General features: G+C 41.3%; 4 protein-coding genes across 6 annotated transcripts in view; 2 read left to right on the plus strand and 2 right to left on the minus strand.

The window, feature by feature from the left end:
* The first annotated feature begins 8,206 nt into the window (after positions 1-8,206).
* LOC125288189 (zinc-binding protein A33-like) lies at positions 8,207-16,129 on the plus strand. The gene is made up of 8 exons (XM_048234343.1): positions 8,207-8,392; positions 10,925-11,491; positions 11,704-11,799; positions 12,711-12,935; positions 13,466-13,488; positions 13,710-13,864; positions 14,190-14,453; positions 15,629-16,129. The coding sequence occupies exons 2-8, from the start codon at positions 11,036-11,038 to the stop codon at positions 16,057-16,059; spliced, it is 1,650 nt and encodes a 549-aa protein (XP_048090300.1). The 5' UTR covers positions 8,207-8,392; positions 10,925-11,035; the 3' UTR covers positions 16,060-16,129.
* LOC125288190 (E3 ubiquitin-protein ligase TRIM17-like) lies at positions 8,238-40,855 on the plus strand. Of its 3 annotated transcripts, XM_048234344.1 has the most exons (10): positions 8,238-8,284; positions 19,573-19,680; positions 26,582-26,710; positions 29,944-30,488; positions 31,421-31,516; positions 32,735-32,959; positions 33,126-33,148; positions 39,087-39,223; positions 39,393-39,656; positions 40,288-40,855. In XM_048234344.1, exons 4-10 carry the CDS (start codon positions 30,036-30,038, stop codon positions 40,734-40,736), a joined length of 1,647 nt encoding a protein of 548 aa, XP_048090301.1. In that variant the 5' UTR covers positions 8,238-8,284; positions 19,573-19,680; positions 26,582-26,710; positions 29,944-30,035; the 3' UTR covers positions 40,737-40,855. The 3 variants fall into 3 exon arrangements, with proteins under 3 accessions (XP_048090301.1, XP_048090303.1, XP_048090302.1); XM_048234346.1 differs by lacking the exon at positions 26,582-26,710; XM_048234345.1 differs by lacking the exon at positions 8,238-8,284 and having other exon boundaries at positions 19,572-19,680.
* Positions 40,856-45,870: 5,015 nt separating this feature from the next.
* Positions 45,871-47,998, minus strand: LOC125288923 (high affinity immunoglobulin gamma Fc receptor I-like). Its single transcript, XM_048235630.1, has 4 exons — positions 47,657-47,998; positions 47,169-47,444; positions 46,567-46,809; positions 45,871-45,899 (listed from the first exon to the last, which is right to left on the minus strand). Exons 1-4 carry the CDS (start codon positions 47,937-47,939, stop codon positions 45,871-45,873), a joined length of 831 nt encoding a protein of 276 aa, XP_048091587.1. The 5' UTR covers positions 47,940-47,998.
* A 21,731-nt stretch (positions 47,999-69,729) lies between these two features.
* trim25l (tripartite motif containing 25, like) overlaps positions 69,730-72,089 on the minus strand; it is a 17,476-nt gene continuing 15,116 nt past the window's right edge. The window contains 1 exon segment of the mRNA XM_048234262.1: positions 69,730-70,352. Within this exon segment, the coding sequence (XP_048090219.1) occupies positions 69,775-70,352 (578 nt within the window). The 3' untranslated portion in view covers positions 69,730-69,774.

Consider the following 72,089-nt stretch of genomic DNA (forward strand, 5'->3'; position numbering starts at 1 on the left):
ATTCCATAACCACTCATTTCATGTATAGCCACCTAGTTAAACACAAAAAAAGTAAAAAATGAGGTGTTGTAATTGAAGGTATCTGTGACCTAACATAGTCAAAACTGCACGAAATTGGAAGTGTAGGATCATTATGACACCCTCTGTATGCACGCCAAGTTTTGTGGAATTCGCTCATGGGGGGCCACACAATAAATTAATTTATGTTACTATACACCAACTGGCCTGTAGGTGGCCGGAGACAGTTTTCTGTGAATATCTCGAGAACCGTAGGGCCTAGGAGGTCCCTTTTTTTTATGTATGTTGGTCTTAAGGGGCATGTCAACCCATCCCATTACCACTTATTTCATGTATAGCCACCTAGTTAAAAATTAAAAAGCAAAAAATTAGGTGTTTTCATCACAATATCTCTGGCTGACAAGGTCAAAACTGCACGAAATTAAAAGTGTAGGATCATTATGACACCCTCCGAATGCATGCCAAGTTTTGTGTACTTTCGCTCATGGGGGCCTTACAATAAAATAATTTATGTGTACATTAAGTGACGACACCAACAAGGATTCCCGGGACACTGAAAGGCCGGGTACACAAAACTTGGTGGGCATGTACCCCCATGTGGATAGCATGGAACCGTCATTCTTCATTTTGATCTGTAGCCCCCAGCTGGACTGGACCCCGAAAGGAGGGTAGGACACAGTTCTCTGTGAATATCTTGAGAACTGTAGGGCCTAGGATGACCAATTTTTTCCAGATATTTGCCTCCAGGGGTCATGTTAACCCATTCCATGTGCACACATGTGCATAAACAGATACACACGCACACACATACATTTACAGTAATCATAATGTATGACACATACTCACACAGTAGACATATGTACGCATGCATGCACATGCACAAACACACATACGCAGGCAAACACACAAGCACATTATTATATACACACACACACACACCCACACACATAAACATAAACTTGTACACGCGACACATGCACACAATTCAAGAATTTTTCCCGCCATCTACTTCCTGAATTTTTGGTCATTGATACCGGGACACCGAACCACCGGGCACATGAAATTTGGTGGGTATGTAGCCCCACTAGACTTTTACGGAAAATTTTTTTTTCGGCCCCCGGGGCCACTCCCCTGTGCTGGGCCCCCGAACCCAAAAAAAAACAGTTTTTCCTAAATAACTACCTGAACCGTGGCACTGAGGATGAAGAATCTTTTATGGTATGTTGGTCTCAAGGGCCCACATCAATCTGGCCCATAATCACTCATTTGTGATTTGCACCCCCGTAAAAAAAATGAAAATGCAATATTATTCTGCTTTAATCGCCCCCTATCTTCAGTTAAGATGTTCAGAACTGCACCAAATCTTATGTGTATGATTGACCTGGCATTCTCTGGGGTCTGGGGGTATGCCAAGTTTTCAGAGAATTTCATCCAGGGTCTAAAAAATTAGGTTATGTGTACATTTAGTGACTGTACACTCATTGGCCTGTAGATGGCGTGCACACATATACACATGCACACACACACAGGCACCCACATACTATCGGTATTAGAACGGCCGATACATAATTACAAATTCAGTAGGATTAAAAAAAAGCCAAAATAAATATTCATCATCATCATCATGGCTGCATTTTCAGTATTGGCGATAAGTAGTCGTTTGTCCACTAGATGGCGCATCGTTGCAGTGAGACGTAATTTTGTTGGAAGTTAAAAGTGGGTTGGAAAAACAATGGACGCTTCCTACAAGGATTGTAATTTACAGCAGCGAACATCTAATAAGGATAGGACGATGTTCACATGAAGTGTAATTCCCATTTCTTCTTGAAGCCGAAATAAAACTGAGGATGTTTATCGGACATGCTTGGTTTTTACTGCACGGACGTTAATCTTGTAATATCAATAAGTGTACTGTCCTCCCTGTGTGTATCGAACACAATTTGACAGCCAGCCTAACTCCTTCAAGAAAACTCGCTAGTCAGGTTTTAGCCTCCAAGCTCCGGTTTTGAATGAATAATGAGTAAAACTGAAAATGATACAAAACATATGTATTCAATATCAGTATCAGAAATTACCAAATAATGTCACTAAATTTACAATCTACTTTAAGTAAGCAATTATTAAACTTACGGACGATGCTTTTCAAAGGCTTTAACATACAGGATGTAGATGATAATTCAGCAAATAACTCAAAAAGTGCTGCTGCTTATCAAGATGGTTGTCCTGGTTGCTATGGCTGTCATAAATCAAACAATACAGCATAGCTGTCATAGCGACTGCACATCAGAAAGAACCACTAGATGGCACTAAACTGCCTATACTAACTAACTAAAATTGGCAGAGGCAGAACAATAAGGACCTAGGTAATGTTACCGTTAGCGTTGGTTGAGTGATGGAGGCCTACTTGATTGATTGCATTTGTAGAAAACTATAAATGCGGTTATACCAAGCAAATTGATAGCAGCACTGTTTGTATCTTTCGACTGTCATTTATTGCACGTGCTACAAAATCAAAATCATTCTGTGCAATGGAAGATTTACCAACGTTACACCGGTCTGATACAGTTTTGCCTATACATGCGTGAGACTGAGACGCCTGTTTATTTTTATTTAAGTGCGTGCATGGTGTGAGAGGGGAATCGATGTGCTTTGATTCCAGCTTGGTAGTTGTAGTCTGTGAAATTAAAAAGCATGTGTGTGTGAAGTATCCAAACAATGACACCTTCATTTCATTATGGCTGCTTTAGCAACACACCTTAAGCTACTGTGTAGTGGGTCCCATTTAGAAGTGGCTACTTCATTCGCGCTTTCCTTAACTCATGGAGCTGCGTGAATGTTATTACAACGTTTCGCCACGATATGGCAGTTTAAGTCCGCTTGATACTGTAAGGCGTAAGCCATTGGTTTCCAAAGGAGATTTTATTTGTGTCGCCAGCATAGCCTATTGACAATTTATGTTGTAAATAGGCCTACCTTATAATCCTACCTGTAGCTTAGGGAAGCTAACAGCTTTCTATTAGGATCTAGTTTGTTAGTTACAGTTTTGTCATAACTCCCTGATGCATTTTGCATTTAGAATAGCCAGCGTGTATATCTCAATCGAAAATTAAACAATATCGGTGCCTATGGATAGGCTGGGTGAACCCAGCCTGATCTGCCCGCTATTAATTTTTTGATTTCTTAAAAGATTGTGCTTGGTCTGATGAAAGCCAGACTAGCCATGGACCTCAGTTACACAATGCAAGGGAACATGAATCAGCCTATATTTGCAACGAACAATAACGGACAAAAGCTCTTCAACTTTGGCCCGTTAAAATGTGTATGAACAGTCAAGTTTAATGATTTCATCAAGGCCCATTTGGACATGTCAGTTATTTGCACCACTGGGTAGATGTAAAACAGCATTTCGTTTCAGACTACTGTTACTTAATTTGTGCATTAACAATAACGTTTCAGACTACTGTTACTTAATTTGTGCATTGACAATAAAGTATTACATGAACTAAAGATGACTAAAATCTTATGTAGAAGAAGAAACATTCACAAAAAATCCATCCATCCAAAAATGACCTTTGTTTTTGATAGCTGTTGAAAACGGCATGGAACTGACAGAGATGTTTTTGTTTATAAATACATAAAAAATAAATAAATAACATTATGCTGATACCTTTTGCTTTTCCCAAATACAATGTAGCCTACAGGTGTAAGTGACCTTTCATCAATCCAGTTGCAATGGATGAACTGTGATGAACTGCCCTACTTGTGATTGTTTAGAGATTTTAAAGGTTTTATAACAATGCTACATCTTCTTTGGCTATTCTACAATCTATTCACCTTTTCAGCACCAGTAGGCTACTTTCTGTGCAGCCGCACACACACACTCAGGCATGCCAAACAAGCATACACAAAAGTTTCAAGAGTGGGGGATGGAGTAAAATATGGAGACAAATTGAAGTGTGATTTATTTTCACAGAACGGATGTACAGGACTGAGCGGCGGTCATATTTTGTACCGCTTAGCGGTACATCTAGTTTAAGGGGAGTGAGAAGAGGCCGCTCGGTCCTAATCTACCTGTTCCGGAGGCAAGGTGCGCCAGGTTGGGAAAGCACAACGTCTCTCCTCTTACTGTGAGCGGGCGTTTGAGGGATCCGGTTTGGATCCGGCAGCGGGGACTTAACAGGGACGACGGCTGGTTTCCTGGCAGAGCGGAATGTTTTCTTTGTTCTCATGACTGTTGCTACATAATCACGTAACCATAGTGTGTGGGGTATTTACCTGGGCAGTAGAGGGATAATAATCTTGTCCATCATTTTGTGCTGGCTTTTATATTCCATGATGGGTAAACCTGCAGAATTAGTTGATTTATAACGAATGATAGGTTACTCATGGTAATGTGGAAAACATTTGTTTTCTTGCAGATCTATTGGGCCCGTGTATTTGTGCTGACCGCTGTTTGTTTTAGGCTTGTTTTGTTGCATTTGTTTTATTTGCGAACTGCTCAAGGGGTAACTTTTCTAGCTGGCCTAGCCTGGAAACCAGACTTTCTGACTTCGCAGAGAGTCTGGCCTAGATCCATAGGCGTTCGTTTATTTCCGGGTGGGAGGGCACAGTTTGAGGTTTAAAATCATTGGAGTTCCTTTGAACCAATCACTAACAACCGGCGTTTATTCATACAGAGAAGTTTCTCTGCAGCACGCCCATAACAAGCACGGGTGCATCTTATCAGCAAACAATTACACGTTTCATCTGCGTAACTCTCGCCAAAATGCATCATATAGTGTTTTGTGAATGTACCCAAGTCAAACTTTCATATAAATGCATAAGTACGTCCAAAGCGCCACTTTTAAGCTTGTATGCGTTGTCGTTTTTCGGGTAAAATTACCTTTTGAATGGGATTCCTATAGGGCACTACTTTTTTGATACAATCGCGTCAAAATCGCTATTTTTCAAATATGAAGGCTTGACACAACATGAAACTTTGATCGAAGTATCATCAGTGTCTCTACACATGAACTCGAGCATTGAGAACATTGTTGCTGTACACAGAGTTTACTAAAAGAGAGGTTTTGAACTCACTTGTTTTTTCTGCTCGCTGCCATCTTGCAAGGAACGAGTTGTCCAAAATCATTCTTTTTAGTAAACTATGAGTACACGAACAATGTTCTTAATGCTCGAGTTCATATGTAGAGACACTGATGATGCTTCGATCAAAGTTTCAAGTTATGTCAAGCCTTCTTAGTGCTTGAAAAATAGCGATTTTGACCCGACCATGTAGCCTAACTACAGTTTGACTCGGGTACGTTCGTAGCCTATTTAAAGTGACAAAATCTATGACTAAAGTTTAGCTGACGATATAACATCCTACTCCACTGTGACTTCGTTCATGACACTCCTGTTAATAGGCTAAACTATTATTTACATTTGCTCAAAGATTTCATAAGTATAAGTCCTTTTCGCTCCCTACGTTGATGTATTCCAAGCGATCTGCTTCAGGGACGGGGACGTAGGAATTGAAACACCATGCCTGGGTACGTAATCGGGGACTCAGGGACGCCCTCTGTTCGCTGGTTGGTCGGCTGCCCAACTACCGAAGTAAACGAGCGTGAATCAACCTATTCCAGACGGAGTACTGTAGGGAAAAGAAATCGACCGGAAGTACGTAGACAGGCCAAGGCCAGGCTATAGCTGGCCAGCTATGTATGGGAAGATAAGAGGGATTCGCGGGCTGGCTGGCTAGTTAAGATTTTCTTCTTTTTGTTTGTTTGTTTCTTTTTGTGGTGTTGTCTATGTCCACGTAACAGCCAGCCACTAATCAGCCCGAGGAAAGGGGGTGTTACAATTAGTAAGCTCTTCCTTCACTGCGTGCTGTGGGGTTTCCCGTGATGAATTGAAGTGTGTTGTGCGAGTGTTGTGCAATATCTTAGGACATAGGGCAGAGTGGGGGAAAACACCCCCCTCCTATATTTCACAAACTAATCACTAGATGAAGTAAAATGTTGTTGTTTTTATTTCTATGCACTATGTTGACAATGGTGATTTACAAGTACCCACCATAAAATGGATGCATGCTCTGTACTTCAGGAAAACGTAGTCTCTCTCTTTACAGAGGGTGCGACACAAAGACCAAATTTCCCTCACGGGATCAAAAGAGTATTTATACTTATGTCACAATCTGGATGCCCTTCCTGTGCCGTATGTTACATAGTGTTCAAAAATCAAACCCCCTCTCAGTCTTTGGTTGTAGATTTCTCCACACAGTTGCCTTACACTCTGTTCTGCACTTAAACAAATAGCTCAAGTGTTTATACACATTCTTAACTCTGTGAATACCATGACTTGGACCAGTGTTAAGTAAGTATGAGTATGTATATACTCTTTTGATCCCGTGAGGGAAATTTGGTCTCTGCATTTATCCCAATCCGTGAATTAGTGAAATACACTCAGCACACAGTGAAGCACACACTAATCCCGACGCAGTGAGCTGCCTGCTACAGCGGCTAGGGGAGCAGTGAGGGGTTAGGTGCCTTGCTCAAGGGCACTTTACTGCCCCCGTGCCTACTGGTCGGGGTTCGAACCGGCAACTCTCCAGTTACAGGTCTGGACTGCTAACCAGTAGGCCACGGCTGCCCCCATAAAAGCCCTCTGTGCGGACCTAAGTAAAAGTAGTACTACTTTAATGGATGAACTCATTGCCTAACACACACACATACACACACACATATGCAAAGATAATATAATTGTGTAAACTAAAAAAGTAATATCATTATCATATTTTGTCACAATAGAGCTTATCAGTCACCACCCCCTTACACGAGGGCTTTGTTTAAGTAAGTAAGTTTCCCATTCAGTTCTCGTAATGCCTCATAATGACTCGTAAAGCCTCTTAATGACTCGTAATCATGCAACTTTTTATTTCAAGCAAAAAAAAAAAAACAACAGAAAAAAGGCAAAGGTACAAGGCTTTGTACATATTTTAATTTCTGAGCAAAGGAACTACTCATCCCATCGGCCATTGCGAATAATACATTTTTCAACATTTTCCAACATAATGATAGTTTAACATGCTTCCTTACAACTTTATGGCTCATAACCCTTTTCTCAATGGAGAAAATGAATTGCATTCTTTGTTCTGGAATCGGAGTGGGCAGTGACTGTTGAGCTCTAACATCCCATCAGAATAATGGTCTGATTATACCCTATAGTGATTACATTGTGTTATATAGTGATTACATTGTGTTATTATAGTGATTACATTGTGTTATTATATAGTGATTACATTGTGTTATATAGTGATTACATTGTGTTATTATATAGTGATTACATTGTGTTATTATAGTGATTACATTGTGTTATATGTGTTATTATAGCCTTACATTGTGTTATACGTGTTATTATAGCCTTCCTCAGGGTCTATGGGCAGCCTTCCTCAGGGTCTTCTGCCCCTCTTTCAGTTTCTGCCTCTAACACTTTAACAGCCTGGAGTAAACAAACAAACAAACAAACAGGTTCTGAGGTTAGATGGCAGTGTGATGGTACTTGTCTTGTTTAGGATGGATGCAGAATGAGTTTGAATGAGCGGCACACACACTGTAAGTATTATGCGCTGTAGTCCGTTATTGTGAAACATAGGTTTGGGAAGTGTGTCAAGATCAACCATATGGAGGCATTCTAGTTCTCGACAGGGCCTCCAGTCACACTCTCAGAGACTTTGCAGCAGCTGCCAGCTTTCCTTAAGGACGACCCACACACACACTCACACATACACACACTCACGCAAGCTCACCCACATGCACACACACACCAAAAACACATTCAGCCACAACACTGTAAATGCTGAGTACTGTGTGTGTACTGAGCTCTTCTCTTGAGCAAGTCCAAATAATTGATATAAAAGTGGATGTTTCCTGAGGGAAATACCAGTGTTTGCAAATCAGCAGCAGCATTAGCCCGAGGATCATACCTCCCTTTTTTAGTATTTATCATTTAGTTTCATGATTTCCATTTGATTTTACATAATTAAACAGCTGAAGAAGTCCATATCTCCAGAGAGCAAGAAAGAGGGAGAGAGTAAACAGCATAAGCCCGCCTGTAACATTCTGAAACACTACAAATAGCTTAACTTCCACTTTCACAGAATTGAAACCGATGAGGAGGATTGCTCAGGAAAGAGAGAGAGAGAGAAAGAGAGAGTGTGTGTGTGTGAGAGAGAGAGTGAGAGAGATTAACAGGCACAATTTTTTGGCAGTGGGCACAGTGGGTTGAGAGGGTGGAAAGCAAGTAAATAATCGAGCGATAGGCAGAGAGGACTGGACAGGAGAGAGGGAACAGGGTGACTAAAGAGAAGAGAGGAAGGAAGACTCGTGTCCATTCTGAGGTAAGATCTGCGTTAGGTCTTTAACAGAGAACTGGCTCTGCTCTGGTTTAAACTCCAGATGTTGAACTGTTCAAAGCATTTCGACCAAAAAATAAATGACAGAGAGAGAGAGAGGCAAAAACTTTGTTTCATGACAACAAGCCTAATGACATGACCAGCTTTAGACCTGCTGACATGGACATACGAGTCAGTTTTTGCAGATAAGTACTGTGTTGTGCTTTTGTGCTATAGTTTGCATGCTAAGACAATAAGTGATATTACAATTTCACAAACTTAGGATTTAGGATTTTATTTGGATCCCCATTAGCTGATGCAGAAAACATCAGCTACTCTTCCTGGGGTCCAAACACAACAGATAACAAACAAGAAAACAATATACAAGACAAAAGATATAAAAACAGACAAACAAAAGAAAGACAGGAAAAGAATAAATAACTAAACCATCAACACACAAAACCGACAACATCAACAACAAAAGATAAAATGACAAAAAGTAAAAAAGAATAAGTAAGTAAACAAAAGTAAAATTCAGTAGTACATACTAGGATGCAGTAGTACATACTAGGATTCAGTAGTACATACTAGGATTCAGTGCAATCAGCCATGAGATATCGCTTTACTTGTTTTTTTGAACCTAGCTTTATGCTGGATTTTTGATATCTGATCTGGAAGGGAGTTAGTGTGTGCTTCACCTCACTGTGTGTTCACTGTGTGCTGTGTGTGTTTCACTAATTCACGGATTGGAATAAATGCAGAGACCAAATTTCCCTCACGGGATCAAAAAGAGTATATATACTTATACTTATATACTTCAACCATAGCTCTACATACTGTGCGTTGTTTTGAGTTTGTTTTGTGGTGGGGTATGTGTGCACATTAGAGCTAAGTGTGAGCTGCCTATATAAACAAACAGTCGGATTTGTTTAAATACAGTTGTCCGGCCAGGATATTGTCATTTAAAAAGTGGAGTTATAGCCCTCAACTGATGTTGATGTTGTGTTTTGTCATGTTATGTTGTGTTTTGGCCTGATGCGCCACCCTCCACATCTACTAATCACGAAGTCGGTAGTGTTTCGGCATCCGGGTTGGCAACCTCGAGTCAGGGGGAGGGGTAGGGGATACATCGCTCTACAGTAATTTGAAAGTGATTGCAGTACAAGTTTTGGCCACGATCTTACATTTTGGGCCCGATCATAACAGTCAAAAGCGCATCGTCACTCGTCAAAAGCTTATTCAAATTTAGTAGGATGTCCAGTCCACATTGGGAGGGTTTTCGTTATCAAACGTCGAGCGCATGGTGCAACAAGGTGTTGCTAGGTTTTCTAATCAGTCATTACCCTAATATTGCTCAAATGACTGACTAATAAAACATTTATCCTGCAGAGGAGTTGCTTATATCTCGTGACAGTGCGTCTTCAGCTGTGATCATACGTGTCTCTCGCCTCTCTCCTAATCACTTTTAACCGTCATTACCAATTTGCAAATGATGGTGAATAACTACTCATCATGAGATGTACAGTATTTCGTAATATCTTTATACTAATTATGTTTCCCATTGTAATCGTGCAATTTGTAATGTTTTGCATGGACGTGCGCTGGTGTAGCCTAGAAATCTAGACGCGCCCCTAGCTGCAGCAAATTACATTTGCTGCCAGGGCTAGCGCTGGTGTGCATTCATGGATGATAGAAGGATGGTGCGTTGTGCACCCGCCAATATGACTGTTGACAATGTGCTCTTAAAATAACATAAACAACTCACCATAGACTTCTGACCAGGTGTACAATAGCGATTTTTAGAAAATGCGCTAAGCCACTCCCTAACTTGTTAATTGCCACACCCCTGGGCGCATTGTTTAAAAAAAATAAACGTGCAAAATAAGGAATTAAACTTTGCACGGGTGGAAAACGAGTTTTGCGCCATGCGCCAGGGTGCAAATATACAGCCCATGGTGTATTAATGTTTTTTATGAAAGAAAGAAATGTCCAAAGTGTATGACCTACTTTTCCTTCTGATCTTTTTCTCATATCACTATCTCTGCTCTCTCTCTCTTCTGATCTCTTTCTCATATCACTCTCTCTACTCTCTCTCTTCTGATCTCTTTCTCATATCACTCTCTCTACTTTAAGCTCCTCCTTTAGCTGCATGTTTTCCAAAGAAGCCATTCAAATCAAGTCAAGTGAATTTACATAGCACATAACATAGCTATGGGTTGACCCAAAGAGCTTTACAAATTATTAATAACAATAATAACAAAATAACAAGTAATAATACAATACAAAATGCCTACATATTAAAGTAAAGAGTACATCAAGAGTACAAATAATAATAAAGCAGTGGTAATAGTAATATAATATAAAATACAAATAAAAACTGAACATAAACATTCAAATAAACTCAGTCCATACCGACTCCTCAGCAAAACACTTAAACTGCAACATAGTAACTTGTTGAATTATAACGGACCTGTTTACTTTATTGATCTCTGTCTCTCTCCCTCTCTCTCCCTCTCTCCTTATTCCTGATTTACACAGATTCTTCATATTTCCCTCTTCTTGTTCTTATTCTGTACTGCTCTTGTTCCTTCATTCTTAAAGCAACTCTCTCTCTCTCTCTCTCTCTGCCTTTCTAACCCTCTGTCTCTTATGGCTGCCTCTGCCTCGTCTCTGGAGGACGACTTGACGTGCAGCGTGTGCTGCGACATCTTCCGGGGGCCCGTGCTGCTGGCCTGTGGCCACAGCTTCTGCCGCGAGTGCCTGAACGCAAGCTGGAGGTCCAGCCCGGGCCGCCGCTGCCCCATCTGCCGCCACTCCTCGCCCCAGGAGCCCCTCCTCAACATCAGCCTCAGGAGCACCTGCGAGTCCTTCCTGCAGCAGCAGCAGCAGCAACAGCAGCAGAGAGATGCCGAGGCCCAGAGGAAGGAGAAGAAAGAGGAGGAGGAGAAGGAGGAAGAGGAGATGACCAGGCTGTGTCCTGAGCACAACCAGAGGCTGGCGTTTTTCTGTGAGAAGGAACAACAGCTCGTGTGCTCACAGTGTAAGAAGAACCAACACAAAGGCCACCGTGTCCTGTCCATACAGAAAGCAGTGAAGGAACGCAAGGTGAAGCAATGCACCAGCATGATGACACTTGCAGTGTGTGTAGCTGCTGGAACTTTAAAGGAACTGAAGAACAATAACATTCAGCCAGTCACTGTCATTGCATAGTTTAGAATGACTTTAGAATGCTTTAACTGCAGAGTTTTTTTTTTTGTAAAGGCATTTGAGCGATATGTGTGTTCACCTGTATTGATTATTTATTTATCTTTTTACAGGCAAAACTGGCAACAGCAATGACACCACTGAAAAAGAGACTGGATTTGCTTACAAGTGGCACCACTCAAAGCTCCAATGGCATTAAGGAAATTAAGGTAACCTAGGTAACCTAGCCTGCCTAGCTTGTTACATATAGTAGATATAAATAGTTTCGTAATAAGGTAACTAAACAAGGCGTTTGTACATGAGAACTTCAGAGGACAGGAATGCATTTGATGTCTTTTGAGTAACAATGTAGTTTTTTTTTTTTTTTTGGATGTGTTGTTCATTCCCAGTACCATGGTGCAATGGTTTAATTTTGTTAGCTGTTTTATATTTTTTATAAAATATGTTGCCATGTTGATATTAATATTGATATATCTGATATTGTTATATCAGAGAGAGACTGTCTATTAGAGACTGTCTTTTATCAGAGACTGTCTATTATCAGAGATGTCTATTAGGTCTTATAGTGCATGCAATGTGTATGCGATGTCTTATAGTGCGTGCAATGTGTATGCGATGTCTTGTAGTGCATGCAATGTGTATGTGATGTCTTATAGTGCATGCAATGTGTATGCGATGTCTATTTGGCCTTATGGTGCATGCAATGTGTATGCGATATCTATTAGGCCTTATGGTGCATGCAATGTGTATGCGATGTCTATTAGGCCTTATGGTGCATGCAATGTGTATGCGATGTCTTATAGTGCATGCAATGTGTATGCGATGTCTTATAGTGCATGCAATGTGTATGCGATGTCTATTAGGCCTTATGGTGCATGCAATGTGTATGCGATGTCTATTAGGCCTTATGGTGCATGCAATGTGTATGCGATGTCTATTAGACCTTATGGTGCATGCAATGTGTATGCGATGTCTTATAGTGCATGCAATGTGTATGTGATGTCTTATAGTGCATGCAATGTGTATGCGATGTCTATTAGGCCTTATGGTGCATGCAATGTGTATGCAATGTCTATTAGGCCTTATGGTGCATGCAATGTGTATGCAATGTCTTTGAAAGAGCCAAATTGAGGACACGGAGAGGAAGATGAAGAAGGACTTTGAGGAGCTCCATAAGTTCCTAGTGGACGAGGAGGCAGACAGACTGAGCGTGCTCAGACAGGAGGCGGAATCCTGCAGCAGCGCCAGGAAGACCAAGACTGACGGAAAGATTTTCAACCTCTCACGGAAACTGAAAGACCTGGAGGAAAAGATGGAGGCAAAAAATGCCATTGGATTCCTGCAGGTGAGACTGTTGTAGCCAGGGCAACACTATGTCACAATATGTACACTCATCAATACTAGGAAGTAGGAACCATTTAATACCACTGGTATTGTTATAAACATTGGACAATAACAGTCACCATCATCAAACATGTTATAAAAATCCGATACCGCATGGCGCAGTCCACCTCACCGTCATCACAGAATTCCTAGTTCACCCACCTCTTATTTTGCCACCACACCCCTGCTTGTAGAGTTTAACGAGTCACATTTCAACTGTTTGCATAGATAGCTGCTTTTAGGGACTGCAGATGTAAATTAGCCTGAGGCTATCTCAGTACAATGAATCAAATGGCATTATTTATGTAAAAAATTGTACATGGTCCCTAACAAATAAAATGAATAAACAAGTAAGATGAAAATAGGATAGATTACAAAGATAGTGTTTGAAAGTCAATTTGCTATCATGGAATTTCATAAGTGTAATACTGCTAGTGTTTATACAATGTCCTGTTTAAAACCAATTATTTGCTTTTGTACTCTGCGTTTTAGAACTTCGACTCTATCCTAAACCGGTAAGTGGCAATTTGATGTGAATTTATTTTTCAAAATCACTTATCTGTGAGTGTGAAAAGTGACATGTTTGCATTTTCTCTATTCATGTTTTCATAACATTCTCTTTCAATTTGTTTGCCACTGTGTGTATTTGTCTATTTGTGTGTGTGTGTGTGTGTGTGTGTGTGTGCGCACGTGTGTGTGTGTGTGTGCACGTGTGCTGGTTTGTGTGTGACTGTAGAGCACAGTCTCCGGAGCCAGAATTTGACCTACCACCCTTCTCAGGCGTTCCATCTATGAGTTTCATTGAATCCCAATTGAATATCAATGTGGCCAGACACCTGGGGAATCTGAAATTCAGAGTCTGGGAGAAGATGAAGGGGAGAGCACCATACTGCAAGTGTTCCTGCAACAACTCTCTCTCTCTTTGTCTCTGTATTTCATATGCATGCACACACATACACACACACACACAGACAGACACATACACACACATACAGATACACACACACACAGACGGACACATACTGTACACATACACATACATACAGATACACACACACACAAACACACGCGTGCACACACACACACACGCAAACACACACACACACACACACACACACACACACACACAATCCCCTATCTTGCACAGCATGTAATTAAACCCTTGAGTCTGTACCTCTCTATCTAACTCAGTGGATCTCCACTGACTGTTTTCCAGATCCGCTGACCCTGGACCCAAATGCACACCTCTGCTTCCTGACTCTGTCTAACGACCTGACCAGTGTCAGCAGGGTGGACAAAGAGTGGTGCCTCTGCCCGGTGCCGGGGTCAGAGGGCATCGCCGACGACAACTTCCACTCCTGGGACGTCGACGTGGGAGATAAAGATGCAGAGTGGATGCTGGGACTGATGACCCACAGATTCATACACGGCCTCCTTCCTGTTTGTCCAGAGATAGGCTTCTGGGCCGTCCAGAGATCAGGTGCTCTAAAGTACACACACACACACACACATAAAGGCATCCAGAGATCAGGTGTTCTAATGCAAACGAAGGACCACTTAACCAATAAAAAAGAAACGCACGGACCACTTAGCTAAAAAAAAAAAAAGATTAGACCTACTTCAACAGTATATTAGTCTACACAATAGGCCTACTCACTGAATCACCTTGCTTATTGTCTTTGCACTTTGCTTATTGTGTCAGAGGATTCATATGATTAACTGGCATATCTTACATAGACAGTGTTGCAAAACTGTTTGGATTTACATAAAAGTTGGTTCAATATTGCAAACAACTCATCTATATTATATTTTACCACGTCTGCTCGCGGACCACTTGGGATAGCTTGCGGACCACCAGTGATCCCCGGACCACACTTTGAGAAACACTCTTCTAATGTACACACACACACACACACATACACATAAAGGCACATAAACACACACACACAACACATACACCCTCCCACACACATAAAGGCACATAAACACACACACACACAACACATACCCCCCCCCACACACACACACACAGCATCCAGTATTCTGCAGTTGGCTGTGTTAAAGGTGCTCTAAGTGATGTTACGCGGTTTATAAGCAGCAAACAGCAAACAAAAACAACAACAAAAACAACTTGGTCCAGTCTGGTCCAAAAACATAACAAACTGTTCCTGCCAATCACCGACGAGATGCGCGTTTAGGAGAGTTTCAATTAGTATATACAAGTATAAGTATATATACTCTTTTGATCCTGTGAGGGAAATTTGGTCTCTGCATTTATCCCAATTAGTGAAACACACACAGCACACAGTGAGGTAAAGCACACACTAATCCCGGCGCATTGAGCTGCCTGCATCAACAGCGGCGCTCGGGGAGCAGTGAGGGGTTAGGTGCCTTGCTCAAGGGCACTTCAGCCGTGCCTACTGGTCGGGGCTCGAACCGGCAACCCTCCGGTTACAGGTCCGAAGTGCTAACCAGTAGGCCACGGCTGCCCCCCAATTGCACGGGAGGGAGGGGGAGGGAGTAGCGAGTTAGCTCTCTGCTTTGCTTGAACGTCAACAGAAGTGACGTTACCCAACATCGCTTACAGCACCTATAAACTACTATCATGGGAAGGCAAGTGGACAAACATGACCCGTAGTCCTTTCCACTGCTTAGGTGGTGAGTTCCAGGCCCTGACCGCGGTCACATCGGTGACTGGTCTGCACTTGACCAGGAGACCCCGTGTGGTGCGGGTGCAGCTGTGGCGACCTTTGACCCTGAGGGATCCGCCAAGCCGGAGCGTGAGGTTTCTGGACGCCCAGAACGGCACAGAGATTTTCAGGTACGACGGCGTCCCGTGCCAAGTGCCCGTCTACCCGTTCCTTTTCCCCACAAAGAGGCCGTCCGAGCTCAGGCTGATGCCCGCGGAGGTGACCGTGACCGTGAAAGAGGAGGCCAGCTTCATGCAGAAACATGCCACCACATGCAGGACCTTTGCCACCACATTCATGACCTCTGAATTCATAACCTTCACCCTTTTTGCCTTTCTACTTTTTACCATTCTCTTTTTTGCCATCTTTTCACAAGAGCTCAGTTCACATAGATAATATGATGATGATGATGATAATAATAAGCTTTATTTGGATAGCACCTTTCATACATAGAATGCAGCTCAAAGTGCTTTACATTTGGAACATTTAACACCATAATAGAGAAGAAAATAATAATAATACTAATAATACATTTTAAGGCTAACACAGCAAGTTGTTGCGGTAGTATATATATAGGTTTTACTAACAAATGCTTACATAACTCTACAAACCGCAAATACCAACAATTTCCTGCAAGTTCTTCAGTCATTCCTCTTCGTTGCTTTGTTGCTTTGGATGTTTATGATCCGACCAGCAACATATATACCAAGCAATATTAGAAATACTTCAGAAATACAGCGGTCATGTCCTTAGTATATTCTTAGCATTAGTTGTGATTATATGAATTTATATACAGACGTTTAAGGAACACAACGGCCAGAGAACTGGCAGCCTTAACCCTTAATATGAAGTTTGCGTTAGAGGCCACGATTTCCAATTCAACTGAGGTTCAACAGATAATTTTTTTATTCTGGGGGCAGCCGTGGCCTACTGGTTAGCACTCTGGACTTGTAACCGGAGGGTTGCCGGTTCGAGCCCCGACCAGTGGTGCCCTTGAGCAAGGCACCTAACCCCTCACTGCTCCCCGAGCGCCGCTGTTGATGCAGGCAGCTCACTGCGCCGGGATTAGTGTGTGCTTCACCTCACTGTGTGTTCACTGTGTGCTGTTTGTGTTTCACTAATTCACCGATTGGGTTAAATGCAGAGACCAAATTTCCCTCACAGGATCAAAAAAGTATATATACTTATACTTATACAATTTTATAGCTGCAGTGTGTAGCACCTAGTGGTGAGGCAGCTGAACTGCAGCCAACCAACACCTCTACACTTATTTGATTTTAGGTTAAGTTACATTAGCATGGAAGTGTTGCATTACAATCCCATTTCAGTAGTGTGTTACCCGCTCATTATACAAGCATGGGGATTGAAGAGTACAAGAGGATACTGAGAATATGAGTTGAGTCTGATACTGCTCCATTGGGATGTGATTATGGTACGTGTTGCAACCAATACAGGGGGTGAATCCTGTAGAAAGAACACCTGAAACATAGCCTTGCGGGCCATCCTATATCATTGAAATGTATAGTCTGGAATCGAATCATTCACCTGCTTAATCCAAGGGGCGGGCAGAGAATTGTCTTTCAAAGTGCCTAGGCATGCAATAGGCCAGCGCTACGACCATATCCGTATCCGGTCGGCAAAACGGCAAATACATCCTTCTTCGAAAGGAATGACTTAAGTGCATTGTGTTGCTCTACTTTCAAAGAAAAGCACAAGTCCAACTCGTCGCAGGACTGTCGTTATCCTGTTAAGCCCGCCTTAAGACTCTCTAACAAAATAGAGCGCTGTGATTGGATGTGGTCCACGGCGTCAGCCAATCGAAATTCCTATGGTTCGATACTAGACGTACAGGCTGAGCAAATTAATTTGCTGCCGCTAGGGTGCGTCTAGATTTCTAGGCTACCTGAAACATCTTTCTTCTCCACAATTGCCTGATCATTGTTTCCTGGTCGTTTTTTAAAGCTATTGCACTGTCAATATCTTCTACAACAGACTTGATGGCGAAATCTAAACATCTACCTTCTAGCAACGTTTTTATTATGGATGAGTCAAACACTTTGTAAAATAAAACGATTCAAAAACTTCTGCTTGGTTTTAAGTTTGGTGTTTTCTCCTTGAGTTTTGTTTTAACTCCATAAAAACAAGGTAATCAGTCACCAGTGCAGTAGGGGTCAGGTCTGGGAGCGCCATGAGACTTATGGTACAGGAAGTGAGTCATACCGGAAGTGACATACTGAATATGCCCAGCGATCGAGAGGGAGCTGTGGTCCGTTCATGACACCAGCCTTACATGTGAATAATATGTTGCCATTTTCGCCTATTTCAATTTCAATTTTCCAAAAAAGTGCTGTCACGTTTTTCTCGAACCATGAGGTGCAGTCATTGTTATTGTGAGCGACATAGCCTCTTTAGCAAACCAGCACGAAAAGCAAAGCTTTACATTGTATTGCACGCACAGGAAGACCGTGCAATGTATAAATTGGTGACCGGATTAAAGCAGCAATGTAGTCAAGTGTGCAAGAGCATTTAAAATCGACATTAAATCAACTCGCACGTTCAGACCGGTGCACTATCAAGAGCCCCAAGTTGGACAGCTGATATTCCAACCTAAAGAGGGCGTGTCTCGGTGAAATGACGCAAGATAGGCCCACAATAGGCCATCTGATCAAAGGTCCACATATGACTGCAAGGATTATCATCAGCCTGGGAATTAGGATCCTTACATTACTCTCAACATATTTAAGGTATCTTGCTGTGAAAAAAGATGCAAAAGATTACAAAGCATGATTATCACATCACAGCATGGACTGTGTTATTCACACCAGTGGTATGAAGGAAGGTAGGACGTGTTTTAAATCTCCAGGTGTGTGTGCATGTCAGTGTGCGTGCTGGTTTGTGACTTTGTCTTCTTGGTCTTGGTATGTTTGATTAAACTTGAGCTGTGTCAGAGTTCCTTTCCTTGTAGCACCCCCTTCTACATTCCACAGTGGGGAGAAGTTCACCTCATCTAATTAACAATTCTATTTCCTCATTAGCAGCATACTTGTGCTTGTTGTCACTTACAAGAACTTCAAGATACTTACAAGAACTTACATTTTGTTGTTCAGTTCTGCACTGGACTTGACTTAGGCTGGCTGCAATTAGAAACCTCAGATACAGATATTGTACAAAACATAAAATAATGGACTTCCTAAAGATTTATTGAAATTGAAGAAATACCATATAGCCTGGTAACACCTAGGCACAGATACTGTAAAAAAAAACACACATTTGCTATTGGCCTAGGCCTATAGATTATAATGTGGTTCATTGAAAGCTGTGATTTTTTTTTATGTGAATGATTGGAATTGTAAGCACCTGCTATTCTTGATCTATTTAAAATTATATGTTATAGCTTATATATTATAACAAATATGCTTCCCTTCAACCCTTATTCACACAGACTAATCTTTGAACCTCGTTCTGGTGTCTATGGTACAGCATTTATGCAACCTTTCCCGAGGATGACATTCATTTTTTTGATATACAGACTTACTACTACCTACTTCCATATGCTACTGTTTGGTATGACAGGGTCCCAATTTCATAAAATCTTCATTTTTAATTAAATGTTAAAGAGTCTTGTCCTTGTTCATGAGTAGGCTATGTGTGCAAATGTACATGATTTATGGTAAAATATGTAGCTATATTAATTGTTATTGCTAGGAGTTACTGTTAATGAAGGTGTGTTGTCCTTATAAATGACACAAACATTAGGAGGATGGTTCAGGAAAGAGAGACAGAAAGAGAGAGAGAGAGAGAGAATGTGTGTGTGTGTGTGCGTGTGTGTCAGAGAGAGATTAACATGCAAAGTTTTTTTTTCTCCGGGTGAAAAATGTTTCCATAGTTGCAGTGGGTGGGGTTGAGAAGGTGGAAAGCAAGTAAATAATCGAGCGATAGGCAGAGAGGACTGGACAGGAGAGAGAGAACAGGGTGGCTGGAGAGAAGAGGGGGAGGAAGACTCGTGTCCATTCTGAGGTAAGTTACTCCAAATTACTCCAGATTCTGTTCAGAACTGTTCAGGGCATTTCAATAATGACTGGATGCAGCCTGTGGGACGGGGCGGAGACATCCACATCCACATCCAAGTGCGACGTCACATGCTACTTCATTACGTATCGACATTAAGCGTCAGTGTTTTCCGGAGGTTCCAGAGTAAACATTCGCTTCGCTAATGCAGTAAAATGAAACCGCTGTTTGCACTTTCTGCTTGTAGCATATCTCTTTCTCTCTAACCTCATACGTATTGAGCGCAGCTTTGCCAACATTTTCTTTATTCATTTCAAATAATAGACGAGTGCAGATGTGTGTAGGCTAGTGGAATACGTGTTCCATACGGTCTCGCATACAAACAGATTCCTTCAAATGCACCAGTGACCATCACAATACCGATGCGCTGTTTGAAGTCGCGCTGCTTGCTGTTAAAGGGAATAACAGATGTCACTCTCATTGGTTTAAAGAATGTTACGCCCAAAACACATCCATGACTGATTAAGAAACGTAAGAACCACCTTTTTGTGTCAGGCGCCCGATGTTTGATAACAAAACCACCCCCAATGTGGACTGGACAAACCCCTAAGCTATTCGCCAATGTACCATGCGTTTTACACCGTCAAAATAGAGCCCCTTAAAGGTTTTCACCAACTCAGACCCCCCAGTATATAAATAATATAAAAATATAAAAAATCATTTTGAGCCTGGTTTGATCACACAATCTGATTTTGTTTGTAAGCAAATGAGCACATATTTCATGAGATAGGGCAGGCTTAGTGACAATAACCCTATATGGTTGTCTATCCAAGTATACATTAGTGCTGTCAAAATGAATTATTAATCCAGGTGATTAAAAAATGCTTGGTTTGTTTGGAGGGAGGGGCCAAAGAACCTTCAGAGGATGACTTCCTTTTAAGGGCTGCTGAAGTAAGTTGTGTGTACCTCTATAGACGGGTTGGGTGTTTCTTCTGTGGAGAAAATGAATGCACAGGCAGAGATTGAGATTAATATTATTTCTCTCAGACTAGAAGCTCAGACTATCTAGGACTTTCGCTGTGTTAAATAGCATACTTGAAGGTTATGAATTAAGGTCAAACTACAAGTTAGGGAGCTTCACTGGTGGTCTATTATGTTGAGCAGACCAGAATATTGCCACTTAAAGCTGTTTTAAGACCACAAGCAGCTGCTGGCATGACTGAAAAGTAACATTATTGATGATATAGTCCAACACCAACTATATTAATTTTAAACAGCATTTGGCTGATAGTTGGTAGTTGGGCCCATAGGGCCTGCCCCACTCAGATGCATGCACTCTCATACACAGACAGGATCATGCTCATCATCATCTGCCCTTAGTATGCTTTATCAACTAGCTGTAGAATAGCTTGCACAATTAACTTACAAATATTGCATATAGCTATAACATAAGCTTAGATAACTAGCAAGCAACCATGGCATGTCTTGGCATGTACCTAGCCATAGCATACATTGCAAATTTACCATTAGTACGTTAGGTTATTACAATATTTTGTCAGTAATCGACTGATAATAAGAAACTCTCGGCTTACCTCAATATGGTTTTTCACGGCGAGTTTTTGAAAGCCTTAGCTCGTGGTACGCAGAGCTTGCAGCAGTGCATCCGAAAGGACTGGAGTTGTTTTTCCATCCAACCATTTTCGAAAAGTTCTTCCAGGGATGTAGCCTACAAGGATTGCCTGGTCTTCCTGACTACCAATCTCTTCGCTAGTGCTTGGTTGGGACATTTCGCTCAGGTTCTCTTCTCTGCCATGGACATCTTTGTAGGCTACTTTGCTACGTTTGCTATGTCCTTGTTGGAGAGTATGATTTGTGTCACGTTCAGGTGGTGTGACGGATCGCGTACAAACCAATAAAGTGTCAGAATGGGATATGTTTATACTTCTCGTCCAACCACAATCAAATTCTCTTTATCTGGATGAGGAAATTTTTTTTTTCAACGATGAGTCGGAATGAAAACAAGCCGAAATGAATTAGCGAGGCTATTTTTAAAATGAAGGAGTAGAAAGTACAAATACTTGCTTGAAAATGTAGAGTAGAAGTAAAAAGTCGGCTCAAAAATAATTACTCCAGTAAAGTATAGATACCCAAAATTTCTACTTAAGTAATGTAACGAAGGATTTGTACTTCGTTACTTGACACCTCTGCAAACTACTGCTAAAAGTAATTTAGGCTACTACAAGCATGACTACAAGCGCTACCAGAGAATGTCTAATGAGAAGTTCCGCACATGCGCAGAACAAATGTGACGTAGCACGTGGATGTGGATGTCCCCGCCCCGTCCCGCAGGCTGCAGCCAGAGGCTTCTCGGGCATTTCGACTAAAATTCTAAAACGGATAGTTCCGGTCCTTAATTAGGCTATGATTGGTTGAATCGCCTTCGACGCCAATGAGCACAAACCCACACTTGACCGCATTTGGATAGGCTACTGCGCCACCACAACTTCATACAAAGGTAATTACTGCGTCTCGACTTTGCTTGTCAAAGAATGATTAGGCTACCCAGTGTTCAAATGATGATAATGACAAAGCAATTTTGTTTTAAAATATGAATCTCTTAAGAAATACTACCGATTTGATGCTGTTTAACTCATAAATGGTGCACTGTCACTTTAAGATCCTTGTCTACACTGTATTCATAATATTTTACCAACATTGTTTGTGCCACATTTATAGCACAATATTAACAACGATAAGCATACTGTTAAGTTGATATAAACAACCTTCATTCATTCCCTTCAAAATAGAAGCATGTAATGACATGATGCTAGCTAGATATTTTCTGTTTGCAATGAAAAGTTAGCCTGACGAGCCAGACCCATATTAAGATAGGGTCTGGGAACTTACCATTGGCACTGCTCAATCCGAGGGCCGGGATGAACGGTTGTCTTTCAAATTTCCTCTGCACGCAATAGCATAGCGCTACAATCCCATACATTTTCCCACCAGTGGAGCTTGAAAAAGCTTAATTTGAGTCGCGATTCAAAGACCGCTGTTCGCCAGCAACAGCATCCATCTTCTTTATTTTCAAGTAGCAGGAAATTCATACAGAACCGTCGCCGACTCTATACACAATGTGATTGGCTGATAGAGTTTAATTTTTCCAGCTTTTAGCCGACGGAGAGTTGCTAGACTACCCTGGCTGCAAGTTACATTTGCTGCCGCTAGTATATAGGGTGCGTCTAGATTTCTAGGCTAATTAAAATTAGGCCTAAATGTAAATGCTTAGTTTAAGGGAAACTCACCAATTCCATTACACAAAGGCAAAGACCACTCTTCATATTCTATCACAATGCAAATCACAGTGCGTGCAGCCTATTTCAAAGTGTCCTCTCACATTTTTTAAATGGTCAGTAGGCTAGTAGGAACCGGATAACTCCACAATCTCCTCTAGCGTTGTTTTTGTTGTCCTCATGATTTCCTTTACAAGATTTCTCTTATGAAAAGGGAGAAATCAATTATCCACAGTGACAAGCCAGCTGGAACCTGCCACTCTCTCTCCCTCTAATGAGTGCTCAAGATGAGTAGCATAACATTAGATCTGCTGCATAATGGAGACTGAGAGGACCCAAAAAGTATCATCCTTATGTAAGATGCTGTTGGTGCATTTTGACATTGTAAATGTTCTCTAAGAGTGAAACGCAGTTTGCAGTAAAGCTACTCTGGCTAAATCGTGGTAGGCTACCCCATCTCTCCCCTGGTGCCCTACGCACATGCGTGACGCGCGTGGTGGTTAGGGCTACCTAGTATATGAATAAATTGTTACATTTCTCGTTGCCGTGCCTTTATTTTAAGAAATCCTGCATGTTTGTCGGGTTTGCGCGGCCCATTTATCGTAAAGACGGTTTTACAATATCTCTCGGCCCACTATCACGCATCAATAGTGTTACATGGCTTTGAATATGCCATTTATACGGTGTTCATTTTAGGACATCCTCAGACTCAGGTGTCAGACTCAGAAAAACATCGGTCATCTTCAGACAAAACTGCCTCAGCGTCAGAAAAACCAGACAGGTGTCAGACTCAGAAAAACATCTGTCATGTCCAGACAAAACTGCCTCAGCTTCAGAAAAACTTCTGTCATCTTCAGACAAAACTGCCTCAGCGTAAGAAAAACCTCTGTCATCCTCAGATAAAACTGCTTCAAACCAAACTGCCTCAGAAAAACATCTCTAAGGAGTCAGGTCTCAGAAAAAACGCTGTCAGAAAAAGTGGAGTCAGGTCTCAGAAAATCAGGTCTCAGAAAAGTATTAAGTATTAAATAAAGACAAATGTGCTATGCCATGATGTAATACCATATAATACCATTATAAAACGTTAGCAGTTGTCATTGTCATTGCACAACAATAATAGACAGACATAAAGATAGACAGGTACTTGAAATGTAATCCCAAGGGGACAATAACTGCAGCGTTGTTGAATTCATTTGATATGAGATGTTATCTTAACTTATTTAGAGAAATGTGCCTTGTTGTTGGTACCTGCTATTTCATGTATTATCATAATGGTATTATATGGTATTACATCATGACATAGCACATTTGTCTTTATGGGGGTTTGGGAATAATGATGTGATGATAATGATGCAGGTTTCTTACTGGTAGGTAGTGTACAACTGGGAAACGGTTAGCAAAAGTAAGAAATAATGGTCCAGGTGTCGTTCTGGACTTTTCGTGGTGGAAAAATGTTTAACCCACTTTTCCCTAGCTCATTGAATGTACCGTAATCCCATAAAAAAACAAATTATTTTGCTGTATGTAGTAACGAAGCTTACTCTCGAATGTGCCTTACAGCAGCTGCTAATGTTACTAGCGAAGTGAGGTTAGCTAAGTTACATCCATGGATTTCCTACAATGTGTATACCATTGGATCACTTTCTACCTTTACTTATAATTTCTACATCTAACCATGCACCAAATATAACATGCCAGTGACCAGGCTTGGAATTTCACCATTCTGGGGGCAAGGCCACTTGGCCTTCAGTTGGGCATATTTGGTGGGGGGCACAAAGGCCACATGGGCACCAAGGCCAAAGTTAACTTTACAGTAGTAGGCTATAAAAATGATCAAAGTTGTATTTAGCCTATTCACTGCAGTAGACCTGCATCATTGTATGAAACATAACATGAAACATGACATATTACATATAACTGTAAATCATCTGATCATCTAATAAAAACAGATATCTAGGCTATATATAACATTTATTTTATTTTTGGCCTGCTATGAAATCATGTATTGAACAATTTAAATTTAAGCACAGCTCATCTTTAAGAAACTCAAATAGCCTAGATGCATGCTTAGCATTTTGTGATCAGGCTACTTTCATAAACTCTTAGTCAGCTGTCCTCTGATTTACCAATATCTAGGCGATATTTGTAACATTTATTTTGTATTTGGCCCGTTATGAAATCGTGTGGAACAATTTAAACACATTGTAAAACTTAAAGCCCAAATTTGGAGACATCAATGCATGTCGAAATTTACTGCAAATTCAAAACTGGATTACTCTGGAACGGCTAACTGTACAGGGGACTGCTTTACACCTTTATGTTCGGTAAGGTCTGCTGTTTATTCTGATATGTGGTTTGTCATGTGTTAAAAGAAGGGTTCGTAAAGTATTCCACCGAGATGAATGGGTAGGGAGATCATGGACGCAAAACCTTCAGTAGAATGTATGATTAAATTGAATTATATTCTTTACTTTTCTCGCGAACCGTTCAACACAGCAATTATCGGCTAACATTGTTTAAAAGCTGAGAAAAAGCTCTTTCATGTGACATCACTTGTGATGTCTGTGTGATGAATAGGCTACTTCGCGTGTAGTTCAACTGAGAAGAATGGGTGAATTTGGACGCACTTTCTTGCGATGTCACTTTCTCCACTGCGTAAAAGACTAAATTAATTTGCGCTGTGAATGCTAAGATTATTTTGACAGGCCGCAGGCTAAATAAAAATCGCTATTAGTAGGACACAAAGCAGAATACTGAAAGAAGGGGGCACCAAGGCCACCGTGGCCTGTAAACCTATGATTTTCAAAGGGGCTTCACGCCAACGCCAAAGGGGCTACCACGACGCCGTGGGTCGCCGTGAAATTCCTACCCTGCCACTGACAGAATAACATTATTAAGCATAATATTAAACTCACCGTTCTGTATCCGTGCGTCTTCTTCTGTCCCCACAATAACTTTTCATTTGAGACTTTTTTCGTCTGACTTTGTTTTTTCTGAGACCTGATTTTCTGAGACCTGACTCCACTTTTTTCTGACAGTTTTTTTTCTGAGACCTGACTCCACTTTTTTCTGAGGCAGTTTGGTTTGAAGCAGTTTTATCTGAGGATGACAGAGGTTTTTTTCTTTACGCTGAGGCAGTTTTGTCTGAAGATGACAGAAGTTTTTCTGAAGCTGAGGGAGTTTTGTCTGAAAATGACAGATGTTTTTCTGAGTCTGACACCTGAGTCTGGTTTTTCTGACACTGAGGCAGTTTTGTCTGAAGATGACAGAAGTTTTTCTGACGCTGATGCAGTTTTGTCTGAAGATGACAGAGGTTTTTCTGACGCTGAGGCTGTTTTGTCTGAAGATGACCGATGTTTTTCTGAGTCTGACACCTGAGTCTGAGGATGTCCTAAAATGAACACCGTACATTTATCTTTAACTCCCTTTTCCTCCTTCATAGTTGGAAACTGATCAGTATACCAGACATGAGTCTCTACACTACAGTCTTGGTGACCCTCAATATTTACATCAGTCTACATTCTTTTGTAACCTTATTCAATCTAATTCAAAGCTAATAAACTGCCCCCAAATGCACTTCGAAACATAAGAGAATGTCTGCTTAAATTTAAATTTAGTGAAGGTGCTACGGTTGAAAATCTACAGTCGGAATTGACACATCTCGCCACGCACTGGGACAGCCTGCAGTCAAAGCGTCGGACTTTGATGATGCCGCGGAGATATAGGAAGATACAGAAATAAACCTGGTGAGCAAGAAATGTGCTACCTGCAAGAATTGTGCAATCTGTTGCTATTTCCTTCTCCAACAGTTAAACCTCTTTACCTGTGCCTACAACTATATATGGTTAGCAAATGAATTCCTACTAACACTGTCATGTACTCAAGTGGCATGCAAACAGAGTTTTTCCACTCTTAAATTCATCAAGAATCGCCTAAGGACACGATTGTCACAGGATAATTTGGAGGCCTTTATGCTGATGGCGACAGAGAAAGAGGTCCTATAATGAACTTGGATGCTGATGACGTGATAGACAGGGTTGCGGAGAAGAGCAAGCTCCTTCGCACCTTGTTAACTGCATGAAGTTAATTAAGACACGTTTGTGGAGCGGCTGCTCTGATGGGTTTCCCGTTTATCAACAAAACTACATTCGCACCCAGCCGTGGGGCAGAAGACGCTTGGTGCCACAACGTTATAAACTTGACTTAAATAGTCGACTGCTGTAAGCTACAATCGTAATTTTTTATATACCCCTGGTCCCCTGTTGTCTCAATGCTAATAGCATCTCATTTCAGGCTATATTTCAGAGTTTGCCGTTCATTTGCATTAACATCGTATTTTGTCATTTTTGGCGAAGACATGCATTCCTATAGGGATATTGAACATATTGAACATTCTCTAACCATCGTGATGTCGAATTGGTGCAGTTTTCAGCACAAAAAACTAATTTTGTTCTTTTCATGGAGAGCACTGTTCTATGCTGTTCTATGGTGCTTTCTGCCTCTTGCGCACGCATGTTTTCGTGACGTTACATAGAAATCCATTGTATGTATTCTAGGCCAGAGCCATAGAGAGAAAGCAGCAGCAGCCGCCTGCAGCAGCAGTGTTTGGGAAACAAATTAGTCACACTACTGTCTGAGTAATAAACATTTTCACACTACTGTCTGAGTAATAAACATTTTAAAGCTCATTATGGCTTATGATAATTTTTTGTGTAAAATAATTTGTATTCCTACATGCAATCCAACAGCCCTTTCAAGGGTGTAATTAAACAAACCTTATTTCTACTAGCATCAGATACACAGTACTCAGCTGACTAGCTAACACCGCCAGGTTCAGCAGATACAACCTAAAAAAAAACGTCCTTAATCAACCTTAATGATCCTAGTAATCTAACATCAATAATTTACTAAATAAAATATGTCAGAGATTCACTACTGAACTTCGTAATTTTTGGTGTAGCGATACCTTCTTCACAGCTCGCAAAATGACTGAAAATCGGTTGTCTACCAAGTTAAGAAAATATATATAAATTGCACTGTGCACATACAAATAAATATAAGCATATGCACCATAAAGGGCCTATTTATATAATATACAGAGTTGACCATTCAAAAGAGGTAGCTTTAAGAATTTACGCCTGGATATAACGTTAACGTTACCTTTACAGAGGGCGAAGTCAAGCTAACAAACGAGCAGGCAATCGGTGGTCTACCAAGATAAAACATATATATAATTACGCTGTGTACATACAAATAAAGATCAGTATATGCATCATAAAGGACCTCTGATAAAATATAGACAGTTGACAGTTCAAAAGAGGTAGCTATTTAATCAATTTAGCCCTGGATATAACGTTACCTTCACAGAAGGCAAGTCAAGCTAACAAACTAGCAGGCAATCGGTCGTCTACCAAGATAAAAAAAATATATATATATAATTACGCTGTGTACATACAACAAAAGATCAGTATATGCATCATAAAGGGCCTATGATACAATATAGACAGTTGACAATTCAAAACAGGTAGCTATTTAATCAACTTTACCTCAGAAGTTACTTTCGACAGTCAGCAATGGAAGTGAATGATGTCCAACACCATAGAATGGCTTTTTGGAACTACGCGAGGCTGCATACCCCGGAAGTAGGCGGCAAAAAGCGTACAACGGAGTCCAATGGGAGTGTCGCAACTCTTTCTCTCTATGGCTCTGTTCTAGGCTATTCACCTCTTGCAAGTGTCGTCACGTTTTGTTCGCGCCACAGCAAAATAGCCTAGTGGACGGCAAGAACACGAATCAAATCAGATTTAACTGTAGTAATGCCCTTCCACGACTGTTGGCTTATTGTTTGGAATACAACAACATCCCATGTTCTTGCATAGATATATTTTGGTTTGTTTTCTTTGTGTTTCGGGAGTATTTCAACCACAATTGCATGCTTATCTCCTCAGTGTCTGAGGCACAGCAGCGGTTGCTATAGCAACCATAGACTCTGAACAGGACGGCAGATAGCACTTAGGCAAAGTCTTTGGCAAGATCTGAATGTAAACAGATAATACCGTTCAAGTTTTTTTTTTTAATTTCCTATTTCTTTCAATTCTTTAACTTAAGACATGTAAGAAGTAAGTTTATTCGCTGGGCAACGTACAAACTGAGTTACATTAGCCCTAGCACTATGAGCTACGATAAATGTTAGCTAGAATAGCTAGCTTCTAAGTGTGGCAGCTAGTTATTATTTCATGTTCTGATATGACATTCTTAACGTTTTGACTATGTTACAACTGATAAAAGCAAGACAAATAAAGTAACCAAATCGCTTTGCAATATTTAAGTCCAGAAATACTTATGGGTGTTCATTTACCATAATGTTAATTACAGTAGCCTAACGTAACGTTATCTCCCCTTGCTGTTACCACCAGTTTTAATAACTTTACATTTGCGATCATGACCCATTTAATCTAACAAAACCACTGGCATCTTCTTTGACTATCAGACCCCAAACAGCAATACATTGAACTACAAATATGTTATAGTAATGGTGTTCAGTTCATCATAATCTTTATGACATAATGTAATTTGCCGTCCGTCTCCCATCTTTTTGCCGTCCAGCATGGAGCCGTCACGTGACTTAAGTCACGTGTCTGCAAGGGGTGAATTCTTTTTTCATTTTCATATTTCATATTGCATTCATTTTTTTGGAGTTGTGCATTGATATAGCCATGTTCTTGGTTCAGTCTTTATGCATATTAAAGTTAGAGTTCATCACCAATGGGGCTACAAACGTGTTATGTCCGTGCATGTGAAGTTATATCTGTGTGTTGCGAGCACATGCATGCGCGTCCCCGTGTGGGCCGCTGGTTGGTGAAAAGGCCGTTTTTTAATTCCAGTCCGTCACTGTTGATAACATATCACTCGTTCCGAAGAATTTATGAAAAAGACTTTACTCATCTGTTTCTATCCTATTTCTCTCTCGTTCTTATAGGCCTAGTGCTCTTGTTCCTTCATTCTTAAAGCAACTCCCTTCCCTGTCTCTCTCTCTCTCTCTCTTTCTGCCTTTCTAACCCTCTGTCTCTTATGGCTGCCTCTGCCTCGTCTCTGGAGGACGACTTGACGTGCAGCGTGTGCTGCGACATCTTCCGGGGGCCCGTGCTGCTGGCCTGTGGCCACAGCTTCTGCCGCGAGTGCCTGAACGCAAGCTGGAGGTCCAGCCCGGGCCGCCGCTGCCCCATCTGCCGCTGCTCCTCGCCCCAGGAGCCCCTCCTCAACATCAGCCTCAGGAGCACCTGCGAGTCCTTCCGGCAACAGCAGCAGCAGCAGCAACAGCAGCAGAGAGATGCCGAGGCCCAGAGAAGGAGGAAGAAAGAGGAGGAGGAGGAAGAGCAAAGGGTCTGGCTGTGTTCGTTGCACACCCAGAGGCTGGCGTTCTTCTGTGAGACGGAAGAGCAGCCTGTGTGCTCACAGTGTAAGAACAACGGACACAGGGGCCACCGCGTAGTATCTGTGCAGAAAGCACTGAAGGAACGCAAGGTGAAGCAATGCACGAGTATGATGACACTTACAGTATGTGTTGCTATTTATGCTAGAACATGCTAAAGGAATTTAAGAACAATCCTGTTCAGCCGGTCGCAGTCATTGCATATTCATTGTGAATGATCAGTGAAAGATAAGAATGTGGGGTGACTTTTAAGCTGCACTGAAAGTAGCTTACTGGTATTTATTTACTTACAGCTACACTGTACTACTACCTGCATCCAGTAGTTGGATTTACAAATTACCTGGAAGCAGGGCCAGGTCCAACAATAATAGACATTTTTATTAAAGGAACCATATGTAAGATTGTGGCCAAAACTGGTACTGCAATCACTTTCAAATTACTGTAGAGCGGTGTATCCCCTCCCCCTCCCCCCTGACTTGAGGTTGCCAACCCGGATGCCGAAACATTATTGACTTTGTGATTAGTAGATAGGTGGAGGGTGGCGCATCAGGCCAAAACACAACATGACATGACAAAACACAAAACATCAGTTGAGGGCTGCAACTTTTTAAAATGACAATATCCTGGCCGGACTACTGTTGTCAGTGATATAAGTATTTGAAATGAACATGACTTCTTAATGTCAGTGACATATCAGGGCCATTTTATGATTAATTGAAATACATTTCTTACATATGGTTCCTTTAAATCCCAATTTACAGGTGCAGTGCACAATTATTCACTATAGGCCCACTATAGCTATGGACCAGAAAACAACAAGTGCTACAGACAGCTAATTCTCAACAGTTTTACAACTTTACAGTTTAGGCTATTATGTGTGAAGTCTGTTTTGTTATCTCTAACAAACCAACAGAGAACTGAGAGTTTCACATTGTGAAATTGCATATTTTTTGTATTGATCTCTGTGTTCTGTGCCATTTGAGCACTATATGTTCACCTTTATTGTTTGTTATTTTTTCCACAGGCAAAACTGTCAACAGCAATGAGACCACTAAAACAGACACTGCATTTGCTCAAAAACGGCACCATTCTAAACTCCAATAACATGAAGGATGCTAAGGTAACCTTATGTGACCTAAAGTTTAATAGTTGCACAAAACCAGGAAGATCAAATGGCTTTGTGAACTTCAGAGGTCAGGCACGCCATTTGATGTCTTTTAAGTAGCTATGCAGGTTTTTATTTATTTACCTCCATCTGGCTAGCAGCACCTAAAGCCATTGATAAGTTTCTGTATTCTTGTACTACACACTCTTAAGCATTTATTAAGCATTAATAAACTATTACTTAATGCCTTGTTGTTCCTCATTTGTAAAGCATTATTCCTACATTTATTCTCCTCCGTGAGGCATTTGTTTACACAGTTATGTAAAGGGTTTGTTCATAGTAAATGAGCTTATCTAAAATATACTTATGAAATGATTGTTTGATTAAAGGAGAACTCTGGCCATTTTTAACACAGAGCTCAGCTGATCATGTTCACGGAATACTGTCGGTCGGGAAAAAAATTGGTGCTATCTGACGCAAGTTAGCCGACTAGCGGATAAAGCAGATAAAGTGCCTACAAGCTGTGCTATGAGGGCATGTACTAAACTGTGTCTTTGTGCCTCAACAGACATGTGCTGTGTGCTGTGCAACATGACTTGCAATGTTTTATATATTAATATTAATGACTGCAATGTTTTATATATTAATATCAATGACTGCAATGTTTTATTTATTAATATTAATGACTGCAATGTTTTATATATTAATATTAATGACTAACAACATGGAAACTGAGAGCTGCAGCTGCAGGAAAATATTAAGCAGACCTTGACCTCAGCAATATGTCACTCTGGGCGCATTGAGCAACTCTGGTCATCTTAAACTATTCAGAAATTCGGAATGCTGTTGGATTTGTTGATCATTCTCAGCATCACTGTGCAATAGTTTAATAGTTTAATGTTAGTTAGTTGTTATATCTTATTACTTTTTTTTTATAAAAAAAAGTTGATTATGCTGCCATTTTGATTATGTTATATCAGAGAGAGACTGTCTATTATCAGAGAGACTGTCCATTATCAGAGACTGTGTATTAGGCCTTATAGTGCATGCGATGTGTATGCGATGTCTAATTTAGGCCTTATAGTGCATGCAATGTGTATGCGATGTCTATTAGGCCTTATAGTGCATGCAATGTGTATGCGATGTGTATTAGGCCTTATAGTGTATGCAATGTGTATGCGATGTGTATTAGGCCTTATAGTTTATGCAATGTGTATGCAATGTCTTTGAAAGAGCCAAATTGAGGACACAGAGAGGAAGATGAAGAAAGACTTTGAGGAGCTCCATAAGTTCCTAGTGGACGAGGAGGCAGACAGACTGAGCGCGTTCAGACAGGAGGCGGAATCCTGCTGCAGCATCTGGAAGGCCAAGACTGACGAACAGATTAGCAACCTCTCACGGAAACTGAAAGACCTGGAGGAAAAGATGGAGAAAAAAGATGCCATCAGATTCCTGCAGGTGTAAATTTACATAATTTATAATCTGCAGGACTGCAGATGTAAATAAACCCTTGGTTAGCACTAGTACAATGCATCAGATTTTACATTTATGTAAGTGTATCTGCTGTTGTGAAAATGTGTGTGTAATACTGTAATTTATTTGCTTTTGTGCTCTGTGTTTTCAGGACTTCAACTCTTTCCTATTACAGTAAGTGGCAACTTTATGTGAATTTATTTTTCAAAATCACACTTAATCCAAGTAATATGTTTGCATTCTCTCTATTCATGTTTACAAAACATTCTCTCTAAATCTGTTTGCAATGGTGTGTATCTGTCTACAGTATTTTTGTGTGTGTGTGTGTGTGTGTGTGTGTGTGTGTGTGTGTGTGTGTGTGTGTGTGTGTGTGTGTGTGTGTGTGTGTGTGTGTGTGTGTGTGTGTGTGTGTGTGTGTGTGTGTGTGTGTGTGTGCGCGCGCAGCCGTGGTCTACTGGTTAGCGCTTCGGACTTGTATCCGGAGGGTTGCCGGTTCAAACCCCGACCAGTAGGCAGATTGGGATAAATGCAGAGATTTTCCTCACGGGATCAAAAGAGTATATACTTACACTTACATACTATATCTGTGTTGTGATTGTCAAAGAAGAAAAGGCCCCACTTTGCATACAAACGTGTTTTATTGCATGTTTATTGTTTGTGCAATAAACGCGTTTGTATGCAAAGTGCGGCCTTTTCTTCTTTGGTAATTACTTATACGTTTGGCCAAGCACTCTCAAAAATAAATAAGAAACTGAGTGAAGCCTGCTCCTACAACACAATTCTCTGTGTTGTGATTGTGTTGGTGCACATTGTTAGGATAGCAATTAGATGCACAGATTAGACACAACACTTTCACTTCCCCATCCCGTCCACTAGAGGGGGCGTTGGCTTACCTCCGGGTCACTTATTGGCTCGTTAAGCTGTTAAATCGGCTAAATCGACTTTCATTTAATGTTTTTCAAGAAGCTCTTCTTAATATTAAATTAGTACTAAATGAAAAGAATACTCAATATATGCTATACTAGAGCAAGGAACATTGAGGTTAATGGTGTGTAAATATCCACTGTAATGGTTCCAACATTGAGTACAAATATCTTGGCTGGATGAGAAACTCACATTTAATCACCATATAGCCAACTGGTAAAAAAAACTGAGACAAAAAAGGGTTTCTTCTACAGAGACAAAGCCATCCTTCCTATGGGAAGTAGGAAACAAGTTTTTTTTATGTGTCAGTTTTAACAACTATTTTTTGTGTCAGTTTTAGACCATGGTGATCTATAGAAATGCTACTGCTTCTTCACCTAAAGCCCTGGACTCAGTCCATCAGTCTGCCCTTAGATTCATTACTAGTTAAAAATAATTCATTATTATGACCGCCGCTAGCGAAGCGGTCATATAGGGATTGTCAAAGTTTTTTTTAGAAGCGGTCATATAGGGATTGTCAATTTTTTTTTTTTTTATCCCCTGAATTTTTGGTCAACGATACCTGGGACACCGAACCACCGGGGCACATGAAATTTGGTGGGTATGTAGCCCCACTAGACTTTTACGGAAAAATTTTGTTTTGTCCCGGGGCCCCCCCCCCGTGCTGGGCCCCCCGATTTTCCTAAATAACTACCTGAACCGTGGCACCGAGGATGAAGAATCTTTTATGGTATGTTGGTCTCAAGGGCCCACATCAATCTGGCCCATAATCACTCATTTGTGATTTGCACCCCCCGGTAAAAAATGAAAATGCAATATTATTCTGCTTTAATCGCCCCTATCTTCAGTTAAGATGTTCAGAACTGCACCAAATTTTATTTGTATGATTGACCTGGCATTCTCTGGGGGTATGCCAAGTTTAGGTAGAATTTCATCCATGGGGGGGGGTCTTAAAAAAAATAGATTATGTGTACATTTAGTGACTGTACACTCATTGGCCTGTAGATGGCGGTGCACACATATACACATGCACACACACACAGGCACCCACATACTATCGGTATTAGAACGGCCGATTAAAAGAAAGCCAAAATATATATTCATCATCATCATCATGGCTGCATTTCCAGTATTGGCGATAAGTAGTCGTTTGTCCACTAGATGGCGCATCGTTGCAGTGAGACGTAATTTTGTTGGAAGTTAAAAGTGGGTTGGAAAAACAATGGACGCTTCCTACAAGGACTATAGTTTACCGCAGAGAACGTCTAATAAGGATAGGATGTTCACATGAAATGTAATTCCCATTTCTTCTTGAAGCCGAAATAAATCTGAGGATGTTTATCGGACATGCTTGGTTTTTACTGCGAATGCGTTAATCTTATAATATCAATAAGGACCTAGGTAATGTTACCATTAGCGTTGGTTGAGTGATGATGGAGGCCAATTTGATTGATTGCATTTGTAGAAAACTATAAATGCGGTTATACCAAGCAAATTGATAGCAGCACTGTAATTGTATCTTTCGACTGTCATTTGTTGCATGTGCTACAAAAATCATTCTGTGCAATGGAAGATTTACCAACGTTACACCGGTCTGATACAGTTTTGCCTATACATGCGTGAGACTGAGACGCCTGTTTATTTTGTTTTAAGTGCGTGCAGGGTGTGAGAGGGGAATCGATGTGCTTTGATTCCAGTTTGGTAGTTGTAGTCTGTGAAATTAAAAAGCACGTGTGTGTGAAGTATCCAAACAATGACACCTTCATTTCATTATGGCTGCTTTAGCAACACACCTTAAGCTACTGTGTAGTGGGTCCCATTTAGAAGTGGCTACTTCATTCGCGCTTTCCTTGACTCATGGAGCTGCGTGAATTTTATTACAACTTTTCGCCACGATATGGCAGTTTAAGTCCGCTTGATACTGTAAGGCGTAAGCCATTGGTTTTCGAAGGAGATTTTATTTGTGTGTAGCCAGCATAGCCTATTGACAATTTATGTTGTAAATAGGCCTACCTTATAAGCCTACCTGTAGCTTAGGGAAGCTAACAGCTTTCTATTAGGATCTAGTGTGTTAGTTACAGTTTTGTCATAACTCCTGATGCATTTTGCATTTAGAATAGCCAGGCGTGAACAATATCGGTGCCTATGGACTAGGCTTGGTGAACCCAGCCTGATCTGCCCGCTATTTATTTTTTGATTTCTTAAAAGATTGAGCTTGGTCTGGTAAAAGCCAGACTAGTACGACGGAGTATTAGGGCCACACATGAAGAGAAAAAATATTTTTGCCATGGCGAGATTAAACTCGACATGTTGACTTTAAAGTTGACATGTCGACATTAAACTCGACATTTCGAGAATAAAGTTTAAATATCATATCTACTTTAATCTCGACGTGTCGACTTTAAAGTCGACATGCTGACATTAAACTCGCAATAGGCCCTACTGTTTAAACATAGCCTCACAGTTTAAGCTATGTAGCCTAGGCTACACTAATACACAATATGTTACATGAAAAATGGGCTTCAAATAGGTGTTATTTCAGATAGATTGCAGATATTCAGATAGATTGCGTCTTGTCTGTTAACTATCATTGCCGTCATCGTGAAGTGCTGTCTCAGCGGTTATGGAAAATACTATGCCGTTTAGGCTAAATAGCTAGAAAAAATATATGTATCCAATGATATAATGTTTCTATACAAAATGTTATTCCACTCTGTTTTACGTGGTTAAGGCTACTGCACATCCAAATAACTGCCCTTCATGACCCACGGGCGTCACTCTCCATAGGATAACATGGCAAAACTCATTTTTCTAAAACTGCTTTGTCTCACCTGCAATACGTAGCCTATAGGAGGCTAGAAACACAAGTATAGCTTAAGCATATACTATTTTGATCCCGTGAGAGAATATGTGTGCATGCACTTCATTTATGCACTTTGTGTGCATATGTGTGCAAGTAGGCTACTAGCCTACATGGGGTGGTCGGGAGGACAGCTTCATTCGTCCCTCCATAGACATTCAGCAATGGGCTGTTTTGCGTCCATTACAAACAAGCAACGTGAAAGTCTAGGATTGGGGAGAGCGCCTAGTATGCCTCTAGTGCATAAGCATGAAGTTGAACATTTAGATTTATACAACAATTGGGTTCTATGGAACTATTTATTTGTTTTTGATTGGCCGAGAGACGTTCCATGAGTTGGAATATCCCTGGACATTTCAACTCAGACTTTGCACAGCTAATAATAAATCCTCCAGCGATACAATGCGAAGATTTGACACAATGTTCTCATCCCAGCTCTCCACTATTTCAAGCAATGGGTTACTCCTTAGCAAACCATAACGAAACAGTGCCACATCTGTGGATTAAGCCACACAGTCAACTCAATGTAAGTAAGATAAACGAGGATGCTCTCAGCATTGTGTATAATATAATTGTCACTTGGAGGAGACTTGTAGATAACTGACGTTAGCATAATTAGCTAACCGCTGCTAACGTGCTAGCATCGTCACGTCAGGCTGTGCACAGTAGTGTAACATTTATTCACCATAAATTAATAAAGTTGAGTGGTTCTGCAATGTAGACTATGTTTCCGTTTTTTTGCAGTACCATGTCCCTTACATGACATGGCCCAGTGTCCTTGTAACATGCATGCAGCAAACCTAGATATGAATGTGATTTCAGCCCGACTTTTAACATTTCTTTCAAGAAGACATTTAAACCACAAAGACCCGTAACGAGGAATCTGGAATGTTGGTTACCTAGCAACCAAGACACTGTCTATTGAAAAGGGAACTATGTTTTGATGTGTAAGAACGATGTCGAAATTAACATTTTTAAACAATAATGGGGTGTTTTCAGATTATTTAGTTTGTGGTAGAATTGTTGTATAAAAGCAATATAGCACTCGTGATCGTGGGATTGGTCATGGATATTCCCACGGCTGTTGTTGCCTGCGCCACTCGGCCTCCGGCCTCGTGGCTACGGCCGAACAACACCCCCGTGGGAATATCCATGACCAACCCCACTCTCACTCGTGCTATATTGCTTAAGCAACAACTAAATGTTTAGAACAACACTTTAATAATAGGCCTACAATAAATAAATAAACCGCTATGACGTTTAGGCTACTTTTGACCATCGCATTTATCGCCTGTAACTCCGTGATAAGGACCTAACAGCAAAGTATTTGGCTGAGCAACGTAGGTTAATATGTTCTATGTTTTGTCCACATGATATAGGCCTATGTCTAATCATTGTTGCACTTGTTGCATTGTTTCATTCGTCCTCCCTTTCAATCGTCCCGAGCGGTCGTTCTCTCTCCAAACTAACTTTATTCTCAAAATGTTGAGTTTAATGTCTACACGTCGAGATTAAAGTCGATATTACATTTCAACTTTATTCTCGAAATGTCGAGTTTAATGTTGACATGGCGACTTTAAAGTATGCAGCCGCACACACACACTCAGGCATGCCAAACAAGCATACACAAAAGTTTCAAGAGTGGGGGATGGAGTAAAATATGGAGACAAATTGAAGTGTGATTTATTTTCGCGGAACGGATGTACAGGACTGAGCGGCGGTCATATTTTGTACCGCTATGCGGTACATCTAGTTATTTTTATTATTATTAATATTTCATGCATTTTTATTTTTCCTTCCTCCTCCATCCAGGTTATCTGATCATTCATTTTTATTTTGTTTTATTTGTAGGCCTATACTTTTTGGACACAATTACAATTGTTTTGTTATTTCATTGTTACTGTAATCTCGGCTTCAATGAAAATGAGGAATACCCTCAATGAACCTCCGAGAATAAATAAATGAATTAATGAATGAAAAGTTGGTGAAGCAGTCTGATTCACCTAATTCCCTGTTTCACCATGAATTAATTTCACCGCGGGTGAGGGTGGCACTGTTTTACACTCACAGAATATAATTCAGGTAAACAGCTTGTGTTAGTGGCTGCATTTCTGTTTCAGAGGACCGAAAATGTGAGTGTTGTAAGATTTATTTATTTATTTTTTGGTCATTTTATTTTAGCACTGCTTCACCTGTCGTCTTATAGAAGCCTCCTCTGCGCGGCAGGCAGTATTCAATTGTTAGGTACCCCCTAGACTGTAGTGTGTTTATGGTGTTTGGTTACTGTTGCCGGGTGGCTCATGTGCGTCGGTTTGTGTGTGATTTCAGAGCACAGACCTCCGAGTCTGACCTACCAGCGTTTCCAGGCTTGCCAGCTCCAGCAACATTGAATATCAACGTCGCCAAGCACGTGGGGAATCTGAAATTCAGAGTCTGGGAGAAAATGAAGGGGAGAGCACCATACTGCAAGTGTCCTCCAATAACTCTCTCTCTCTCTCTCTCTCTCTCTCTCACACACACACACACACACACACACACACACACACACTCACCATCTTCTTCCCTGTTGTTTGTAATTAAACCCTTGTGTCTGTATTTCTTAATCTAACTTAATCTCCACTGACTGTTTTCCAGATCCGGTGACCCTGGACCCAAATGCAGACCTCCGCTTCCTGACTCTGTCAGATGACCTGACCAGTGTCAGCAGGGTGGACAGCGAGTGGCCTCTCTTCTCAGTGCCGGGGTCAGAGGGCATCACTGACGACAACTTCCACTCCTGGGACATCAACGTGGGAGATGAGAATGCAGAGTGGATGCTGGGACTGATGACCTACCGAATGATCCTCAGACACTTTTTTAGTCGTCCAGACGGATGTTTCTATGCCGTTCAGAAATCAGGTGCTCTAAAGCGCACGGACGCTCGCACGCACGCACGCACGCACGCACGCAGAGATTAGGTGGGGCCGTGGTAGCATGGCGGCTAAGGAGCTGAGTTAGCAGGGAGTAGCCAAAAAAGTTGTGGGTTCAATTCCTGGTCTCCACTCTTGTGCCCTTGAGCAAGGCACTTAACCCCCTAGTTTCCCGGGGGACAATGTGTAACCGACTTTAACCAGTCAGTTACATGATTTATAACTAAAAAAGTCTTTCTATGGCTAGAAGTGATGCAGAGGAGGCGAAGAGTTGATTTCTCAGCATTTATTCCTGGTCTGGAAGACAACACACACTCACACTCACACTCACACAAACACACACACACACACCATCTAGAGTTCAGGTACTCTAAAGTATACACACACAAACACACGCACACACACACACACACACACCATCCAGAGATCAGGTACTCTAAAGTACACTCACACACACGCACACACTCACGCACACATCCAGAGATCAGGTGTTGCAAAGCCTTCATATGAATCATCAAGTGGCTATTTTGTGCAGTATTTCAGTTGGCTGCTGTGTTAAACTACCATCATGGGAAAGCAAGTGGACAAACATGATCTGTAGTCCTTTTCATTTACTGTAGGTGTTGGGTACCAGTTCCTGTCCCAGTCCCTGTTCACCTCCACGACTACTCTACACTTGACCAGGAGACCCCGTGTGGTGCGGGTGCAGCTGTGGCGACCTCTGACCCTGAAGGATCCACCCACCCGAAGCGTGAGGTTTCTGGATGCTCTGGACGGCACAGAGATTCACACGTACGACGACGTCCCGTGCCAGGTGCCAGTCTACCCGTTCCTCCTCCCCACAAAGAGGCCGTCCGAGCTCAGGCTGATGCCCGCGGAGGTGACCGTGACTGTAAAAGAGGAGGCCAGCTTCATGCAGAAACATGCCACCACATGCAGGACCTCTGCCACCACATTCATGACCTCTGCCACCACATTCATAACTTTTATTAAGAATTTCTTTATGTTTGTCTTCTTTGTCATCCTCTTCCTCTTTATTTGGATTATTATTCATATTCACACTCGCTAGCTCAGTTCATACAGATCAAATGATGTTTGCTTTATAGTTCAGTTATAGTTATAGTTTGATGAGGTTTAACCGATTATATTATTTTTTTTAAGTATATTTTTTTGATAGATAGATAGATAGATACTTTATTGATCCCCAGGGGAAATTCAAGGTCTCAGCAGCATACATACAACACAAACACATTCATTTTGGGCTTTTAATTGACAGGATAGTGGAGAGTGACAGGAAGTGAGTGGGAGAGGGAGTCGGGGTGGGATCCGGAAAGGACCACAGGGCAGGAATCCACCCCGAGTCACTGGTGGGGCCAGATTATATTCTTTTAATGGTGCAGTATACAAACCATATAGGTACCGTAGGAGCGAGTGTGTGTGTGTGTGTGTGTGTGTGAGATGAAGGAGGGATAGTGGTGTTTTGATTGCTAGAGGCCTTTATAACGTAATGCACGTTTGTCAACTGTAGTCTCACACAATTTCTTTATCATTTTAACATTTATTGATAATTTTTAGCCATGGTCATGGAAGCTTGGTACGTACATATGGTGACAAGGTGTTTATTGGTACACTTGGTGTTCCCATGATTCATCCTGTTGCATTTTTTGGAAAAATAAACCTTGATCCTTGGTGCTAGGTTTGGTGTTTTCTTCCAGAGCTTTGCTCTTATTTTGTTCTTATTTTAAGAAGAAACCTAGGAAGAACAGTACAGTGCATTTTCATGCACTGTAAAAAGTGCAGGAAGAACAGTGTAGTGCATTTCCTGTGTACACATGCTTTACCAATAAGAATTAATTTAGGATTAATGCTTTACAAACGAGGAACACAGCATTTAATACTAGTTTACAAATGCTTAATAAATGCTTAACATTGTGTAGAAGAAGAGTGCAGACATTTTTGCATGATGGTGCTTTTCACCAGGTGGAGGTAGTGTAACTGATGTTATTAACCGGAGACAATTCCTTAACAACTGTTATATAATGGAAATATTACTTCATTAACAAATTATTATTGTATCATTTATTAAGTAAAACAATTAATAAACATATTTTATAAATGGGCTTATTCACTATGAACAAACCATTTAGAACTGTGTGTACAAATGCTTTACTGATGAGAATTAATGTAGGAACAATACTTTACAAATGATGAACAAATTTACTAATTGTTTACACATGCTTAATAAATTATAAATTGTGTCTAGTTATTACAACGTGTTACCAAAGTGACTACAATAGGCTGATGTGAGGACAACTTAATCAGTTTAATTTTTAATGCAATCAATTCTGTCCATGACTATTTAATTGTAAATTTAAGCAATAAGTGGGTCATTCTATAATTCGGGGTACATTTCAATTGTAGAGAGAAACCAAAAAAGTTTTTAATCATTAAACTTTTTATAGTCATAGAACACACTTCAAAGTTAACATGACAAGTATTTGCTGAGATTAAACATGTAAGACTTAAAGTATTTATTTAAAAAAAATATGTAATAAGAGAAAAATCTGTCAACTCTGTTAGAGATAAACTTGGTAAATTATATATATTTAGTAAAAATGTGATACTAAGAGAACTTTTGTCTCTACAGTCACTGAAGCAACTTTACATTTGAAAAGATTAATACTTTTTGATTTGAAATACACATTCCACTGGCAAGATTCCTAGAGGTGCATATTTTCTAAAAAAGATAGCTTTAACATATATCAATTTTAAAAAGAAATCCTGTGGTAAAAATACCAGTTGTAGCACATCTTCTGATATACATTTGAAAAAAAAAAACATATTTAGTCATCATTTTAAGATGATTTAAATCATCATAGCTAGCATAGCTAGCGCGTTGTGACTAACAAGGCCCCTTAGCTGTTCTAAATTCAATGTTGCTTATAATACAGACTCGAATGGTTTATTGCTAAGGTTGCTACATATCTGGCAAGATTTCGTAAAATAAAGGCACAGCAACCAGAAATGTAACGATTTATTCATAGATAATCATTCTTCTGCCAAGAAATATCTAAGTCTAAAATATTCCGTAAATTAATTCTTCCAAATTAACTTCTATAAACGTTGTACATATGTACAAGAAACTCCACAGATTGCTTTCCATTTCCTCTGTACTTTTGTCCATCACAACCTATCTTTACATTATTCCTTACTTGGTGAACAACCAGGCTTCACAGCAGAGTAAAGGTGTTCCTCTGGTTGGTTCATTGGTTTGGCTTTAACAAAATGCAGCTTCAAGTTAGCACAACAGTAAGGACATTTGGTTTAAAACAAGCAAGCTAAATACCTCTTATCTAAACCTTACCTACCGGTAAATCGTCAATAAAAGTGCAGCTGTCACTAAGAAAAGGCTTGCTATGAATGTTTTTTCTTCCATTTTCATGGGGTATATGAATCAGATCACCAGACAATGTGGTGCATATGACAACAGGCTTATATAGTCCTTCATATCACTATACCATCATAATGAAGATACCAACATGAGTTACCAGTGAAAACAGAAAGTTATACATTCCTGCATACTGTTGCTTTAGAGGACAGAAATATGACTCACCTCTACTGCCCAGTGGTTTCATCTTAATCTGTACATCAGCATATGTGACATCACTGGGGCCAGCTGAATCTTCATGTTAGAAAATAAAACATGTAAGCCTCCTTAGAATAGTCTAATTTTGTATAATTTTGTTGCCTTTATGAAGAATTGTGAACTCTTCAGAAATGACCTAATCTTGTAATGTTGAATTATAGGCAGAGGGCAAGGATGTTCACTTTACCTTGTTTCTTGTGTTTCTTTGGTTTAACAGTGGCATACGTCACATCACTGGATCCGTCCCCACCTCCATCTGAGCCTACTGCAGAGACACCATGACCAGAGAGAGTTAGTCCTAGTCCTAGACTTGGGTCATTTTCCTGTTTCATATATATATATATATATATATATATATTAAGCCTAGTTCTAGACTGAAAGAAAACGTCAATGAAACTCTCCATGGATAAGACCTATGAGATGTTTGTGTTTTCTTCAATTCATCAGTAAATGTGCAAATTAAATAACTCTGGATGTGGTGGAATAGTGGAAATGTTGTTGCGGAGTTCAGAATATGTGCGCTATTGCTGAAGACCGAGATGGCTCAGGAACTCTTACCTGGACTCTTCACTGGCCTCAAGAGTGAGTACAGATTGTCTGACATTGTTGCACCTCTCTTGGCTGGAACAAGTTTAAAAACAGGTCACACAACTAAAGGCTTATCTGCGCTAATGTGTTAAAGGAATACTCCCAAGTAAAAATGACCTAGGACCTATTTACAGTAGATACCAAGTTCAAACTTTCATTTTAGAGAAAAATTAAGTTAATTGGTGGAGTTTTGAGCAAGACCATTGTTTGCATTAGCAATGAAATGGTCTACAATGGAAGTCTGTGGGGAACCATTTTATACCATTGGCAATTCTCAAAATACTGTATAATTACACTTCTGTGGAAGTGTGGTGAAGTTGCCCTAGGTCATTTTTACTCCGGAGTATTTCTTTAATTGCAACACATTAATCAGATGTCTTGAAGACGCGTAAAGTATACATTCTACATAACAGACCTTTCTTTTTCTTGTCTGTATCCTTCAGCTCAATCTCGGCATAGACCACATCACCGGTTCCAGCCACAGCACCACCTAGTGGAAGATGCAGACCACAAAAAATGAGCTCCATCACTAGAGGTAGTTTTGCTGTAAATTGCTTTGTGTCTTCTAAAATTGCTACTGGTTTCTGTGGGAGGATAGGAGCCATGGGAGGATACTACAGCCTTCAGTGTACAATGAACACATGTCATTACTTGCTTCCCCCTTGAAACACTCCATACTTGAACTCAATGAGTTTCCTGACTCAGGAAGAGATGAATAACTAAAGGATAAATTAAAATGACTCCAGTTCAATTGAACATTGCACACACGGGCGTGTCAACCAAAAAATTAGGTGTGGTCAGGCGCATGATCCAAAAATCTCAACTTAAAGCCACTAGAAATCATAACGGCACTGACCAAGAAAAACCTGGTCAGAAGCGAAAGGCATGCAAGTGCAAGTGTGAAACTGTTTTCTGCAGTTGCCTTTGGAACCACGGTGAAGTGAGTTTCACTTTGCCTATGAGTTTGCCTATGAGTTTGCCTATGAGTTTCACCTATGAGTTTGCCTATGAGTTTGCCTATGAGTTTCACCTATGAGTTTGCCTATGAGTTTGCCTATGAGTTTCACCTATGAGTTCAAATAATAGGTGACTGCATATGCATGTAAGCTATACTCTGCTAGTCACACACAGGTTTTAGTAAAACAAGGTTTAGTGGAATCCCTGTGTTCCATACATGGTCTCACGTGCAAGCAGATTCCTTCAAATGTGCTGACTGTCAAAATACTGATGCGCTGTATGAAGTTGCTCAGCTTGCTATTAAAAGGAATGACAGATGTCACTCTCATTGGTTTAAAGGATGTTTTGCCCAAAACACACCCATGACTAATTAAGAAACATAAGAACAACCCTTTTCAACTATGCGCCTGGCGTCTGGCAAACTTATTACGCCACCATGATAGCGATTTTGGACTGGACACGCCCTAAATGTATTTAAACCATCCGCTTCAGATGGTACATTTCAGACTGTTAAGATAGGGTCAGAAGACATGAGTAAATTATATGGGTGAAATCTCTTACCTAAAACTCTTGTCTGTGAGGTTGAACTGCGACTGTTGCTTTGCTGTGGACCACTAGAGGGAGACAGATCCTCTCATCAGTCAAAGAAGAACTTCTTTGAGTGTAATACACTGGTGTGTAATGGATGGATGGCAAGACCCATAGAACTTACACACACACACACTTTTTTTTTTTCAGTATATTTTTTGGGGCTTTTATGCCTTTAGTTGACAGGATAGTGGAGAATGACAGGAAGTGAGTGGGAGAGAGAGTGTTGGGGTGGGATCCGGAAAGGACCACGGGGCGGGAATTGAACCCGGGTCACCGGCGTGCAGTGCAGGTGCCCCAGCCAGTTGCGCCACAGCTGGGGCCGACACACACACTTTATTGATGACTGTGTAGTGGATAAGAAACATATTCAAAGAGTCTTGGCTCCCCATTCATTAGAATGTAACTTTATGAGGAAAAATACTTACGGGTTTGGCGTCACTGAAACTGAACCTGAATTTCAAAAAGAGGACTTTTAGAATAAACATTATGATGTGATATGTAATCTGTTCTCTTCTTGTTGTTATTTACTTATGAAATGTATCAGGTGAAACACTGTTGTTTTCACTGTTGTTTTCTTACCTTTTGCTTTTCGGGAGCGACACAGCAGGACCAGTAGAATGACCAGAGCAAAGGCAAAAAGCAGTCCCATCCCCACACCCACTGCTACCAGCAACTTAGACCCAGACCCAGACCCAGCATCTGAAATATTACACTCCGTGATCACTAAGTGAAGGTACAAGTCAGGACATAGTTATTACTGACAATCACATGTTCTTCAGAAAAATGCCACTAGATCAAATATTTCTAAATAATGACATCTGCAGAAAAATCATGACCACTGACGTCTGTTACAGATTCTGCGCTTCTGATTCACTTATTTCATATCATTCTGCATGAAGTTTCTTTTCTCTTTTAGAGAGAGAGTAGCTATATATGAAGTGGGACAATGTGTAGCTATTAAGCGGGATAATGTGTAGTCCACTAGTCAGTACATGTACATGCCTTCCACTGCATGCTGGAATACTGTTGGTCCTGTCAGGATTTATTTCCCTTTCATGGCCGGTGGAATATGCATCATCCCTTATATTACAAATATATAAATATTAATATTGCCAACCTCTGACTGTGACCCGGCTCTCTGGTGACTCTCCTCTCTCTGTGTTGCTGCACTTATAGAGGCCTTCATGTGCCTTTGAGACTGCAGGGATGGCCATCTCTCCTGTGGTGGAGGTCTGCAGGAGTGTCCCATCTTTGTAGAAGTCAGCACTGATGTTTGATGGGTAGCGATATCTACAGCGCAGAGTCAGAGGATCTCCCTCAGTCACAGGATGGACAGGACTCTCCAGGATCACATTACCACCTGCACAAAGACTTTACTCATTTAGTTTCCTACCAAAAGCAATCACACTTTCCAAATTCAGGTGACTGATAAAGATCTTGGCAAAGTCTGAGAATTTCCTTCACTGCTAGAAGGATGAAAGTCTGCTGAACCACCACATGGAAATCCAGACACAACTAGAGTGGCATTCAGAGAGCACACATCTCCGCAGAAGGTATCGCAGCTCTGGGTTCTGTACTACGGCACTATTTTACAGTAGATTACAGTGAATCATTTAAACTGACATTAGTGAACTATAGAAACACACCCACATACTCACAATAACTTTATATTTACATGTATATATATACTGTATATATATTCTAATGAAACAAACTAACCTATACACTTGATCTCAACTGCATCACTATATTGAGTATAGAAGACTGGGTCTCCTCTCCCAGCTCTGCACCAGTACTGTCCTCCATCAGAGACTTTAACAGAGCTGATGCTGTAGGAGTTTCCATCAGTCTGGGCCACAGGATCAGAGGTCTGTGTGTCTCTGTACCAGTAGAACACCAAACCAGAGGAAACACCCAACAACTCACATCTCAGAGTCACTGAGTCTCCTGTGAGGAGCTGGTGGTCTGGACTTAATGTGACTTTGGGCTTTGATGCTGAAGAGGAAGAAACAGTCATTATCAAACACATCTCAACAAAAGTTAGAATGTCACACAGCACATATGCACACGCGCACACTCCACACACACACACACACACACACACACACACACACACACACACACACACACACACACACACACACACACACACACACACACACACACACACACACACACACACACACACACACAGACACTGTAGTTACCTTTAACATCAAGAGTTATTCTGCTGCTTGGTTGTGATGCTGTGGGTCTGTCTGTCCTCTCCCCCTGACACCAGTACTGGCCCTTATGAGACTCTGCAGCTCCTCTGATGGTGAAGGTGTTTCCCTCAGACACTGGGGTTCTGCTGGGCCCCTTATACCACTTATATGTCCAGCCACTGAGAGACTCTATCACACACTTCAGAGTGACCATCTCTCCAGTGAACACAGGACTCTGGGGCTCTACAGTCACTGTAGCCAAAGGCAGCTCTGCACAGGAACACATGGAGAGAATGAGGAGCAAAGATGAACTGTTCTCATTAGATCACGAAAGACCTGGTAACACATGCCCATGTAATATTTGATTTTAAGCATGTATCAGTATATGATTCAGACATGATACCTTTGTATATTATTACTAATTTTTAGATAGAGAAAGCACTCATAAAAACAATATCACCTTCCACTTGTTTTTTTGTCTGTTTAGAACTTACCTTCCACTGTAAGCTGAACAGTATTGCTCTGAGGTGAATATGTCCCACTACTCTCTCTCACTCCATAGCACATATACTCCCCCTGGTCAGACATAGTGGCTCTACTGATGGTGTAGGTGTTTGTCTCAGAGGTTTTAAATATATACAACCCATGTTTATACCACACATATGTCCAGTCTCTTGTAGGATGTATTGCACATGTCAGAGTGACTGTTTCTCCAGTGAACACATGACTGGTTTGTACTGTCAGTTCAGGCTCTGGACAAGCTGTGTTGTGACTATGTAAATATGTTTATGAATACCAGCTCTCAAGTAAATAGATATTATTATCATATAAAATATCATTGGTGTAGTAGTATTCACCTCTTACACTGACAGAGACTGGAGTACTACTCTGGGAGGTCTTAGGTCTTTTTCCTCTAGTGCCTTCACATGTGTAGTGGTACTGGCCAGCTCGATCAGGGAGGTAGATGGTGGTGGATTGTTTATTCCATTGATGAATGTAATCACTACCTCTGTACCAGTAATACTGATACCAGTCTGTGTGTTCTGCTATATCACAGCTCAGAGTGACTGTATCTCCAGGATAGAAGGGAGGCTGAGGAGACACTACAGTTACTGCAGCTGTGGGCAGATCTGTGGAGGGAAACATCATAGACAAAGATTCATTTACTGACTGACTTCTAATGTGTGGGTCAAGAAACATTAAATGTACAAAGAGCCATATGACAGAACAATACATCTTATACATCTATCATGACCCTAAATGAGTGATCTGACCATCAAGACTCAGTCTGTCTGCAATTTTTATCAATCTGTATTCACCTGTGACACTGATAGAGAAAGATGTACTGCTCTGAGAATTCCTCGGCCGAATTCCTCCATGTCCTTTGCATGTGTACTGGCCAGCATCATCAGGAAGAGAGATGGTGATGGTCTCCCTGTTCTGGTCGGATATCTGGTCACTGTCTTTATACCAGTCATACTGACCCCAGTGTGTGTGTTCTGCTATATCACAGCTCAGAGTGACTGTATCTCCAGGATAGAAGGGAGGCTGAGGAGACACTACAGTTACTGCAGCTGTGGGCAGATCTGTTGAGGGAAATGACATGCAACTGAAGACACAGCGCCAGATTTCAAATATTAACATGATAGGAAGAGTCAGATGAAGTACTAACTGAAAACTCTTCATCCCCATCGACTGCATGAAAGTGTAAATGTTCCTTTTACCATGCATCTCATGTAAGTTCCTTTACCTCGTATTTCATGTACAAACTGTTTTCAAATACATGGTCAAAAAGTCCAAAGAAGGCATTACATACAGAATCACACAGAGAGATTTACACATGTACCTGTACTGTATACCATTACAGACACAATATGTAGTCACCTTTAACCTCAACAAATGTCATTACACTCATCTGTGATACATCTCTCAGCTTTACCTGACACCAGTAATGCCTCTCATAAGACTTTGTGTTCTTGTCAGACTCATACAGTTGGTCATCAGACCTGCCTTTACACCACACATACTTCCAGTTCTGGTCAGACTCTACTAGTGACTGTCTCTCCAACACACACAGGACTCTGAGGCTCTGCAGTTATTTTAAAGGCACAGTCAGGGATTTCGCAGGAAGACGTGTTTGTTTGGGTTTATGTTTATGTTTAAATTTTGTGCAAAACACGTACATTATAGTTTGACCAAGAACCAAATGACACACGCCACACGCCATGAGGTAGCTCACCCCTCAGTATTCCCAGAGAAATTCCATGCAGGGTTTGGTTTTTGTTTGAGGGACAGGCTGCCCCCACTTTGATTGTTTCCAATTTTCGGAGTCTGGGCTTTTTTTTTTACAGTGTACTCACGGAATGGGCAGCTAGCGGTCGTGAGATGATTTCTGAATATGACAAAAAATGTCATGGACTTAAAATCACGTAAAATCCCTGACTGCACCTTTAAGTTTGAGCAGAGCTCTGAGAGTAAACAAAACATGGAGAAAACAACATCTCCCCAGATAGACATGGGCACTGACCTCAACATCTCCCCAGATAGACATGGGCACTGACCTGGACATTCCTCCTCTGTTCTTAGATTTCTTGCACATCCAGTGGAATATAATGATTATGGTTCACATTAAGTGACCAAAACTCACCTAATACTTGCAGTTTCACTCCCTCACTCACTCTGCTGTGTGTGTTATTTTTGACACCAGAGCAGGTGTAGTCACCACTATGGGACACATGCAGGGGCTGCAGTGTGTATTCATTCCAGTCTCTTCAGTCTTCTTGTGGGTAGTAAATTTGACCATCTTTGCACCAGATGAAACGCCATCCTGAGGTGTCCTGCCCCTCTATGTTGCATCTGAGAGTGACAGACTCTCCAGTGTAGAACTGTGTTTGGTCAGGATCCAGCACCAGAACAGCTTTGGGAGTCTCTTTTCAAATCACAGGACAGACATGACATGAAGATGTGAGGAAAACAGAGGAACACTGGACATAAAGACATCTAGTCTGAAAACCAAATGAGTCTGGTCTGTGATGATATGTGGGGATAAGCAACAGCATGTTTAAAAAATGATAAAATTCACTTTTACCTTCCCCTGCTGCATGTCCAGAGTAGGAACACAAGATCAGCACTAGAACACAAAGACACACAGATCCAAGTTCCTCAGAGTTCTTCACATAGTTGTTATGAAGAATATGTTGTTTTTATGATAATAATTTGATTGTAAAGGCACCCTTTGATAGCAGCTACTATGCATGTGTAAAAGTCACACAAGCTAATGAATGAACAAAAGAAACATTATCTCATTTTGCCAAAACGTGTGAACGTGATCAATTCCATGGTGAAATAACTTGTGATCTAACTCTAGTACGGTAACAAGCACAGACTCAAACATAGAAAGTTAAAGGATTTGGGACGGGTAGCCTATATACAGTAACTAGTTAACTAGATTACTAGCCCATTCCAGCATATTTACTAAGCTCATTATCCCTGAACACACTATGCCACAATAATGTTTATGGGTTGTTTTCACACCCAGCACTACCCTACAGATTTATTTAAATGTTAAGTTCCATGTTTGCCATATCATTCCTTTACTTTTTCTGATGTTTAGGTTTTTGCCCTATACTAGAATCTTTTACGTATCAGTATCAAGCTAATTTGGGCAGGTATCATATTGAAGTCACAATTTTGCTAATGTGCTTTTAGAGGTTAAGGAAATAAAAATGTTTTTGGTAAATGTACATCATCATTATGTCCACTCACCATGAGTGTCGCCACCAACAACAATGTCACTGTTATTTCATTTAAAGCATTTACAGGTGAGTCATCAATTGTGCATGATGTCACATTTATATTTATATTGACATTTCTTAGCAGACGCTTTTGTCCAATACAACACGGATTATATTTCAATCAAGGATTAAACAAAAGCTGAGAGGTAGCTCTAACCCTTCACTATTCCCAGAGGTAGCTCTAACCCTTCACTATTCCCAGAGAAGCTGCACACAGGATTAAACAAAAGCTGAGAGGTAGCTCTAACCCTTCACTATTCCCAGAGGTAGCTCTAACCCTTCACTATTCCCAGAGGTAGCTCTAACCCTTCACTATTCCCAGAGAAGCTGCACACAGTGTTTGTTTTTGTTTTTGTTTCTGTGTTTGTTTCCAGTTTTCAGAGCTTGTGCTGCCTACGCTGTAGCCTACTCACAGGATGGGCAACTAGCAGATTGTGAGGTGATGTTCGCTGTATGTGACAAAAATGTTCTGGGTTTGAAATCACATCGCTGACTGCAATCACTTTCAAAATATGCATATAAATATATTCTCTTAATTTTAACTGATACTCTAGTAACTAGAGCCTAGTTGTTACTCTTGTTTTCTCTGTCCTCAGATAACCTCAAGTTTTCTTGTTGTGACCCACAACCCCAGTAACTGTCTGCAACTATCATATGTCTCAGACGACAGACTGTGGTTAGGGATAATCAGCAAAATAACAGAAAATCTCAGTTATAAAATACAGCTGACTGATAGGCAGATGCTTTTGGCTGCAAACACTTGTTGTGTAGAGAATAAAGCTTTGTACCCTCGGTGTGAATTTATTTTAGGCTATAATACTAGTTAAGGCAAATTTCCACGACATAAGGGAGGTCATGGGCAGGCTGATGTGATTAATAAGGAGGGCTTTCTGTTTAACCAAAAGTGCACATTTTGTTGGATAGCGGGTCGGGTATCATTTCGTCTTAATAAATATTTACAGTTAGAGTTGCAGTCAAGTCGATTTAAATAACGAGTTAGTGCGGGCCACTTGTGAATGTACCCGCACACCACTGGTACTTATATATTTAGGTTTAAAGGCAAGGTAAGGCAAGGCAAAGCAATTTATTTATATAGCGCATTTCATACCCCAGGTAGACACAATGTGCTTTACATAGCTAAGGCATTACCTCAAATAAAAGTAAGCAGGTATAAAACATATCACAAATATATCACAGTAGGAAAATAAGTAAAAACAATAAAAGCAATAAAATAGTAGAATAAGTAAAATCAATAAAAGCAATAAAATAGTAGAATAAGTAAAAACAAGAAAAGCAATAAGAATAAAAACAGGAAAAAGCCATAGAGAAGAGGGTGGTCTTCAGTTGGGTTTTAAAAGTGGCAATGGTTGGAGCAGTCTTAATGTGCTCAGGGAGTTTGTTCCATATCTGGACTGCATGGTGGCTAAAAGCAGCTTCACCCTGTTTGGTGTGAGTAGAAGGTATGCATAATACCTGGCTTTTCTGTGATCTAAGAGGTCTGTGGGGGATGTAAAATTTAAACATGTCTGATATATATGTTGGCCCCATCCCATGCAGTGCTTTAAAAACCAGTAGCAGTACTTTAAAATCTATCCTAAAAGAAACTGGCAGCCAATGCAAGGACTTAAGTATAGGGATGATATGTTCTCTTCTGCTTGTCTTTGTTAGGACTCGTGCTGCAGCGTTTTGAACTAATTGAAGCTGTCTAATTGTCTTTTTTGGAAGTCCTGTGAAGAGCCCGTTGCAATAGTCCAGCCGGCTTGAGATAAAAGCATGGACAAGCTTTTCCAGGTCTAGGGGCGGATCTAGAGATTTTTTCCTGGGGTGGCGAAGGGGTGGCATGAGGTTCCAGGAGGGGGGGCCATGGACATTATTCAAAACTTAAAATTCTACAGATTTCATTGAATATGTTTTGTTCTCTACATTACATTACACGAGGTGGGAGGCAAATCGGAGATGTAGCTGGCGTTTTGGATGATGTATGTCTTAATATGTGAATTTCTTTCTCTGTGTAATCACTATACAGTCTGTGTAGTCTGTAATTCTTTTAAAAGACCCCTCAAATGATTTCTTCTAGTTAGTTTTGAGAGAATATGCATACATTTATAAAATAAGCCATCAATAGATTTAGGTTATACCTACCTAACCTAGATTTAGGTTATATGGATTGAAACAAGATTCTGATGATTTGGGGGTATTTTTAAAACATGACCCCTCAAATGATGTCTTCTAGTGAGTTTTGAGGGAATGTGGACAAATTTAGTCATACAAAATAAGCCATCAGTAGATTTAGGTATCTGAATTGAAACAAGATTCTAATGCAGGATTGTTGCAATGATAACCATGACTGTGACTTTCAAAACATTTCCATCTGATTCAATTCTTTGGAAGGTTTTTACTTCAACCCCCACTACAATTAAAGGCCAAATATCTTTAGCAGGGATTAGAAACGGTTCAAAGAATGAAAATGAAAACCGGAAACAAACACAGTTTTTGGAAGGACGTAACTGAAAACGGAGCAAAACCAATTGTTCGAGGAAAGCGTCATTTTCAATTTTAGATAACCGGTTAATAACGGTATTTATCATTCTAATTAACCTTTGTTTGAATATTATTCAAAACTCCATAGGCTTGGAAAGTCACCTGCCCACACAGTGTTCCCCAGACCCCTTATAAGATGAATTTAGTCAGATGAATCGGTATCTCCCCTGCATAATTGGCTAGAACTACTAGTTGATATTAATATCCAACACTATGTAGTCTAAATTACTGAAACAATTTGTGAAATAAGATACCAGAGACACAAGGCAAATATTTATAGGCCTGTCATGCTGGTAGCACCATACATAGGTTAGGCTATTGTAAGGCTTAAAGCAAGGACATTTTTTGTGCCTTTAAGTTAGGCTATTATTAGGTCTTATAATATTATAAGACCTAATATTATATAGGTATTATAATACTATGACATCAAATAATGTTTTTGCTCAGAACGAACCTAAATGGAAATCAGTCCCCCTCAGTCCCTGATCTTTAGTGCCAAATTATGTTTTGCCATTCACAATTTAGGCTACTCACTCACTCACAAAGTGGTGAATAATGAAGTACATGTATACTGTATTAAAGTACCTTTATAAATATCCTATTAAGAAACGACCTCAAACCCGAGTGAACAAGCAACATGTTAATTTCTTGAGGACACAAACTCCTGTGCTGGCCTCAGCTTGTTGGTTCATCTACCAGCAAATGATTGAAATCTATCACCCAATGAAACTGGACGATTTAACTGGATGGTGCTGATGCGCTGATGGTGATGGGTGAAACCATTGTGAGGGGGCGGGATATTCTAAGTCGGCGATTTCTGTTTGAGAGGAATTTGGTGCGGGTTTCACACCTTCTCACAGTCCAACATGTATGAACATAAAATATACTTAAAAAAGGGACATAAGTCAGACTGGGACATAAGGTCTCTCAGCTTGGCAATGTTTTTCAGGTGATAAAATAATGTCTTGGTTACAGCTCTCATATGATATTCAAAGTTGAGGTCACTATCAATTATGACTCCAAGGTTTCTGACTTCAGTCTTAACTTCAAGCTCTTTTGCTCTAAAAAGTGTAGCCATGTTGTGTCTTTCATCCTTCATTACTTCGGTCTTCTCTTTGTTCAATTGCAAATAGTTTAGTGACATCCACCTATTTATTTGGTCAAGGCAGTCACATAGTGAGCCAAGGGGATCCGTATCAGTGGGTTAAACTACATCATTTGTGTTCTCAGAGCACTCATCCTATAGAAGTGTTTCTCAAACTTTTTCAGACCAAGGACCACTTAACCAAAAAAAACAACAACCATGGACCACCTAGCTAAAAAAAAAGAGTAGACCTACTTCAACAGTATATTACACAATGGACCTACTCAATGAACCACCTTGCTTATTGTCTTTGCATCTTGCTTATTGTGTCAGAGGATTCATATAATTTAAACTGGCATAGCTTACATAGACAGTGTTGCAGAACTGTTTGGATTCACATACAAGTTGGTTCAATATTGCAAACAACTCATCTATATTATACTTTAACACGTCTGCTCGCAGACCACCAGTTGTCCGGGGACCACACTTTGAGAAACACTGTCCTAAAGAAAGGCACAGAGATGGAAACTAACAGAACACACACACACACACACACACACACACACACACACCCACACACACAGGGATAACTCACAGAGCAGCAGGCCCAGAGTAGAGAGCTCCATGCTGTGTGTCGTCCGGTTACTGATTGACTGAGATGGTAGAGTGTGATGAGAGCAAAAGACACTAGCCAAAGACAAACCACCTCCTTCCTCCCCCACAGAGAACATGGGAGGAGTAGTAGACAGAGAGAGAGAGAGAGAAAGAGAGAGAGAGAGGCGTAGAGCGTGACAACATGAGTGTGTGTGTGTGTGTGTGTGTGTGTGTGTGTGTTGGGGAGGGGGGGAATGAAGAGAGAGAGAAACAGACAGTCAAAAAACAAACACACAAAACTATTTTGATTGATTGATTCATACATTTTGGACTCTTAATTTAAGGATAGAGGATGAGAGGTCTTTGTGTCTGCACTAGAACACCAAACCAGAGGAAAAACACAACTCACATCTCAGAGTCACTGAGTTTCTGCTGAAGAGGAAGAGTCATTATCAAACTCATCTCAACAAAGTTAGAAACACACGCACGCACGTACGCACGCGTCCGCGCGCGCACACACACACACACACACACACACACACACGCAAATAGGGTTACTTTTAACATCAAGAGTTATTCACTGATAGAGGAAGATGCATATGCTGAGAATTCCTCGGCTGACCTCCTCTCCACCCTTTGCATGTGACCTGGCCAGAATAATTAGAGCCTAAGATGGTGACAGTCTTCATGTTCTGGTTGGATATCTGCCAACTATCCTCATACCAGTAATACTGATCCCAGTCTGTGTACTCTGAAATATCACCTAAATACATACATGCAACTACTTTCTCATTATTGGTATTTTGCTCTTTTTTTATTTTTGCTGTTGTCATTCTACAAAAATGCTTTAGCTCACCTATCTAACTCTAGGGGAGACGGTGAACAACCCAATTTCATAAAACGGTGGCGTGTTCCTCTAAGGCCTGATTCTGTTGGTGAGGATGCATGGGGCAGAGACTGTTTACAGTTTTTTCTGAATGCTTAAACACATTTTTTGTAACTATGGCTTTTTTTGCAAAACTCTACACACAAATGGCAAAACCTCTCACCCAATCAGCAAAACATTGTAGTTCTCTTGCAAAAGCTAACACACCTTGCTTAACTCTTCACACCTTAAAAAATTGTGTTTTCGTATCTAACAGTAAACACAAGCCATCACAATAGTAAGCACACAATGTGCCAACAACACACTGATGGTATGAATAAAAAACACATCTGGCTTTTGCTTTCTCTGTGCACAAGGTAGACTATGTCAGTTTGAGGTCATACTTTTGTCATAGTTCTGTAAACATACAGGGATCCCAACTTCAAGTATTAGTGTTTATTTACACACATCAAAACAAACACAAGTGTGTTTTTCCAAGTCAAAACACAAAATAGCATTTCACTGAGACAAAACAAATCAGTCTACATCGGGTCGTCTCTCTCAAAATTCTGTCTACATCACATGCAATGTCCTAGTCCAAGGCACCGGGAAAAATATATTCTGGAATGCCGTATCCAGGCCTGACATGACAATATCCCCACATGTAGACTGTCTGTTTTTTTCTCTTCTCACTCTTCCTGCTCACTCCATCGTACCCATTGTACATTACCTGTGGCTTATTTATAGTGCTTAGGCTGATTGCAAAGTGAACTAATTATCTAAAACAGTTTTCACATGAGAAAGTGTGCCAGAGAGTTGCCAAAATAGTGTAAATAATAGCCATTGTGCCTACAGTTGTGCAAAGTGTGTGTTACAAAATTGCAAACTGAGTGCAAAGCAGTGTTTGTGCTTTTAGTTTTGCAAATTCAGTGAGTGGTTTTGTCATTTGTGTGTAGAGTTTTGCAAAAAAAGCCATAGTTACAAAAAATGTGTTTAAGCATTCAGAAAAAACTGTAAAAGTAGATCTGCTGTTGAAGCCACAGAATCTTCAAAAAGGTTGTCGCTGACACAAAATATGAAATGCTTAAAAAAACTGCTAATTTTATTCTGTTTAACAAATTTATAAATTGTGCACTGTCGCTTTAAGACAGTCGCTTTAATTCACGTTTATTTCTCAATGATCTTCTGCCTGCTCCGCTATAGCTAGTGCTGTACCTACGGCTGGGCCCTCTCACAGTTTTAATGGTCAGTAGTGGGAACTACTGTTGCCTTCATGATTTACTTTTAAAAGTTTCTTATAAGAAGGAGATATCAATTATCAACAATGACAAGCCAGCTGGAACCTGCGGCTCTCTCTGTCCCTCTCGTGAGTGCAGACGCGTTCCCAAGTAAATGGATCGCATAATGTTCACGTTAGATCTGCTGCAAAGGAGATAACTAAGAGTTAACTTAGTTTAACATGATGTTATCTCTATTTAACATGATGTTTTGACATTGACATTGTACGTTCTCTAAGGAGAGTGATAAGCAGTTTGCAGTAAAGCTAACCAACGTCGTCTCTATCGCAGGAGAAAAATAGCGAGCAGCCTGATAACCAAATGAAATGCTCGGCGGGCCAGATGAAAGTGCTTGGCGGGCTGGATCCGGCCCGCGGGCCGCAGTTTGCCCACCCCTGGGTTAGGGCTTCAGGCTTGTAATCGAAGGATTGCCAGTTCGATCCCCGACCCAGTAGGAAAATGTGGGCGGGGGAAGTGGTTGAGCACTGCTCTCCCATGCCCACATCCACGGCTGAAGTGCCCTTGAGCAAGGTCCCTAACCCCTCACTGCTCCCCGAGCACTGCTGTAGCAGGCAGCTCACTGCTCTGGGTTAGTGTGTGCTTCAGCTCACTGTGTGTACAGTGTGTGTTTCACTAATTCACGGATTGGGATAAATGCAGTGACCAAATTTCCCTCACGGGATCAAAGGAGCATATATACGTATACTTATACTATACTAGATGGAAAACTTTGATTACAATCTCTACAGATAGTAGTACAATATGATGCATTTCCACTGTGCAATTTGCTCTTATGATGTTGATGGGGCCCATTGAGAGTTGGGAATGAGCATATTCTAATTATGACCGCCGCGCAGCGAAGCAGTCATATGGGTTTAGTCAGATTTTTTTTCTTTCTTTTTTTTCTTTTTTTTTTTTTTTTCCCCGCATGTCCAAATTTCCGTCAAGGATTCCCGGGACACTGAAAGACCCCCGGTACCACGAAACTTAGTGGGCATGTAACCCCACATGGATAGCATGGAACCATCGTTTTCGTTTTGATCTGTAGCCCCGGCTGGACTGCACCCCGAAAGGAGGTAGGGCAGACACAGTTTTCTGTGAATATCTCGAGAACCGTAGGGTTTAGAAGGACCATTTTTTTTTTTTTGTATGTTGATCTCAAGGGGCCATGTCAACCCATTCCATAACCACTCATTTCATGTATAGCGCCACCTAGTTAAACACAAAAAAGTAAAAATGAGGTGTTGTAATCGCAGGTATCTGTGACCTAACATAGTCAAAACTGCACGAAATTGGAAGTGTAGGATCATTATGACACCCTCTGAATGCACGCCAAGTTTTCGTGGAATTCCGTTCATGGGGGTCACACAATAAATTAATTTATGTTACTATACACCAACTGGCCTGTAGGTGGCCGGAGACAGTTTTCTGTGAATATCTCGAGAACCGTAGGGCCTAGGAGGTCCACCTTTTTTTTGTATGTTGGTCTTAAGGGGACATGTCAACCCATCCCATTACCACTTATTTCATGTATAGCGCCACCTAGTTAAAAATTAAAAAGCAAAAAATTAGGTGTTTTCATCACAATATCTCTGGCTGACATGGTCAAAACTGCACGAAATTGAAAGTGTAGGATCATTATGACACCTTCCGAATGCATGCCAAGTTTTGTGAACTTTCGTTCATGGGGGGCCTTACAATAAAATAATTTATGTGTACATTTAGTGACCGTACACCAACAAGGATTCCTGGGACACTGAAAGACCGGGGTACACGAAACTTAGTGGGCATGTAACCCCACATGGATAGCATGGAACCATCGTTTTTCGTTTTGATCTGTAACCCCCCGCTGGACTGGACCACCCGAAAGGAGGGTAGGGCAGACACAGTTTTCTGTGAATATCTTGAGAACCGTAGGGCCTAGGATGACCAATTTTTTCCGTATGTTTGCCTCCAGGGGTCATGTTAACCCATTCCATGTGCACACATGTGCATAAACAGATACACACGCACACACGTACATTCACAGTAATCATACGTATGACACATACTCACACAGTAGACATATTTACGCATGCATGCACATGCACAAACACACATACGCAGACAAACACACAGGCATGCACACACACACACCCACACACATAAACATAAACGTGTGCACGCACACATGCACACAATTCAAGAATTTCTCAGAATTATGAACAGGCAAGATGGGGGTGGGGTTGTATAAAATCAATTTTACATGTGAAATCTATGAACTAATCATGTTTTGGTACTTGTTGTCTAGCAGATACCAGTGAGAACTGAGTGTGGATAATGCAATTTAGTGAGACAGTTTCATATAGGCCTTTCAGCGTGATTTATTTTTGTGAAAAAATAAGTGCTGGACTGGGCGGCGGTCATATTTTGTACCGCTCTGCGGTACATCTAATTTTACTTGTGTTAGGATTAGGGTTTTTACATCTAGACCAGTATGCACTAAACCACAGGCTGATGTAAAACTGTGGTCCTTCACATGCATCATGGACAGTGGTAAAACTAGAGACAGGAAGTGGGTGTTCAAATGACACTGTGTGCAGGGCCCCTTTATGAACACACAAAAATAAGCCACTGTTTAGCAACACTTATTGAGTACAAGTTGAGTACAAAGGACAAAGCAATTACAACAGATTGACTTTATGACTGAATTATTTTTTGGCGCTACTAAAAAGTAACAGGCTCACATTTTAGAGAACTGAGAACCATGTGAATTTATGTGAAATTGCAATGGGTTGAAATAAGGGGGGCAGCCGTGGCCTACTGGTTAGGGCTTCGGGTTTGTAACCGAAGGGTTGCCGGTTCAATCCCCGACCAGTAGGAACAAATGTGGACAGGGGAAGTGGTTGAGTACTGCTCTCCCACATCCACTGCTGAAGTGCCCTTGAGCAAGGCACCTAACCCCTCACTGCTCCCCGGGCGCCACTGTAGCAGGCAGCTCACTGCTCCAGGTTTGTGTGTGCTTCTGTTCACTGTGTGCTGTTTGTGTTTCACTAATTTTACGGATGGGATAAATCCAGAGACCAAATTTCCCTCATGGGATCAAAAGAGTATATATACTTATACTTATATTTATACTTATACTTGCACTTATAAGTACAGTCTTGTTTCTATCACCTCAGAAATATTTCCAAGATTAGTTCCATCTTAACTTTTAAAGACACTAAGACCATTATACATGCATTTATTTCTTCACGCCTGGATTACTGCAATAGTCTTTTTTCTTGTCTGAACCAAAAATCTATAAAGAGACTTCAAACTGTTCAGAATTCAGCTGCCCGGCTTCTTACTAAGACAAAGTACTGTAATCACATTACTCCTGTTTTAGCCTCACTGCACTGGCTCCCAGTAAGCTTTAGAATTGATTTTAAGATTCTTCTGATTACTTTTAAAGCTCTACATGGCCTGTCTCCCAACTACATATCTGATCTCCTAGTACCTTATACACCTGTGCGTACTTTAAGATCATCTGGTAGTGGTTTCCTAACTATTCCTAAGGTCAATCTCAAAACTAAAGGGGAGAGAGCATTTAGTGTCAGGGCACCTAGGCTCTGGAATGACCTGCCTGATTAAATCAGGTCAGCCAAGTCAGTATGCTCTTTTAAATCCCTCCTTAAAATTCATCTTTACAAGCAAGCCTTCATTAGTTTTGTTTAAGTAATATACTTCATTTTGTGTTAAGTTTATTAAGTTTTATTTCAGTGTTAAGTTTTATTTCAGTGTCAAGTTTTATTTCAGTGTCAAGTTTTATTTCAGTATCCTAAGTTTCATTTCAGTAAGTTTTATTTCAGTGTAAGTTTATTTTCCTTTTTCAAATTTATGTTAAGTTCTAATTGAATTAGTATATATTATTTGATTGTTATATTATTATGTCTTATTTGCATTTTCATTTATGTTGATATTGTACAGCACTTTGTAACTTTGTTTTGAAAAGTGCTATATAAAGATTATTATTATTATTATTATTACTTATAAACCTGCACCACAGTGACTGTTTGAAATTAGTTGTGTTTTTTGTTATGTTATGCTTTCTGTTATGTTTTATTCTATGATAGGATGTTATGCAAGCAACACCTTCATATCTAACAAGAACCAAACAAGATAGCAGAGGTGCAAGACAGGTAAAGATATAGACATGTGTGACCTGATGTCTGCGTTAAAGACGCAACCGCTATTTAGAGATGTAACATTTCTCTGTTAAAGACGCAAGCGCTATTTAGAGATGTAATCCTGTCTCTCCACCCCCTCTCCTCAACCAGTCAGTGTCTGGCATGATAATACTGCTGATATTACTGCTGCAGGGCTAAAAAAAAACCTACCCTGGGAATCCAGAGTTCTCGCGGATGCATTTGCTCAGCGAGAGACTCTGGCAACGAGTAATGTTCACGTAACTTTTGCCCCTTGCATCGCGAGGAACTAACCATATCTGTGTATCTGATATAGGTGGACGGGAGGCGAGCTAAACAGATAACAGACGTAGTGTTATCCAATTGCGTCGAAGTCCGGCATCAGTCAGTTAACATTGATCGTTTAGTGTTATCCAAATGCATGCAGTGAGACTTTCAAATGCGTGCTTGGTGCCGCCCCTCGAGTTGGGCCATTACCTTATACGTAATCTTTCAGATTGGGTCTGCTCCTCCAGGCTAAAAAAAACCTCCATTCCGTGGAAAAGGAAAGCTTTCAGCAGAATTATGTTCATTTTTAGGGATATATCGAGGGTCCATTGCTATGTATGTACAGTGCATATGGAAAGTTTTCAGTTTTCATTTTGTTATGATTCATTACATTACATTACATTACATTACATTTGGCTGACGCTTTTTAACCAAAGCGACTAACAACATGGTAAACAGTAAGTTTTTAGAACAATTCTCACAATTTTAGGACAGTTTAAAAAAAACATTAGAGTACAGTAAGAATAAGTGCGTCGGTGAGTGCTGTTTTAACAGTTACTTGTCAGTTTAAAAGCGGCTGGTGAGTGCTAGGATCAGTAAGACTTGTTGTAAGTGTTGCTATGAGAGTAGGTGTTCTCTAAAGAGCTGGGTCTTCAGGAGTTTTGAAAGTGGAAAGGGATGTCCCTGCCCTTGTAGGAACTGGCAGTGTGTTCCACCTGCGAGGAACAACAGATGAAAAAGTTTGGATTGGCTTGGCGTACCCGGTGGTAGAGCTAGGCGTGGATTAGATCAGAGGGGCGCGAGCGGTCTGGAGGTAGTGTAAGTCTGTATGAGGGCATTCAAGTAGGTGGGAGCAGAACCGAGGAGACTACTTTGTAGGCAAGCGTTAGAGACTTGAATTTGATCGCGGGCCGCCATAGGTAGCCAGTGTAGCTGGATGAGCAGCGGGGTAACATGTGCCCTTTTGGGTTGGTTGTAGACCAAGCGGCGCCGCCCGCGTTCTGGATCATCTGAAGTGGTTTCACTGCACAGGCTGGGAGACCTGTCAGGAGGGCATTGCAGTAGTCGAGTCGTGAGATGACTATTGCCTGAACCAGAAGTTGGGTAGCATCTTGAGTCAAGTAAGTCCTGATTTTTCATTATGTTGTAGAGTGCAAAGCGGCATGCCCGGGCGACTGAGGCAACATGATCCGAGAAGTTTAGTTGGTTGTCAAGAACAACTCCTAGATTTCTTGCAGTCCTGGTCGATTGAAACAGACAGGGAGTCAAATTTGATGTTGATGTCGTGGTGTATGGTAGGTTTAGCTGGGATGACCAGCAGTTCAGTCTTTGAGAGGTTCAGCTGGAGGTGGTGTGCCTTCATCCATGTAGCTATGTCTGAAAGGCAATCGAGATCCGTGCTGAAACCAGGGGTGCGTCAGGTGGAAAGGACAGATAGAGCTGTGTGTCGTCTGCATAGCAGTGGTATGAGAAGCCGTGCGAACGGATAATCTGTCCCAAGGAGGTGGTGTAGATAGCAAAGAGGAGGGGCCCAGCACTGAGCCCTGGGGGACCCCTGTGGTTAGATGGTGAGGTGCGGATAGCTGACCAAGCCATGATCACGTTAACGAAGCGTCCTGTGAGGTAGGATTCAAACCAGGAGAGAGCAGAACCGGAGATTCCCATGTCAGCAGTATAGAGAAGGATCACGGTGATTAACCGTGTCAAAGGCAACCCGATAAGTCAAGCAGAATGAGTACTGATGACCCGGCGGTCAGCCCTGGCTTCTTTAAGGCTTCTGTTACAGACAGCAGAGCCGTTTAGGTAGAAGTGGCAGCTTTTGAACCCAGACTGATTTGGATCAGAAGGTTGTTCTGTGAAAGGAAGTCAGAGACCTGTTTGGAGACTGCTCGTTCAATGCCTTTGGATAGGAAAGGCAGTAGTGAGACAGAGGCGGTAGTTCTCGACTTGAGCAGGGTTGAGAAGCTTTCTTAAATGCCCGGTGTTACCGGGCCATTTTGAGCAGCTGTTGGAAATGTGCGGAGGTTAGCGAGGCATTGATCACATGTGTGATAGCTGGAGGCGATGGTCGGGCTGATGGACTGAAGTAGGCTCGTGGGGTATAGGGTCCAGCGAGCATGTGGTAGGGCGGCTGCATGTCAGGAGTCTGGACACTTCACTCTCGGAGAGAAGCGTGAATGCTGAAAAAGATGTTCCAGTAGTCCCTAGAGGTTGTAGGAGTCGCGGTATCTGAGTCAGATCGTTGAGTGGGCATGTAGAGAATTGACTGCTGATTGCCGCCACTTTGTTTGTAAAAATGAGGCGAGGGGTATCTGCAGTAAGGCTGGATGGAGGAGGAGGCAGCTGAGGGTTGAGTAGCGATTTGAAGGTTGAGAAAAGTTTTCGAGTGTCTGTAAGCTGTTGATTTTTGTCATGGTAGAAAGCAGTCTTAGCAGCAGTGATGCTGGCTGAGAAAGAAGGTCAGGAAGTGTCTGGTAATTTTTGAGGTCGTCAGCTAGTTTGGATTTGTGCCATTTCCTCTCCAGCGGCTCTGAGTTTGGTGCTCGTCGATCGGAGGGTATCATTTAGCCATGGATGAGAATGTTTGGATCGAGCTGGCCTTGTGGTAGAGGGCACAGCTTCGTCCCAGACACGAGTCAGTGTGGAGCAGAAGCGAGTCAGTGGCTTCATTAACCTCCAGAGAGAGGAGAAGGTGTTGAGTGGAGGTGGACCGGAGGCAACCACAGAGGAGAAGTGCGTTGGAGACAGGTTCGGATGTTGCGGTGAGCGTGACCATCGGCTGAGGAGGGAGGCTGCTGTTCTGACAGGCGGCGTTGAACTGGATGAAAAGTGGTCAGAAAAGATGGAGAGGCGTCACCATGAGGGTGTCTGTGCTGCAGTTCCAGTGAAGATCAAGTCAAGCTCTTTGCCAGCTTTGTGAGTCGGTGGGCTTTGAACCAGTTCGAGGTCAAAGGAGTGGACCAGGGCCAAAAAGTCCGCTGAGCCTGGGGCATCTAAGTGGATGTTCATATCACCGAGAACAAGAAGCCCCGGACAGTCATGCTCAGGGATGGAGGATACTCAATATACACACAATACCCCAACACTCCACAAAAAAATGTGTTATTAGTTTATATATTTTTATGTATTATATATAGTATATATAGTTTACAGTTTTTTCTGAATGCTTAAACACATTTTTTTGTAACTATGGCTTTTTGCAAAACTCTACACACAAATGGCAAAACCACTCACTGAGTTCAAGAAAAACTAAAAGCACAAACACTGCTTTGCACTCAGTTTGCAATTTTTGTAACACACACTTTGCACAACTGTAGGCACAATGGCTATTATTTACACTATTTTGGCAACTCTCTGGCACACTTTCTCATGTGAAAACTGTTTTTAGATAATTAGTTCACTTTTACCAATCAGCCTAAGCACTATAAATAAGCCACAGGTAAATGTACAATGGATTGCGATGGAGTGAGCAGGAAGAGTGAGAAGAGAAAAAAACTGACAAAAACAGTCTACATGTGGGGATATTGTCATGTCAGGCCTGGATCTGACATTCAGAATATGTTTTCCGGTGCCTTGGACTGGGACATTGCATGTGATGTAGACAGAATTTTGAGAGAGGCGACCCGATGTAGACTGATTTGTTTTGTCTCAGTGAAATGCTTTTTTTGTGTTTTGACTTGGAAAAAACACACTTGTGTTTGTTTTGATGAGTGTAAATAAACACTAATACTTGAAGTTAGGATCCCTGTATGTTTACAGAACTATGACAAAAGTATGACCTCAAACTGACATAGTCTACCTTGTGCACAGAGAAAGCAAAAAGCCAGATGTGTTTTTATTCATACCATCGGTGTGTTGTTGGCACATTGTGTGCTTACTATTGTGATGGCTTGTGTTTACTGTTAGATACGAAAACACACAATTTTTACGAAGGTGTGAAGAGTTAAACAAGGTGTGTTAGCTTTTGCAAGAGAACTACAATGTTTTGCTGATTGGGTGAGAGGTTTTGCCATTTGTGTGTAGAGTTTTGCAAAAAAAGCCATAGCCACAAAAAATGTGCTTAAGCAATCAGAAAAAACTGTAATCAGTCACAAATAAATATCTCTACTATGACACCATGGTGTTAGATTGGTCAACAGTATTCAGTAATGCTTTTATTCTCAGCCATTCACAAAGCAACATAGTTCATATGCATCTGTGAGGAGGGATTCAGCATCAAAGTAACCACCACTTATAACTGGCTTGTAAATGTTTTATTATTTTGGCCATTAACACAAATTGGCTCATGCGAATTGAACTGAGAATTGAAGTCAGTGAGTACAACCTGCCTATAGACAGAGCTGAAGGGCTGGAAGTAAAGCATCTATAGTGGATCAGTTTAAAGCTGCCTATAGACATATAGAACTGAAGGGCTGGAAGTAAAGCATCTATAGTGGATCAGTTTAAAGCTGCCTATAGACATATAGAACTGAAGGGGGTGGAAGTAAAGCATCTATAGTGGATCAGTTTAAAGCTGCCTATAGACATATAGAACTGAAGGGGGTGGAAGTAAATCTATATAGCCTGGCTAACGTCAGACCTCATCTCATTGAGATGGGGTCTGGGAACTAGACATTAATTTTCTCGTATTTGAAGCGTGGTTTCACGAATGCCCAGAGCCGTTTATTGCGCCACGAATGTCTATCAAATCGTCTGCACGTAGCTCATAACGGCTTCGGTGTGTCGTCATCGTCTTGCTGCCCTCCCTCCGTTCTGTGATTGGTCCCCTAACTGAGGTGAAAATTTGCTTCATGGAATCCAGGTTTCCTTAGCCTGGCCATTTGCCATCCTCTTGGTACGCTTCGCTTCTACAAGGGTCTGGGATCTCGGCTATTGACGAACGTTTGCAAGCTGGATGCGTGGACTCTGTAGAAGTTTGAAACGATTGGATCTGATTTCACCCAATCGCTAACATTTGGCCGTGACCTATGTTATGCGCCAGCTCAATCGTGAAGTAAGCTACACTACAACGCTCAGAAATTGCCCACCAAATTCCTGTGCCCATCATTCTCCACCAAAGCGAACAAGATGGATGTAAATGACCATGCCAGCTTTGCAATACAAATGTAAGAGTTAGTGGAAGAATAGCAAATAGCAGATTACTATTCAACAGTAAGGTTGAAGATAACATATTGTAACGCCGATGAGAAGTTAGGAGACGGGGAGGCTGATATCGTTCCAAAACTCCGGTAGTTTATTTCCTATAGATGTACAGGCTAGTGCACGGGCAACAGGAGGTGTCCACTACAAAACAACAAACTGATCGCTGATAAATCACGATCTCAATCACTCGTCATTCGCACTCAATCACTCGTCATTTACCCAATCAAAACACATCAGAACTCATTGACACATTCTATGACACAGGAGGGAGAGGAAGACACAAACACTTGCACACAAACACACACACACACACACACACACGCTGGGAACAGAAGACACAGGGGAAAGCCCAACACGGGGGCAAATAGCCTCGGCGATACAATATCATCACAATTGTCAAAGCTAGATGTGATCATTGAAAACGCCGCTTCATTCATACCGGTCTGCCGCACATGCTGTAATTTTATATCGAGGCTACTGCGCGATACAAATCAAACGTTTCCCAAATCCCATAGGGAGTAGGGCCACGACATCTTTGCCCGAAATAAAATGTGTTAATGTGCATTCAGATTTGGCCCATCTAGTTGGCAACTAGAAGTCTAGTTGGCATCAGATGGGCCAAATCTGAGTTCTTTATTGATTTCAGTCTAGTTGGCATCAGTTAGGCATACAATATTTTCAAACTGGATGCTTGCACAGATGCAGTTTACTAGTAGATGAGGCATATTGTGCTGCTGATCTTGATGCTGTATTGATGCCAGTGGTTGGCATCAGATGGGGCATATCTTGATGCTGTATTGATGCCAGCATCAGATGGGGCTTATCTTGATGCTGTATTGATGCCAGTCTCAGGTTGGCATCAGATGGGGCATATCTTGATCAGAGTGCGAATTACCCCACCATAATTGGGGGGTACTGCTCCTTCACTTCTTCTATGACCATCATGGTCCACTACCATATCAATCCCCATCGTGCATCGCTAAGTGCAACATGTGTTGTGCAACACACAAACAAGGTGTAAACATGCGACAAACTGATAATCAGTTGGCTACAGAATATCTCATTGTTATTATATCCAAAAGAGAACTGTTTTGATCAACTCTCAAAAGTTAGAAGTTAAGTGCACTGAAATACCATTCTAATTACTAGTAAAAGTAATACCTTTACAAGAAGCCTATTGGTTATTTCATGACATATTTATTTGGTTTATTTTTAGATTTCATGACCTGGAGGTAAGATCCAGCCCTCTAATATAGCCTAGCCTACTGTATAAACAGAAACCAATTTTCCATTATAGTCTATGGTAGTCAGTGTCAAATCAACACAATTGCCTAGAGATATGTGAAACCTAAGCAATCTTTAATGTGATTAAGGAGCATATAGCCTACTATGAAAAAACATACTACCACATAAGAACTACAGAGCGGTAACCTACAAGAATCCGATAACCAGAATGTAAAAACAATAGACCTACTAACCAATTAAAAACAAATTGAAATACTAGCATGTACTTTTTTTTAACCTAGGCTACTTGGCTCTTTACTGTATGTTTCCACAGGTTTCACTAATGTTATGTAGGCTTAGCTACATCAGACCCTCTGTGCATAATAAAAACAACACAGGATCTGTGCCAAACTAATTTCAAAAGGGCACAATAATTTATTCAAGATAAAATGAGAATCAATGGACACCTACATGTAGGCTTATGGACTGAAGTTCATCTCCTTGGAAATGCCAATCGATTTTACCTCACCACAATGTAAAATAATAATACATGATTTAAATAGAGAATTATCTTGCTAACTAACCTTGGTAACTAACCAAGGTCCACTTTACTAGCCTCAGTGGGTAGCAGGTAAGTAGCCCGTCATTATATGCATGAAGACGTGACATGAGCTATGAAAGAACAAAACACGTTAATACATGAAGGTTGTAAAATAGCACATTTTCAACAAGTTAGACGTCTGCTAGCAACTTACATTTACCCATGCACGTCAGCAGCAAACTTATTACATAAGTTATGTTATTATTACTTATTACTTACAGCAAACGAATTTAGGCTACTGGAGGAATCTAGCGTTTTGTCATTCAACGTCGTTGACACTTGCTTGAGAAGTTGAAGTCGTTCTCTATCTCCGTTGTTTCTAGCACCACGGTGGTTAAAAATGGTATGGTCCATAATAGGGGTGTCTGAAATCGCTTTACATTAAACTTTTCCTAGTGAAAATAGGAGTTGACTTGTATTGTAGCCACTGTAATGATATTTTTTCACAATATCAGAAAAATTATCTGACCCCCCCAAAACTGATATTTCTGTCTCTTTGGGGGGTACTGGGTCTTCATTGGGGGGTATAGTACCCCCCAGTACCCCCTGTAATTCTCAGGTTGGCATCAGATGGGGCATATCTTGATGCTGTCCGTCTGGGCGCTGAACTGGCCACTGGCAAAGTCCAGGCCGATGCCGAGTCCGCAGCCGACGCCGAAGGCGGCATAGAGTGGCTGGGCGAGTGCGGGCGAGCGGAAGGCGTGCAGCAGCACCAGCTCGTCGTCCACGCCGTAGAAGGCCAGCGTCTGCGCCGCGCGGTCCAGGAAGAGGCCCACCCGCGGCGAGTACGTCACGGGGATCTCCTGCTTCTGATTGGCGTGTAGCGCAGCGCAGCACATGTCCGACAGCTCCAGGCTCCATGATTGGCCGTTGTAGCCCAGCCCCGACCTGGAGTCCGCCCCCTTGCGGGGCATGGAGGCCAAGGCCACGCCCAGGGATGACCCCCGACCCCTCCACTCCACCTCCCAGTAGCAGCGGTCGGCGGTCAGCGGCCCCAGGCACACCACCTGCGTCCAGCCGTCGAAACGCTCCGGGCAGTCAGGGCACACCTGGAGGGTCGCCTGCAGCGTCGCCACGGAGTTGCCCTCCGACAGGACCAGCCTGCGGTGGGCCGAGTTGGGGTCAAGGGTCAGGACACATGCGTCTAGAGAGGGGGGAGAGAGAGAGAGAAAAGAGTGAGATGGGGTAGAGAGAGAGAGAAGAGAGAGAGAGGAGAGAGAGAGAGAGAGAGAGAGAGAGATGGGGCAGAGAGAGAGAGACAGAAGAGGAAGAAAAGGGAGAGATAGAAGAGTGAGAAGCAGTAGAGAGAGAAGGCAAAATAGAGAGACAGAAGAGAGATAGGAGATAAAAGGGGAGGAAAAGCCTGGGGGCTATTCATTGACCAGTTCCAGTAGATCTAAGCTCTCTACTAGGTGTGTATTGGGGCCAAGTCCATTCAGTTACTTATAAACTAGGAGTAGAACCTTGAAATCAATTCTGAAATTAACTTAGAGCCAATGTAAAGATTTAAGAATGGGTGTGATATGATCTCTCTTTTTAGTCTTCGTTAAACGAGAATTCCGGTGTGATATTGACCTAAAGTGTATTGAAACATGATACCGAGTGTGAACGTATGTCTCATAGCCAATCTCGGCTTGTCCCCTGCACTCCAAAATCTGGCGCTAGTTAGCCGATGCTACCAACAGCTTTTTCAATAGTGGTGCTTCGGCATCGGGCTAGCCATGCAAATAAACCACTGTTTTACACCCATTTACGAGGCTCAATGTATCTCCACACTTCATTGGTAGACATCCGAGGGCCCTGACATTTAAAACGAGACATTGAGAACTTTGAAAAAGCACTGGTAGTTTACTTACAAGACGATTTATACAGACAGTATCTTCACGAAGTTTAGCGTTTGCAGCCATCTTGAATTTAGTCACGATAAAGTCGAAAGCAACGAGTAAGAATGAACAGGTATGATAAGGGATCAGATTCCAAAAATAATTCAGTGGAAATGCATGGATTTCAGTTTCTTCCAGTAGCAGCAACTGGAATCCATGCATTTCCACTGAATTATTTTCAAAACTTCTACAAAATACACCGCAACATCGAGAAACGTTACTGGTTCAAACCATAGAATCACGTCGCGAATGCAGCATACAAACTACACCTCCCATCAACGTTAGCAGTTTTGCGTTGTGACTCGCTAGTAGTCGCTTCTATCAAATCCAAGAGCGCGCAGAAAAAGCGGAAAGTTAGACTAGCCAGCCAAGATGCAAAGATTGAAGAAATTAGTGCTTCTATCCACCGAATTCATTGGATATAGGAGGAACAGGATGAGATTCTGAGAATGCAGTGAGAGATGGAAACAGGGGCGGAGCTACGTGGTGGCCAGGGGGAGGGGCCACGGCCACCACTGGTCAAAGCTTGGCCACCCTGCTGGCTCCCCCAGCTCCGTTCAGTGAAAAGAAAAAAAAAGAAATTAATTGCTGCCGTTTTCGACACTTTGCTTTTTACTTTGCAAAGCAGGGACTGAACCAATTACTGCACTCTATCTACGACCATTGGCCCAGTCAGGAAGTGTAGCCCACGGTTGTGATCAAATCGTGAGTAGGCTAGGCCTAGTGCAGCAGCAGCAGCGGGACAATTCAAGTCATCTGTTAAAAACACTTGACAGTAGACTACTACTTAACCTCAGTAACAGGTGAGTTGATGATGAGTTGGAACATTAATGCTAATAAGATGTTAGAATGTGTCACGAATCAGAGCCAAGTGAGCTGTGTTGGGCTGTCCTTAGGTAGGCTCTGACATTGACGTGTGGGGCTGATCAGAAATAATCGGATGCCCGCGGTAACGCTGTTACAAAAATATTTCGATAAAATTCGGGTGAAATGCAAGC

Source organism: Alosa alosa, chromosome 23 (genome assembly GCF_017589495.1).
Source record: "Alosa alosa isolate M-15738 ecotype Scorff River chromosome 23, AALO_Geno_1.1, whole genome shotgun sequence".
In the NCBI taxonomy this organism is placed as follows: Eukaryota; Metazoa; Chordata; class Actinopteri; order Clupeiformes; family Clupeidae; genus Alosa; species Alosa alosa.

Bases quoted from the DNA above. Each gene is read 5' to 3' on its own strand.
- LOC125288189 (XM_048234343.1), top strand. From the start codon at position 11,036: ATGGCTGCCTCTGCCTCGTCTCTGGAGGACGACTTGACGTGCAGCGTG. The intron at 13,489-13,709 runs GTAAGTGGCAAT...GTGTGACTGTAG, and splicing joins TTCGACTCTATCCTAAACCG to AGCACAGTCTCCGGAGCCAG. The intron at 13,865-14,189 runs GCAAGTGTTCCT...ACTGTTTTCCAG, and splicing joins GAAGGGGAGAGCACCATACT to ATCCGCTGACCCTGGACCCA.
- LOC125288190 (XM_048234344.1), top strand. From the start codon at position 30,036: ATGGCTGCCTCTGCCTCGTCTCTGGAGGACGACTTGACGTGCAGCGTG. The intron at 33,149-39,086 runs GTAAGTGGCAAC...GTGTGATTTCAG, and splicing joins TTCAACTCTTTCCTATTACA to AGCACAGACCTCCGAGTCTG. The intron at 39,657-40,287 runs GTGCTCTAAAGC...CATTTACTGTAG, and splicing joins CTATGCCGTTCAGAAATCAG to GTGTTGGGTACCAGTTCCTG.
- LOC125288923 (XM_048235630.1), bottom strand. From the start codon at position 47,939: ATGTGTTCCTGTGCAGAGCTGCCTTTGGCTACAGTGACTGTAGAGCCC. The intron at 46,810-47,168 runs GTTAGTTTGTTT...GTCTTTGTGCAG, and splicing joins AGTTGAGATCAAGTGTATAG to GTGGTAATGTGATCCTGGAG. The intron at 45,900-46,566 runs GTTGGCAATATT...TTTGAAATTCAG, and splicing joins GAGCCGGGTCACAGTCAGAG to GTTCAGTTTCAGTGACGCCA.